The sequence below is a fragment of the Papaver somniferum genome, chromosome 2 (assembly GCF_003573695.1).
Source record: "Papaver somniferum cultivar HN1 chromosome 2, ASM357369v1, whole genome shotgun sequence".
In the NCBI taxonomy this organism is placed as follows: domain Eukaryota; kingdom Viridiplantae; phylum Streptophyta; class Magnoliopsida; order Ranunculales; family Papaveraceae; genus Papaver; species Papaver somniferum.
The window spans coordinates 21,846,954-21,919,042 of NC_039359.1; the positions used below are offsets into that span (position 1 = coordinate 21,846,954).

Below are 72,089 nucleotides of genomic sequence, written 5' to 3' on the forward strand. Positions count from 1 at the left end.
GCCACCTAGCAGTTTAACGTCTTGTTGCACGTGCTAAGTGTAGTCATTTTATTTTCTAGATTAGTTTTGCTCGAGGACTAGCAAATAATAAGTTTGAGGGTCTTTGATAGACACATTTTTATGTCTAAGTTGTCCTCAATTTTCTCTATGTTGGTACTCGATTTTGTATTTATTATGGTGTTTCGTGTGATTGTAGGTATTTTTGGGAAATAAATTTTTTTTGGAAAATTCGGATCGAAAAACTGCTAAAGGCACCCCGGAGGACATTTTCTATACGGACCCCAGATTTGGCTAAGGGGCACCCACGGCTATGCGTAGCCCAAATTCATCCTCAACGCCCATCTTCTTCTTTTGAATTTCATTTTGGCGGGAAAATGAAGAACAAAACTGTGTGATTTTCGATCGAAGTTTGAAGGAGTTCTTGGTAGACTAAAGGGCTGAAATTTGTTGGGTAGTTGTGATATGTCCCAACAAAACTATCATGAGTGATTTGATCTATTAAAATTGGTTGGATTCTCGCGTACAAGTAAACAGAGAAACATTTTCTCGGGAAGAATATTTCACGGGTTTTGGAGAGTTTGAACATGTTCCGATGACTCAATCAATATTCTGGAACGTGTATTGACCTGTTCAGAGTGTGCTGGCAGATAATCAACGCGTGAGGAGGTAAAATAGGGAAGAAAATATTCCCGAGAATATTTTTTTTCACTGGCGAGTTATGAAGAGATTTCCGGAGTTAATGCAGAGATTGGATGACCCTGTTGAGCATAAAATAGGTTCTCGGGCACCAGAGAGGGGGACGGAGATTTTGGTAGATTACAGAGCATCACAGAGTCGAGATAATCACTTGCAGGAAAATTCTTTTCTGCTGGTGCAGAGAAGAACTATAGACGCACAGAAATTATTGTTCATCAACAGTGACAACGACAAACAACCGATGGTCATAGAGCTACAGTGTTTGTGACAGTTTTATTTTATCGTTCTCTGTAACAGTTCGGTTTGTAACAAATATAATTGTTACAAACCCGGTTTTAATCATTTTCACCCATTATCATCATTTGTAAACCCTTTGAGCAATAAAATGATTTTTGAGCGTGTTTCCAACATGATGATGAGCTAATTCTCCCACAACCAAGGCAATGAGGAAGCTATTTACGCATGAATAATTGGTAATTATTTTATTTTCTCTAATTTATAATTTATAATTCACTCTATCACTGCTTTTGCAGAGTTTTTAAAATTGTTTGCATGATTTTCTTAATTAGTTGTGATTCAATCTGATAGGTTATACTTTGTTTAGTCAATTGATAATCTATGCTTAGGGAATACAATTGATATTTGAGAATTTTCCTGATTATTTGTGAGTTAAAAAAAATAAGGGACTTAAAAGATAATTAGAGTTTTGAGTTATTTACCATCATTCATTCACGTGTAATAATGGAATCAGTGCCTTGGTTATTTTTTATATCTTGAAATCAATTTTGCATTAAGTTCTTTTTTTTAAGCTTTATAAGTCTAAAATCTATTGCTTTCACAAGTCTCAACGAAATTATTTACTACAACATCATTGAAAAATCCCATCAGTTGTAGCAGCGTCAACTCTGCTATTTGCAATTCCCATTTCATCCATCTCCATAAACTGTGCCTCCCTGTAATGTCACAACTCATACAACATCAGCATCGGCACCTTCAGCAACACGGCAGTACCAACAGCTTCTTTAGTTCTGCATCATCATGAATCCAAACATCACTGCAATGGATCTGCAGTTTTCAGTACCACCAATTCCTTCTCTACATCATTTCTGCAGCTTCAATCCTGCAATACCGAGTTCATACATTCATCCATGTGTCATGTATTCATCCCACCATCTGTTGCAGCTCAAAACCAACTTGTACCCCTTCTTATCACTTTCTCCTTGCTTCCCTGTCTTCTACCAGTCGAAGCCACTGCAGCACCATCAACTCAATTCGATCAAAACCCAAGTCTCCAATCGCTTTTAAACCTCGAATTTCAGTTTCCATCTGTGTAATTTCTTCTTCCCATTTCAAACCCAATTTCTCCACCGTTAGAAATCAACAACAACAGCTAGACAAATTCACAGAAACCCTAATTTCACCAACTCAAGTTCAATTCAGTCTTCTTCTCAATCTCTGGATCGTGTCTTCTTACTTCTCAACTGTAATCTGCCCTAATTCTCGATCTCCTTTGCAGATTCAGCTTCATCCTTCATCAACCGCGACTCAATATCACCATAAGCAACCCTTCATTTCTGATGAACCCATCTCTCTGATTTTTAGACAATGAACACGGCCTCCACATTCCTCAGCTTCTATTCTCTCTAAATTTCAGATGTGTGGAGAAGAGAGAAGTTATTCTATGAACCTCCATTCCTCTATGTGCCGCCATTCTCTTGGTTTCAGGTGGAGTAAGAAAGAGAGAAAATGATTATTCTCTGAATTCAAGGGTTGTTGTAGGAAATGAATGTGGAAATAGCCACCCAATTAGAGTGGATAAAGGGTACCCAGATGACTCTAGGCACCCAAAGAATTGATATGAGCCGCCATAGAATGACGACTCCTTTTCCTCCATTGTGCTTCCGGTAGCACTTGTCTGTGCAACGAAGATTATGCCCTCCTTGCTCCAAATGAACGCTCTTTTCTTCTCTTGAATTCTCCAACCAACAACAGTCGTCTTTTAGTTCTCAAATCCACTTCTTCTGTTCAATTTCTTTTCATTACTAAAGTTGTCATGCTTTTCAGGCAATGAGTTTGCATCACTAAAGCTGGCATGCTTTTCAGACAGAGATGAAGAAATAAAAGCAAATTATGAGAAATAATTTCGTCTCCAATAGCAGTTGCACTTTTAAGCGATGTTTCTTCTTCTTTTGTTCCAAATGACTTCAAAGTACCTAACTACTCAAAAGAAAACATAATATACATAATTTACAAGAAAATTTAGCAAATAAAGCATAAACAATAGATAAATATTAAGGTGTTTTAGACACCTATCAAATCTCCCCACACTTAGACTTTGCTAATCCTCGAGCAAATCAAACAAAATAATTCTAAAGCACACATACAACTCTGTGTCGTCGAGGCTACGGTCACACTTAGCACGTATAACAATCATTTGAACCCCTAGGTGTCCCTAAGGGACGAGTTATAGTCTCGTGAAGGTTTACAAGAGATCTACCTACAAAACTTATATTTCCAACTCCAGCTACCTGTGACAAATCTATGAACAAATCCAAAATGGCTACAGGAGGAAGCACCCTGATGCAAATCCAATTCATATATAAGTAAACAAAGTTGTACTCTTAAAGTCGAACAAACCACAATACTCGGAATCTAACTAACCACAATCACACATGAATAGATTAAGAAAATGGATATAGAGATAGATGTTTGCGAATGTTGACTAAGTGAACGGTGTTTCCCATATCTGTCTGAAGGTCACCGCCAAGATGAACCTATGAATCCTATTGGATTAAGATATTGGTCTGAATTCTAGTGTCAACATTGTTGGCATATACAAGGAAACCAACGGTCGACAAATCTTAACTCTAGATCAATTCAACTGGCATATACAAGGGAACCAGTGATTGATTTTATTAATTGAACAATAATAATAATAACTTTTTATTTTCTTTTTCTTTTTTCACTTTTAGATCTTTTGGATCCAAGCGCAAGCTTCTTGTCAGCGGATTACATGGTAATTCCCGTGGATCCTGCATTCCACGCTTGTTTAGGCGACAGAGACAGGGAGAACACACACATATTGCTATCCAAGTGTCATTTTTTTGTATATACATTGGTTGGTCTAATTGGTCTGGTCTCTATTTTTTTTAGCAACTCAATCACTCTACTCATCCTAGCAGTAATAACAATTCGATGTTAGTGACCCACTAAATCACTTAGAGAAACAAAAAGTTCGCAAAAATAAAAACAGAAAGTGATATGGCGACATTCCGAGATATGGTAACAACTCTCCCATTATTTCTAACACATGTGCTCTGTCCGTCCTTTTAGTTAATAGGTTCCTCAACTCTTGCAACCAATATGGTTCCATCCACTTATATTGGTAGTGTCATCCTAAAGGCACATGTTTCTAGGTTTCGGAGTGTATAAAGCAATTTTGTTTTTTTTATTTTTATTTTTTTTAACTAAAGGCATCAAACTCTACAAACATATAAATGCTCTCCCACACTTAAACTTTACATTGTCCTCAATGTAAAATTTAGTCATTCAAAGTAAAGTTCAAGGTGGGAAATTCCGCAAATGATATGCAAAAACAAAGATAAAATGCTTAAAAATAAAAAGATAAAGATACAAAACCGGTGGTTTGCCTCCCATTAAGCGCTTGATTTAAAGTTGTCAGCCCGATTTTCAGCTCCAATCACTCCTCCAGAGGGAGTGCTTCCACAAAATTGACTCCTTCCACGACTTCCGAAGAGAAGTTCTCATAATATGGCTTCAACCCGTGCCCATTCACTTTAAACTCTTTCCCTGTATAAATGCTACGAATTTCTACTGCACCATGAGAAAACACATTAGTAACAATAAAAGGTCCAATCCAACGTGACCTTAATTTACCCGGAAATAACTGCAAGCGAGAATTAAACAAAAGCACTTTCTTCCCAACACAAAATTGTTTTCTAGAAATCATAGTATCATGAAATGCCTTTGTTTTCTCCTTGTAAATGCGTGAGATTTTAAATGCATCATTGCGAAGCTCTTCTAGATCTTGGAGTTGTAACTTCCTTTGCTTTCCAGCACCATCTATCTCCATATTGCATTGCTCAATAGGCCAAAATGCCTTATGTTCAATCTCAACGGGTAGGTGACAAGGTTTACCGTAAACAAGCCTAAAGGGAGACATCCCAATAGGTGTCTTGTATGCGGTTCTACAAGCCCACAAAGCATCATTAAGTCGCATGCTCCAATCTTTCCTTGTTGGATTCACCGTCTTCTCAAGAATGGATTTCACCTCTCGGTTAGAAACCTCGGCTTATCCATTTGTTTGGGGATGATAAGGTGTTGCAATCTTGTGTGACACATTGTACTTCTTCAACAAGCTTTGTAAGAACCTATTTTTGAAGTGTGAACCCCATCGCTAATTATGGATCTTGGAATTCCAAACCTTGCAAAAATATTAGCTTGCAAAAAATCTAAAACCACTTTAGAATCATTAGTTGGGTGGCTTTAGCTTCCACCCATTTCGAGACAAAATCAACAACAAGTAAGATATAAAAATTTCCATGAGAGTTGACAAAAGGACCCATAAAATCAATACCCCATACATCGAAAACTTCAATAAATTGAATAAAAGTGTGTGGTATTTGATTTCGAGCACCTAGATTGCCTGTTATTTGGCACCTATCACAAGTTGTACATAATGTATATGCATCCTTAAACAAGGTAGGCCAAAAGAAACCACTTTCAAGTACCTTGTGAGTGGTTCTCTTACTCCCAAAATGTCCTCCGCAAGTATATGAGTGACAAAAAGACAAGATAGAATTAAATTCAGATTCGGGAACGCACCTTCGTATTACTTGGTCACTACAATGTTTCCATAAGTATGGATCATCCCATATGTATTCGTTTCCTAACCGCTTAAGTTTGTCCCTCTCATCACGAGACAAGTTCTTTGGGATTTGTTTGGACACCAAGTAATTAACAATATCAGCGTACGATGGTTCTCCAAAGGCAATTGAGAATAGTTGCTCATCCGGGACTATTTCACACAGTGGGATAGCTTCCTTGTCCACATCAAGACGGCTCAAATGATCCGCAACAGTGTTCTCAATTCCTTTCTTGTCTTTGATCTCTATGTCAAACTCTTGCAAGATTAGAATCCAGCGTATGAGCCTTGGTTTCTCCTCTTTCTTTGTAAGCAAGTACCTAAGTGTTGCATGATCAGAAAAGACAACAACTTTTGTACCAATTAGATAAGAGCAAAATTTTTCCAATGCAAATACAATAGCTAACAACTCTTTTTCAGTGGTTGTGTAGTTTTACTGGGCCTCATTGAGCGTCCTAGAAGCATAATAAATGGCATGAGGTATCTTCCCCACACGCTGCCCAAGCACCGCACCAACCGCATAGTCACTTGCATCACACATAAGCTCAAAAGGATTGCTCCAATCCAGTGGTTTAATGATAGAGGCTGATATCAAAATTTCTTTCAAACGATTGAATGCCGCCACACACTTTTCATCAAAGTTAAAAACCACATCTTTCTGCAATAAGTTGCAAAGTGGTGATGTTATCTTGGAAAAGTCCTTGATGAATCACGATAAAAACCTGCATGACCAAGAAAAGAACGTATCTCCCTCACCATAGTGGGAACTGTTAAAGCACGAATAAGGTCTATCTTAGATTTATCAACTTCCAAGCCTTTTGAAGAAATTATATGGCCTAAAACTATGCCATGAGTTACCATAAAGTGGCACTTCTCCCAATTTAGCACAAGGTTTGTTTCAACACATCGTTCAAGGATTAGTGACAAGTTGTTCAAACAAAGGTCAAATGAATCACCAAAGACACTAAAGTCGTCCATGAATACTTGAACGATGTTTTCAACATACTCGGAAAGGATACTTACCATACACCTTTGAAAGGTAGCTGGAGCATTACACAAGCCAAAAGGCATCCTCCTATAAGCAAAAGTACCGAAAGGAAAAGTGAAAGTGGTTTTCTCTTGATCTTCCGGTACTATCACAATTTGATTGTACCCTGAATAACCATCAAGAAAACAATAGTAAGAGTGTCCAGCTAAACGTTCAAGAATTTGATCAATAAATGGTAAAGAAAAGTGATCCTTCCTAGTAGTGGCATTCAATTTCCTGTAATCAATACAAACCCTCCAACCGGTTTGCACACGAGTTGGGACAAGTTCATTCTTATCATTCTCCACCACCATCACACCTGATTTCTTTGGTACTACTTGTACCGGGCTCACCCACTTGCTATAGGATATGGGATAGATAACACCCACTTCCAAAAGCTTGAGTATCTCCTTTTTCACAACTTCCATCATTGGAGGGTTCAATCGACTTTGCGCTTCCCTTGTAGGCTTTGCATCGTCCTCCAAACGAATCTTGTGCATACAAATGGCAGGGCTTATACCCTTGATATCCGCAATTGTCCATCCTACGGCCGTCTTGTACTTCCTTAGAACTCGTAGAAGTTTTTGCTCCTGTAATTCACTAAGCTCATTAGAAACAATCACAGGTAACTCTTCCTTATCACCCAAGTACAAGTACTTTAAGTGACTTGGAAGAGGTTTCAATTCCAACTTTGGAGATTTAAATGGATGGTAAAAGTTTTTCATCACTGCATGGTAAAGAAATAAAAGAGATATTATGAGTTTCCGGGAATCCTTGTAGTGAGTTAAGATCACCAAGGGATTCCTTTACTTCCTTACCACACTCTACACCATTATCAATGGATGTAGTTAGAACGGTTTCTAAAGCATCATCACCATTCAATTCAAACATTTGTTGTGCTAATGTATCCATCACATCATTGGAGAAACAAGAGTGGACGTCACTAGGATATCTCATCGTCTCGAAAATGTTGAAACATTGTTTCTCCATCAAACTCCATAGTTAGCGTTCCTTTGTCTACATCAATGATCGTTTTCGCCGTTTTCATGAAGGGACGCCCAAGTAGCAATGGAAGAGATGAGTCCGGTGAACCTTCATTCATCTCTAACACACAAAAGTCAGCTGGAAATACCCATTGAGTATACATTAGAGTGATCGGATAATTACAACACAAGTCCATACTTTTTAAAGGACCTAACTCAAGTGAATTATACATAAATGCAGGAATAACATTTACGAATGGACCTAAATCCAACATAGCTTCGTTAAATGTAGTGTTACCAATCTTTACGGGAATGTCAAAGCTACCGGGAACCTTGCATTTCGGTGGGAGTTTGTGTTGTAAGATTGCCGAAGCATTCTCCCCCACACTTAGCACTTCATTACCTTTGAGCCTTTGTTTGTTGGTACACAAGTCCTTCAACACCTTTGCATACTTTGGAACTTGCTTTATAGCATCTATGAGCGGTATGTTCACACGGATCTTCTTGAGAATGTATAAAATTTCGTTTTCGAGTTCCGCCTTCTTGGAATTTGCAAATATGCGAAGGAAAGGTAAAGGAGGAACATAAGTAGAAATAGGAGTTTTAGAGTTAGGAATAGGTACCTCCAGACTTTGAGGAAAATCAGCACTCTTTTCCTCCAAAACCGGATCCTTTGGAGCTTCTTCTTTACCCGAATCAGTAACTTCGGGTTGCACAAGTTGTGTACCACTTCTCAACGTAATTGCATTGACACCCTCTTTTGGGTTAATAGGTTGAGAAGGGAGTTTCCCACCATTTTGTGCCTTCAATCGGTTCAACTCAATAGTCATGGAACCAACTTGAGTTTGCAACTCCTTAACCGTATTCTCCGTTCTTTGCATAAAAGATTTCAGCAACTATTCCATACTTGACCCCTGATTTTGAGGTTGTTGTTGTTGTTGTTGCTGAAATTGTTGTTGTTGAGGTTGAAACCACTCTGACGATTGAAATTAGGTTGTTAAACTGCTCCTTGCTTGTTCGCATATCGAAAATTGGGGTGATCTCTCCATCCCGGATTGTAAGTGTCGGAGTAGGGATCATACCGCCTTTGTTGATTTGGAAAGACCGCATTAGCTTGTTCATTGACGTCTTCATAAACATGAGGAGAAGTTGGTACTACCACGGCTGTAATTTGTTGCATCATTGCTTCCATGTTACCCATATATTGATGAAGTTCCTCGACCTCGCTCACTTTATTTACTCTCCTAAGAAGCACATCTGAACCACGACTCAAGAATTGTTGGGAGTTTGCTGCCATGTTTTCAATCAACTCTATAGCTTGTGCCACCGTCTTGTTCACTAGTGCACCACCACCCGAAGCATCAAGAAGATTCCTATCACTTGCTTGGAGTCCTTCATAGAAGTATTGGATAATCATAGCGTCACTGAATTGGTGGTGAGGACAGCTTGCCACCAATCTCTTGTATCATTCCCAACATTCATATAAAGATTCTCCCACATTTTGCTTCATCCCACAAATCTCCTTGCGAATTTGAGTAGCCTTTGATGCAAGAAAATATCTCTGTAAAAAGAGTTTCTTCAACCCATTCCATGTTGTGACACTTCCGGAAGGCAAATAATACAACCAATCCTTAGCATTATCCGCCAAAGAGAATTGAAAAACTTTCAACATTGCACCATCCGCATCAGTATCCGCTGGAATCATGGCCATGACAATGGTGTGGAAGTCCATAAGATGCTTGTTTGTGTCTTCATTCACCATGCCATGAAACTTTGGAAATTCTCTAAGCAACCCGGCTTGATCTCGAAAGTAGAGTTTGTTTGAATACACCACTGTTGTGTATCCAGCTTATGAGAAGCCAAGTCCTTGAGTGTACGATTTGCATCACCAATTGATTCTTCTTCTTCTTCAAAAGGTGGTTTTTGTTCAATCGGAACCTCTTGTTCTACAACTTTTTCCTCTACTTCCAACTCTAGTTCTTCCGTCTCGTCAGCTCTTGCTTGGAGTATTGTTCCTTCACGAGTGGTTATCCCGCACCTTTGATAATTCCAATTCTTGGGAGCCAAGGATTAGTACCTGAAAAACAATTCTCACAAACTAAGTCAGAAAAAACGAAACAAGAAATAAGAAGCAAAGATAAAAGTAGAAATAATAAAAAGAAACTAAAAACTATATAACAAGCCGTATGCCTCCCCGGCAGCGGCGCCAAAATTTGATCACTGTCGTATGCGTCAAAAATAATTTCACTTTCTTACTCACAAATAATATGGATTAAGTATAAGGTAAGAAAGAGTTCGTTTACACAGAGAGACAATTGTTGTTATTCAATTTTCAGATTCTTAAGTAACCAAGGTTTTTTTTTTATAAAAGCAATAATAATTAAATAGAAAACAAGGTAAATATTAGAGAATAATCAATAAGGAGAAGATATTTTTCACGGGATAGTATCATTCACAAACATGTATTTTCATCAATGACTAGAATTAGTATTTTAATCTCGCAATTATCAATAGTCCTAGGATATCTTGATCGCAAGAATATCCCGTTTATTTCCTGATTTTATCACAAACAACATTAAAAGTTGTTATTGTGAAATCTACCTATAAAGCAACCTAAAGTGTAAAAGCACAATTAAGTTTAACTCCCTAAGAGCAATAAGTTCTATGAAATAAGACTAATCAATGCAAACAAACGTTTAAAAGCACTAATTTGTTTTAACAAAGGTTATGATTCATATACGATTAAAAAGATGTATCACTACAAGAACTAACCACAATATGCTACTAGAAATCAGAGATTAACAACTTTTACGTATTGAAAACTCTAATATAGCTATAGAGATGAAAACAAATCCAATTGATTCCGGACTCAACCAAACTAGCATTCAGTTCCTCAAATGTCCAATTGCAAAACAGTCTCCCTAAACCATTTCGTCGAAGAAGAACTCTTGGATTTTCTTAAATTAAGAAGGGAGATTATGTTGTTTGTGATGTGAGAAAGGCACCAGAAGAAGGAAACAAAAATGGAGGTAAGGAAGACAACCTAAAAATGATAATTGAAGGATATAAAGAAATCATCAACAGGATGTCAATTCCCTCTGGGAAAAATTCTTCAGGTAAGAATAAATATTGTGCGTCATATTTTGATGATAATAAGTTTTATGATAACTTTCCACATCATAATGGTTTTCCTCCAAAGATCAGGAGAAAGAGTTTTAACCAGAAATAATGTTCATTTGATGAGCTCAAGGCTCATACTTGTGCTAATTAATCACAAGGTTGAAACCTCACTCTCAAGAAAAATCCTGGTAGAGTGAGAAGTATTCTGGTATACTTGATGGCAAGATGTTTTTCTGATTCCCTATGCTATTTTCTTATCGTTCTTAGCTAGATGATCATTCACAAACATGTTTGCATGAGTATTCGCATTTCTTTTTTTTTTTTTTTGACATTTTTCGTGTTTTCTTAATTTCTTCTTGAATTTTTCTTGTGTCAAAATTGCCACTCTTATGCTCTAAATTTATCTCCTATGAGAATACAAAGTTTATTGAGCTAAGATTTGTGAAATCTCTCACGTAGCCAAATATTATCGTCAAACTGCCTTCTTAATTGAGTCATTTGAATAATGGGCCAAGTTTGTGGTCGTACGGGTATCCTATTACATGTTACGGATCGACTTTGGAAACCCTATTTTTTGAGTTTTTGTGAGACCATTTAAATACCAAACCCTATTTTTGAAAAGTACGCATATTCCAGGCTGCTTTTTCGTCAAGAATGGCTTCTTCATCGGGAACTTGTAATTTTTCAAGAGGTTTTCTTGATAAGGGTTTTGGCCTCAAACTCAAAGAGGAGTAGAAAGGAACTATAGTGGAAGTTGATGACACATCCCCTCAATCTCCTGGTAACTTTTCAGATATTGGGGATGATGAAGAGATTTCTAATGAAGTTGTTCAAAACTTTATCGGTCAGTTTAACGATGCAAAGTTGTTGCTTGTTAACACTCTAAAAGAGCTAGATGGGTTAAGAACTGAGTTGATAAAGGTCAACACCAAACTTTCTCTAACTAAGACACGACTTAAAGATTGTCTCAATGTCGTGTCTGAAGATGTTGTCAATTCTATCTGTCACAATCTTGAAGGTCTTGGAACCAGTGAAGCTTCCGTACATGAACTTTGATTAGCGATTGTGATCATAATTGGTTTTTAGAGTTTGCTTTTGTGTTATTTTGACTAGGAAACTTCTTATGAGAATTTATTTCTTGTGTTTTTAGAAGGATTACTGGGATTTGGAATAGCCATTATTGTGAGTACACATAGATATTTCCAACGTTTTCAGCTTCAATGTTTTTAGATTTATTTATTTAAATTCTAAGCTTTTGGAAGATGATTTTTGCAATTTTAATCTTTATGATTTTTATATATTGCAATTTATTATGGGATATGTTGGTTACGTCCGTGAACCTTGACTGTCTCATACGTGTTCAAAAGTTATCTCTATTATATGTCGATATAAAAGTATTGATAAAACATAAAATGAACTTTTGACAAAACAAAAGTTAAGACTTTATGTCATTATGCAAATATTGATGGAAGAAAGGATGCACTTTTTTTACAAGGATTAAGTATATTATATGTCATTGTTCAAATAGTGATGAAAATAGAATGAATCCTTGTTTATTCCGCAGTATTGGTCTATCTTTGATCCACATCTTTGTGTATATACTATGTTGCTCCGTAAGTTTTCTTATCTCGAGCATGGCCAATTGAATTGATCATTTTTTATGGTTGATTCAATTGAGATTTTTAGATACAAATTCATGTTTTCATGTGATTTGGTTATATCCAAAGAAATCCTTCTTTTCTAGTAAAAGCAAGGTCGCCTTTGTTGTTCTTTCGAGAATGACATTTTATGGGGGAGAGTTCTTTTTGAACTTGTGTTTTATTACCAAACCTTCGTGGGGAGTGCGGCTGTGGAATATTATAGGCGTTATCTTGTATCTTTATAAATTCCTTGATGAATGCATTTAGCTTAGGATTTATGATTGCATATAAGTAAGTTGGTATGTCATTCTCTTTGGTCATGAAGTATCTCTATGAACATTTCATGAGGATCCCACGAGTTTTCGTACCTTTGCAAATTTATATTGACAAAAAGGGGGAGAATTAATGTGTAGTTTCATACTACAAATACATATGGTTTACGGATCATTATGTAAGGGGGAGTGGTTTTCATTTCGAGATGAAGTATTGACTAAGGGGGGTGATACATATCACCATAGTATTATTGTCAAAGTTGTGATGTAATTGAACTTTGATGTTGTGCAGTAATACTATGACACTGTATAATAATAATTGAGAGCACTTGTTTTCTCGTTGTTATCGCTACGGATCTTCAACAACTATGATGCTGAGTTGAACACGTTTAGAATCATGGAGTACTTGGAAGTGACGAAGATTTCGAATCTTGTTGAAGATGCCAAGGAGATCAAGCATTTGGATGAGAAGGTACAAAGTTTTTATTTATTTTGTAATCCATATGTATTGATAGTTTTGTCACTAAAATTGACAGAGGGGGAGATTGTTAGAGCACTGCTCTGTCGAACTCGCATGCGTTGCTATCTCAAACATGTTTGTCAATGTAAGTGATCAAAACTATATGTCTTGATTTCTAGCCTATTTATAGATGTCTTGGACTAGGACATAGATTGTGCAGTTGAGCATTAACTTCAAGGCGTTCATCATTTGAAGACGAAGAACTACTAAGGGGACCTTGTGGAACTTCATCAACAAAAGGCATGTGGAGACTGAAACTCATATATCACTTGGAAAGTATATTTCTACTCTATCTCCTATATTGAGACATAAGTCGTATTAAGATATAGTTTTCAATTATACAGATTTGAGATTTCGAGCTGAGTTTAACTCGCTTACATATTTCTCGAAATATGTGTTGGCAAGCTTTCGCTTCGACCATGTTCATCTTATATTCTTGACGAAAGTCAGAATATGATCATGTGAAAATAGCCGACATCTTCTATGGTTTGTGTGATGCAATCATTTGGTGTAAGCTTGGAATGTTTCGTAATGATTATTTTAATATCTTGAAAATTGCTTTGATACTAATAGTGTGTGAAAACGACTGTTGTCATCCTCTAAGAAAGTTTCAATGATTGAAATAAAGAGCTTAGAATCAAGTAACCATGTTTGGATATAAACATAATGTGTTTTCACATTTGTGTGTAAGTCCAAAACCGGGAACCTGAAGTGTGCGTACCCAAACGCGTATTGGTGGTTGTTGGATGTCTGGGCAAGTATGTAGGCCTGTACGCATACTGGCGTAAGTCTCACGTCCGTGAATTTCTACTGGAGTTTGGAAATGTGAATTAGTATGCGCACCCGTACGCGTACTGGCGTAACCAAACTCGGTCCGGCTACTTAAGTATGCATACTCGTTTGCTTACTTGAGTGGGTTACTTTCTAAAATCGGTTGTGTGCATGAACTTAAACATTTATAAAATAAAGAATGCAATCTTTGCAAACCGTGGTTATAATGTTCGTGAATTGATTCGAGTGAATCAAACCGATTTTGCTTCAACTGTGTTCTTGTATACTTCTATGAGAATATAGCAATTGAACGTCTCTTTAACTAGTTTCATTTGAGTCATTTGAACTAGTTATGGTTTAGATGAATAAGGTTGATATGAGAGTGATCATATGGCTAACTTCGGTTAACTATTATTGAGTCAACATGGTGTACACGTTTGGGTACGATTACATAAACCTGAATGAGGGTACATTTCATTTATGTGTAACAAGCTAAGTTCAATCTAACGGTTGAAAGATATTAGCTTGGTTGAATCAGGTTTTTCATCTAACGGTGATTATTGAATGCTTTGTTACCAAAGTAACTTTGATTGCAAACCCTGATTTTAAAACTATATAGGGGAGAACTCTAGCAACTGGGAAACCTAATCCCCACACCTCATGTGTGTTACTAGTTGCATTAACTAGAGTCGATTCTCCTTTAAACTTACGTTTCTATCGAAACCATGTAGGTTAACGAATTGAAACACTTCATTGGGATTGTGAATCCAGACCCAACTATTTTCTTTGTAGTTGCGTGTTCAGATTTTGCGCGATTCTATCGTTTGAGTACTATCTTCTCTAAGATTTTCTCGAGATTTATTTCTCCGATAGGCAAGATAAAAAGTAATCACAAACACCTTCGTCCCATCGTTTGTGATTCCACAATATCTAGTTTCTCCATCATACGATTTAGATTATTGTGAGGTGATTGATAATACTAGGTTGTTCTTCAGGAATATAAGTCTGGTTTATGAATTGGTTCCTGTTCACCTTGATTTATCAAAAGACGAGACAAAAAACTCATAAGTATTTCTGTGAGAGACAAATTTATCTATTCCAATAGACTTTTCAATGTGAGACAGATTTGTTTATCAAGTCTTCGAATTTGGGTCGTAGCAACTCTTAGTTGTGGGTGAGATCAGCTAAGGAATCAAGTGCGTAGTATCCTGCTGGGATCAGAGACGTAAGGAACGCAACTGTACCTTGAATCAGTGTGATATTGATTAGGGTTCAACTACAGTCCAGTCCAAAGTTCATTGGTACTAGGCTAGTGTCTGTAGCGGCTTAATACAGTGTGGTTTTCAAACTGGACCAGGTCCCGGGATTTTTCTGCATTTGCGGTTTTCCTCGTTAACAAAATTATGGTGTCTGTGTTATTTCTTTTCCGCATTATATTTTGTTATATAATTGAAATATCACAGGATGTGCGTTGAATCGATCAATTGGGAAATCGAACCTTTGGTTGTTGATTGAAATTGATTGATCCTTGAACATTGGTCTTTGGTATCGTTCAAGTTATTCCTCTTATATTCAATCAGGCTCGCAGATTTCTATTTGCTGATTGCGGATTGAATTAAGAGATAGAGATATTAAACTCGTTGATATACTTTTCTCTAGATTGAGTTTGGATGTCTAGTTGATTCTCTAGAAAGTATATTGGAGTAAGTCCTCTCAGATTGCCAAACGAATTGTTGGGTGTGGTTGTTAGACCCCCCCCCCCCCCCATTTTCAGAACCCACCAAGCGTCGGTATGTCAAGTTTGTGACACAATGTGACTGCTAAACTCAAACAGTGGAGTCTGCTACTAATAATTCTTAGGTGTTCCTTTATTACTTGATTAGTTAGCAATCGAACAACCAAATTGTGACACGTGCGTCCAATCCACTGGGTCTTGGCTGAGTTAGATCATTGGTATTTATTGTGTAAGAGAAGAGTATTATCTTCTCAGATAGAAAAGTCAATAAGAAAAACCCTGTGGATGTGTTCTTTCAGAACCAGATTTGGCTCAATCCCTTGTGGATTTGAGATTTATCTTACCATTTCCATCATTTCTAATTCATCCTGATTGTTACTTGTTGTTACACCACAACAGTTGGCATCAGAGTCGTTTCGATTCAGCTCAAATCACTCCAATTTTTTTTTCATCATGACATTAAAAGAATTTGAATCAGAGGTGGAGAAACTCAAGGGTTCTCAAGATCTAATTAAATCTGAGCTGACAGATCTTCACAATAAATTTGATACTATGAGCTCGAAATTTGATACACTGTTCGAGTTGTTGAGAAAAATCAAACTCAACCAAACCCTGAGCGAGCCAGTGATTCTCATAATGATACCCATATTGATCATAATTTATTTCATACCCAATACCAATTTTTCTGCCTCCACATCACAGAGTCCCTAAATTGGATTTTCCATGATTCGATGGTGATAACCCAAGGGGATGGATTCAGAAGAGCGAAAGATACTTTCACTTCAACAATATTGAGGAACATCTGAAAGTGAATATTGCTTCAATCTACTTGGAAGGTAAAGCTGAGAAATGGTTTTTGAAATTTCAAGTTAATAGACCTCGTATTACATGGTCAGATCTAGTTCTTCATTTGTGTGCTCGATTTGAAAATCCTATTGAAGAAAATTTTGTGGGTAGTTTTAATAAGCTTATTCAAAGCTCTACTATGGATGATTATTACGAGGACTTTGAATCATTTAAAGCCTTAATGCTTAATATGAACCCTTCTCTGACTGAGACTTATTTTTTCATGAGTTTCCTTAGTGGTATCAAAGAAGAAATTGGTAAATCTGTTTCAATGTTTCAACCAACTACACTTTAAGAGGCCTTTTCTCTAGCTAGACTACAAGAACAGAAAGTTAATATTGCCGCCTCAGCTACCAAGCCATTTACTAGATCATTTACCAATTCATTTCACTCAAATAGGCAGCCCTCATCCCTAACTTTTCCTCCAAAGCCTATTCTAACTTCAACTAAATCTGTTCCTACCACCCCAAAGTCACTTTTCTCTCCCCCATCCAAAACCACTAGTACTTCTCCTACTATTAAACGCCTGACTCATGAGGAAATGAATAGAAGAAGAGCACAGGGGTTGTGTTATAATTGTGATGAGGTGTACAAGCAGGGTTACTTCTGTAAAGGGAAACAGAAGATCTTTATGTTTCAAGTTGAAATGTACTGATTCCACAGAAACTGGAGAGGAGGAGGAAGTTTTTGAGAAAAAAACTGAGTCACCAGTCCAATCTGATATAGAGGTATCTTTACATGCTCTTACATGCAGTGCTACTGGTGACACCATCAGGATTCCAGGTCTACTCCATAAGAGAAAGGTATCCATTCTCATTGATTCAGGTAGCACAACAAGTTTTATTGATAGCACTTTAGCTACTTCTCTTAAATGTCCCATTGAGAAAAATCCTTCCATGCTAGTCACAGTTGCCAATGGAGACCAAACTGTAAGCACTGGGATCTGTTCTAACCTCCAATGGAGTATGCAGGGACACCTTTGTTGAAAATTTAAGACTGTTACCATTGGATGGATGTGATATTGTAATAGGTGCTGATTGGCTGAGGACTTTGGGTGATGTCCTTTTTAATTTCTCTAAGTTAACCATTTCTTTCAAGTACCATAACAAGAAAATTACATTACAAGGTACTTCTCCATCTTCTTCTTTACTTATGGTTAGTGGAGAGTCAGTTAAGAAACTATTTTCAACAACTTCTCATGGCATTGTGGGTCATTTGTTCTCTATATCCTTAGCCCCTGACCCACCAACTATTCCTGCCACTCTCCAACCTTTGTTACATGACTTTCATGACATATTTCAAGAACCAACCAAACTCCCAACTCAGAGAAGTTTGGATCACGAAATTCCTTTACAACCCCTTTCTATACCTATCAATCAAAGAGCTTATAAATGCCCAAATGTCCAGAAAGCCGTAGTTGAACAATTGGTCAAGGAAATGCTACATACTGGCATCATTCAACCTAGCCACAGCCCATTTGCTTCACCAATACTTCTAGTTAGAAAGAAAGATGGTTCTTGGAGATTTTGTGTGGACTATAGAAAGTTAAACAGTATCACTATTAAAGATAAATTTCCAATTCCTATTGTTGATGAATTACCGGATGAGTTGAAGGGGTCTACAGGCTTCTCAAAGATTGATTTAAGAGAAGGATATCATCAAATCAGAGTCAATGCCAAAGACATCTTTAAGACAGCATTCCAAACTCGTCATGGATACTATGAGTTCAAAGTAATACCATTTGGCCTTACAAATGCTCCTACCATATTCCAGGCCTTAATGAATGATATTTTTAACCATTTTGAGAAAAATTGTTCTGGTCTTTTTTGATGATATATTGATTTACAGCCAAAACATGGATGAGCATTTGGAGCATCTTAAAATTGTTTTTGGCTTGTTGAGGAAACACCAACTCTTTTCCAACATGTCCAAATGCTGCTTTGGACAACCTTCTTTGGAATATCTGGATCACATTATTACAACTGAAGGGGTTTGTGCAGATCCAAATAAAGTTGCTTGTATGCAAAGTTGGTCACTGCCTAAGAGCATTAAAGACCTGAGAGGTTTTCTTTGCCTCACTGGTTACTATAAAAAGTTTGTGCAAGGCTACATCCTCATCAGTAAACCTCTGACAAATCTTCTCAAGAAAGACTCATTCCTTTAGACACCAGCTGCAACACATGCCTTTGAGCAACTCAAGAGAGCAATGAGCAACACCCCTGTTCCAGCACTTCCAGACTTCACCAAACCATTTGTGTTGAAAGTGATGCTGGTGATCTCTGTGTTGGTGATGTTTTACTTCAAGAAGGTAAACTCATAGCATTTTTCAGCAAACCCTTGGGCCCCAGAGCCAAAGGCCTCTCTACTTATGAAAAGGAGTTGTTACCCATTGTCCTGGTTGTGCAGAGATGAAGACAATATTTACAGGGCACAAAATTTATTATTAAAACTGATCATCAAAGTTTCAAGTATATCCTTGAGCAGAAGCTCACGACTATATTCCAACAAAAGTGGTTGATTAAATCATTGGGGTTTGATTATGACATACAATATAAGAAAGGAGCTGACAATGTGGTTGCAGATGTTCTTTCTAGAAGACCTAATGAAGATGCCTTTTGTAATTCCATGGTTGTTTCTACACCAACTTGGGTCCATGAAGTTCTCACAAGCTATGTGGAAGATACCAAAGCTTCTCAGCTCATCTCTCAACTTCTTCTCTGTCCTACCAGTGTACCTAATTATACATATACAGAAGGCATTCTAAGGTACAAGTCTAAACTCTATATTGGCACAGGAGGTAATGTCAGGTAAACTCTTTTAGATTCTCTCCATGCCTCTGCAATTGGTGGGCATTCAGGTATTCAAGCTACTTATGTCAGAGCTACAAGCCATTTTTATTAGAAAGGCTTGTATAGAGACATAGTTCAGCTGGTATCTCAGTGTGATATTTGCCAGAGGAATAAAAGTGACACCACCAACACTACTGGCTTTCTCTAACCCTTCATATACCTTAACATGCTTGGAAACACATTTCTAAGGATTTCATTGAGGGTTTGCCAGTTAGCAATAGAAAAAATGTCATCTTGGTAGTTGTGGACAGACTCACCAAGTATGCTCACTTCATAACTCTCTCCCATCCTTACACAGATGCCTCTGTAGCTCATGCTTTTCTTTCTCAGGTGTTTAAACTGCACGGTTTGCCTTCTTCCATTGTCTCATACAGAGGCAAGGTTTTTACTAGCAACTTCCGGCAGGACTTGTTCAAGGCCTTGGGTACTGCTCTGCATTTGAGTACTGCTTATCATCCTCAGACAGATGGGCAGACTGAAAGAGTCAATGCTTGTATGGAGAATTATTTGAGATGCCTCACTGGCCACAAGCCAAGTGAATGGAGTGATTGGTTGGCCTTATCTGAATGGTGGTACAATATTAGTTATCACACTAGTTTAAAAGTCTCTCCATTCCAAGCACTATATGGGTATGTTCCCCCTCACCTTGCATTTCCTTCTTATGTCACTACTTCAGTGGATGCAGTAGATTCTTACCTTAAGGATAGAGATTCATTACTGGATATCCTCAAGGAATCTCTCCATCAGGCTCAGGAAAGAATGAAGTTATATGCAGACAAATCTAAACAAGATAGATCTTTTGATGTGGGTGATTTAGTATATTTGAAACTGCAACCCTACAGGCAAGCTTCTCTGTCTCTCGGGAAGAATTTAAGTTGTCCTTTAAATTTTATGGCCCTTTTCCAGTATTGCAGAGAGTAGGTCAGGTACCTTACAAATTACAGTTGCCATATCATGCTCGCATCCATTCGGTGTTCCATGTGTCTTAGCTCAAAAAGCACATTGGCCTCAAGCATACTCCCTCTCCCACTCTACCTATTGTGGATCATGCAGATGAAATCATCATGCTTCCTGAGAAGACTTTGCGCACCAGAACCATTTTGCAGGATAACAGATTGGTCCAACAATTGCTGATTCAATGGACTAATTCATCTCATGAGAATGCTACGTGGGAAGATCTCTCTACTATCAAGGCTCATTATCCAAAGTTCGTCCTTGAGGACAAGGATGTTTTTCAGGAGGAGATAATGTCACAATGTGACTGCTAAACTCAAACTGTGGAGTCTGCTACTAGTAATTCTTAGGGGTGCCTTTATTAAATTCCTTTATTACTTGATTAGTTAGTAATCGACCAGCCAGATTGTGACATGTGCGTCCAATCCACTGGGTCTTGGCTGAGTTCGATCATTGGTATTTATTGTGTAAGAAAAGAGTATTATCTTCTCATATAGAAAAGTCAATAAGAAAAACCATGTGGTTGTGTTCTTTTAGAACCAGATTTGACTCAATCCCTTGTGGATTTGAGATTTATCTTACCATTTCCATCATTTCTAATTCATCCTGATTGTTACTTGTTGTTACACCACAACAATTGGCATCAGAACCGTTTTGATTCAGCTCAAATCACTCCAATTTTTTTTTTCATCATGACATTAAAAGAAGTTGAATCAGGGGTGGAGAAACTCAAGGGTTCTCAAGATCTAATTAAATCTGAGGTGACGGATCTTCACAGTAAGTTTGGTATTATGAGATCAAAATTTGATACACTGTTCAGGATGTTTGAGCAAAATCAAGCTCAACCAAACCCTGAGAGAGCCAGTGTTTCTCATAATGATACCCATACTGATCATAATTTGTTTCATACCCAACACCAATTTTTTCCGCCTCCACATCACAGAATCCTTAAATTGTATTTTCCACGATTCGATAGTGATAACCAAAGGGGATGAATTCATAAGAGCGAAAGATACTTTCACCTCAACAATATTGAGGAACATCTGAAAGTGAATATTGCTGCAATCTACTTGGAAGGTAAAGCTGAGAAATGGTTTTCACTCCCCCATCCAAAACCACTAGTACTTCTCCTACTATTAAACGCCTGACTCGTGAGGAAATGAATAGAAGAAGAGCACATGGGTTGTTTTATAATTGTGATGAGGTGTACAAGCAGGGCCACTTATGTAAAGGGAAACAGAAGATCTTTATGCTTCAAGTTGAAAGTACCGATTCCACAGAAAATGAAGAGGAGGAGGAGGGTTTTGAGAAAAAAACTGAGTCACCAGTCCAATCTGATATAGAGGTATCTTTACATGCTCTTACATGCATTGCTACTGGTGACACCATCAGGATTCCAGGTCTACTCCATAAGAGAAAGGTATCCATTCTCATTGATTCAGGTAGCACAACAAGTTTTATTGATAGCACTTTAGTCACTTCTCTTAAATGTCCCATTGAGCAAACTTCTTCCATGCTAGTCACAGTTGCCAATGGAGACCAAATTGTAAGCACTGGGATCTGTTCTAACCTCCAATGCAGTATGCAGGGACACACCTTTGTTGAAAATTTAAGACTGTTACCATTGGGTGGATGTGATATTGTACTAGGTGCTGATTGGCTGAGGACTTTGGGTGATTTCCTTTTTAATTTCTCTAAGTTAACCATTTCTTTCAAGTACCATAACAAGAAAATTACATTACAAGGTACTTCTCCATCTTCTTCTTTACTTATGGTTAGTGGAGAGTCAAGTAAGAAACTCTATTCAACAACTTCTCATGGAATTGTGGGCCATTTGTTCTCCATCTCCTTAACCCCTGACCCACCAACTACTCCTGCCACTCTCCAAACTTCTTTACATGACTTTCATGACATATTTCAAGAACCAACCAAACTCCCACCTCAGAGAAGTTTGGATCACAAAATTCCTTTACAACCTATTTCTACACATGTCAATCAAAGAGCTTATAAATGCCCATATGTCCAGAAAGGTGTAGTTGAACAATTGGTCATGGAAATGCTACAAACTGGCATCATTCAACCTAGCCACAGCCAATTTGCTTCACCAATACTTCTAGTTAGAAAGAAAGATGGTTCTTGGAGATTTTGTGTCGACTATAGGAAGTTAAACAATATTACTATTAAAGATAAATTTCAAATTCCTATTGTTGATGAATTACTGGATGAGTTGAAGGGGTCTACAGTCTTCTCAAAGATTGATTTAAGAGCAGGATATCATCAAATCAGAGTCAGTGCCAAAGACATCTTTAAGACAACATTCAGAACTCATCATGGACACTATGAGTTCAAAGTAATTCCATTTGGCCTTACAAATGCTCCTACTACATTCCAGGCCTTAATGAATGTTAATTTTCAACCATTTTTGAGAAGATTTGTTCTAGTCTTTTTTGATGATATATTGATTTACAGCCAAAACATGGATGAGCATTAGGAGCATCTTAAAATTGTTTTTGGCTTGTTGAGGCAACACCAGCTCTTTGCAAAAGACATATTTAAGATAGCATTCAGAACTCATCATGGACAGTATGAGTTCAAAGTAATGCCATTTGGCCTTACAAACGCTCCCGCTACATTCCAGGTCTTAATGAATGATATTTTGATTCATCTAAGAGTCTCTTGATTATGTACTATAGACAACTACATATAGGTAAGACTTGAAAGTCTAGGAATAATAAGTCATACAAGTATTACTCTAAGACCTGAAGAACGTGAAGAAGTAACGAGCTACAACGACGACATCATCCTTCCTCTTGAGATTAGTAATACTAACTTGAACTGTTTCATTCCTAACGTATCTTTCAAGTCGTGCTATATTGAAAACATAACTGCGAAGTTGTGCATGAATATTTTATTTTAGTAGTGAGACATGATCACATGATTATAGTATTAATGAATTAGACTACGGAGTATGACGCTTATCTTTTGAACTTCGTAGATATGACATCGACATAATCTTATGAATGATGTTATGATTATGTGTATGGGTAAAGGTGAAGATTCCATACCAGGACACAATGTTTTACATTTATTTAAAGGAAGTACATTCATGAACTTGTTTTATGAATCGAAAGGGAAATCTCTAGGCTTATTGGTATTGTTATTCATTGCAAATCTTTGGATTACTAATATGTGTGAAATGGTAGGAAGATCGTAAATATGTTATGTTGGTATAACTAATCACAATGCTTGAATTATGATTTTGTATGACTAGTTTTGATTATTTAGTGTAACTGATCCTAAGTAATCACCTGAGATGGTATGATCGATATTTGTAATTGGTGTGACCGATCCTAGTAATTGGTGTGACCGATCACAAAATAGTTGTGTAATCGATCCTTGTAATTGGTGTAACCGGTCCTAGTAATTGGTGTAACCGATTTTAGTAATTAGTGTAACCGATCCTAGTGACTGGTGTGACCGATCACAAGCAATACCATGTGTATATGGTAACCGGTCCTGGTAATTGATGTAACCGATCCTGGTAACTGATGTAACCGGTCATGGTAACTTGTGTGATCAATCACAAGTGTTCCGTATTAAGGTATAACCTATCCCAGTGATTGGTAAAACCGATTTAACCCATGAATGTGATTTGATATTTGATCAATCACATAGTTGTCTTGGAATACAGATGAACCAATTTTAAACTTGTTTGGATGTATGGTATAATCAATTCCAAAATTGTAAATATGAAAGATGATTTATAAAGAAAAGATGTTAACATAATTTGAACACGAACATTAACTCTATACTCCCTCCGTTTCTGGAAAAGTGTTACTTTCATTTTTTCAATTTGGCCTATTTTTATTGTTTTGTTTCTATCTTGTTTCTTTCAAGTCGTTTAGATTGAAAACATAACATGCAAAGTTATATACGATACTCTAGTATTAGAATTGGTCATATTATTATGATCTAAATGTCAAGGAAGTATATACCATTTTTTGAATGTTTTGATATGGTATATTGAATTACCAAATATAACGTTTATCTTTTGAACTTTGTATAACAGACATCGACATAATCTATGTAAATTGTTACTTGAATGTGTATTGGATATAGGTATGATTTCATCCTAGGAAACTACGTTTTATTACATTGGTTTAAGGAAGTAGATATACGAACTTGTTTCGTAATCGAAAGGAATTCAATAGGTGTTGGTCCAGTTTTCATTGAAGATCTATTGGATGACCAATTCGTACCTAAGGAGGGAATTAAGGTAGTTACGATCCTAACTTATGTTAGGAGTCAAGGTGTAACCGATTCATTTCCACCTATTGTTATAAGATAGAACCGGTACCTACCCATCTATCTGTATAAGGTAGAATCAACCCCTACCTATATATTGTTATAAGGTAGAACATAGCCCAACCTATTTCGGGAAATAAGGTAGGACTAATACTACCTATCTATCTTTATAAGGTAAAACTGATTCCCTTAAGAAAAAAAATGATTTCTAATATCACGTACACTTTAGGGTTTGCGTGATTTTAGAAATTGGGTTTGCATAAATGAAAAGTTCAAAATGTCGACATAATGAGTAATTTGAACATGTGCATAAATATTATTTATTAATTGTTCAAAGATATTCCTTGATACTTAAGGTATATTAATTGGATATTAGTTGTAATTTTGATACAACCAAAAAAATGTATTTATTGCAATCTTTGAGAATTTTCGGAATTTGATAATTACTTGGTATCCAAACTACATTGGTCTATAAATAGAGAAGTTTGTTCAACTTACAAACTTTATCCTTAGCCGGGAAAACTTCATCTTTGTTGTTTCCGGTGAAGCCAGTCGACTACTAGTATTACTTGTATTATTATACCAGAGAGGAAAGTACCTTAATTAGGCAAAATTTCTTATATCCGCTCATTTAAAGTCTTCTGTAGGATCGAGAAGCTCTATACTACCGCTGGTGGGAAGCTAGAATTGGCATCGTCATTTTAGTTTTCGATTATTGATTTGATTGACTAACGGTTGTTGAATCTTTGATTACACCTAGTTTGATTATTCCAAGATCATTCTCTTCTGATATAAGGTCACTCAAACTAGATCAAAGATTTAACGTTTCTACAGATCTAAGTAATTCTAGATCTGTAGGATAGATCCATTGATTTTCCATTTTTAAAAAACTCCGTTATGTGCGACAAATCAATAGAGGAATTAAGTTTCTTTTTGAAGGTTGTTACTTTGAAGATAAAATCGAATATTGAAGACTTTGAAGATTTGAAGACTTTGTTCTTGTGTTTTGATCTTGGTGTGACTTTCTGTAACTTGATTTTCCAGGACTAAAAGGTTGTTTATTTCGATAAACACCTTTTGAGATCTGCAAGTTGTTTGTGATTTTATCATAAACCTTGTAATCAAGATTAATTATTTCGGTGTCATTGTATTGTTAGATCTCGTAATCGAGGAGCTTCGGATCTGGTAACAGATATTTTAGAGCATTGCTCGATTGAACCCACCAAGCGTTAGTATGTCAAGTTTGGTTGTCATATTTTAGTATCAAAACTCAATTAGAGTCGCTTGATTAAATTACTAGAGTTAACTTTGTTTAGGTTAGACTAGAAGGTCTAGGAATATTAAGACATACAAGTATTACTCTGAAGACCTGAAAAACGTGAAGACGTATCTACTACAACGAAGACATCAACCTTCTACTTGAGGTTAGTGATACTGACTTGACTTGTTTCAATCATATCATTTCTTTCAAGTCGTTTAAGATTGGAAACATAACATGCGAGGTTATATATGTGATACTCTAGAATTAGACTTGGTCATATTAGTATGATCAAAGTGTCAAAGAAGTATATTGAATTACGAAGTATAAAGTTTATCTTTTGAACTTCGTAAATGGTATATCGGTATAATATTTGTAGCTTGTTATTTAATTGGGTATTGGATATATGTGTGGTTCATCCTAGGAAACCATATTTCATTACATTGGTTTAAAGGAAGTACATATACGAACTTAGTTCGTGGTCGAAAGAAATCAATAGGTGTTTTGGTCCGGTTTTCTATGAAGATCTTTTGGTTGACCAATTCAAACCTAAGATGGGAATTCGGGTAGAACCAATCTTAACTTATGTTGAGAGTCAAGGTAGATCCGGTCCCTAACTATCTTGGGATACTTGGTAGAAACGATCATAACTTTTATTGGGAATCATTGAAGAATCGGTCCCTGCTATTGGGAATCTTGGTAGAACCGACCCTAGCTTTTGTCGGGGGTCATGGTAGAACCGATCCGTACCTATATTTGGAGACTTGGTAGAATCGATCCTAACCTATGTTGGGAGTCATGGTAAAACCGGTCCCAAGAGCAAAACAGATTTTCAACATTCACATATTACTTTACGGTTTTGTGTCAGTTTGGAATCAGAATTTGCTATATAGGAAAGTTCTAGATGTCGACATAATTTGAATATGTACATAATTCTCATCATTGATTGTTCAAAGATATTCCTTGATTCTCAAGGTGACCCCAAACGGAAAAATTGAGAATATTCTAATTAAGATTTTCGAATTATATGTTTTCGATTTTACAGATCTCTATAAAATCTATATTAGTTAAGTGCTAAACTAATAGTAAAAAATTTCTAAAGAGAGATTTCGGAATTACAGGTTGGATATTAGTTGGAAATATGAAAACCAAAATTTGGTACTTTATTGCATATCTTGAGAATCTTTAGGTTTTGGAATTTTCTTATGTCCAAACAACCTTGGTCTATAAATAGATAAGCTTATCATTGTTATATAATATCCTTATCCATTGTTTCTGGCGGTGCCGACTACTAGTATTACTTGTAATACTATATACCGAAGAGGAAAGTAACCTAATTAGGCAAAATCTCTTACGTTCGTTTATCTAAAGACTTCTTTGGGATCAATAAGCTCTAGCAAGTACCGTTGGTGGGAAACTAGAAAAGAGCATTGTTATTTAGTTTTCAATTTTTGATTGACTAACAATTGTTGAAACTTTAATTATTCTTGAGATCCTTCTCTTCTTAAATAAGGTTACTCAAACTAGATCAAAGTATCAACGAGATCTTCAGAACTGTTTTTTTTTTTATCTGAAGAAAATTTGTGATCATCTATTGATGTGCGTGATCGATCATAAGTGGAATCAAGTTTTTTATGTGCAGGTACAATTAAAGATTTAAAGACAAAAAGATTTTTTTTGATTGGTTTCGCATCTTGTAATATTACCTTAGGAACAAATCTTGATTGGATGGGATCCTACTAAAATCTAATTTATCTTTGATAGATTTGTTCAAGTAGTCATATAGATCGACAACTATCATTTGGTAGTATTCTTCAATATTCGAATATGATAGTTGTGACTCTAGATCTAATTATCTTGGATATTGATTGATCTTGCCCAACAAAGGAGTTTACTTGTTCAAACGGATGAGCCTTTGTCAAAAACTCAACATATCTTTATTCTTAAAGATTGAGAGAGGAGTTACCAAACAACTTTGTTCCTTTACTGTTTGGAATACGATTAAAAGGAGTTGAGTGCTTAAGAATTTACATCAGTAAAGCAACTCAAGGTAGTGATTTCTATCTTGGTATTCACCTGCGTCAGCCAGATGGTTGTAGGCGCAGGGATATTGAAAGAACTAAGTAACTATGGGTAGATTACTTGGTCTCGACTATATGAAGTTAGCTTTGTTCTTTGTATAATGGCTTAATTATGAGAGTATTCAAAATTGGGCTAGGTCATAGGGTTTTTCTGCATTTTCGGTTTCCTCGTTAACAAAATCTTCTTATGTCATTTACTTTACTTCTGCATTATAATATTGTTTAAGTTATAATAAATCAAATAACACTTGTACATCAATCCAAGACACTTGATTGTGATCCTATAGTATATGGTTTCATACCATAACTATTATCAAGTGGATACCTTGTTGTTGTATTGTCTTGAGTTTGTCAATAGACAATCACACTTGGTATCGGACTTATAGGTTGAAACGAAAATATTATGGTGTTGATAAGTGCATATTTATATATTTTTAGTGTCTATTCCATGCTAGTATTTGCTATATATTCTTGCAAATTATTGTATATGACTCTTGTTTTCTCTTATTTATATTTTATTATGTGAATCATCCAAAAGAAGCGAATTGGCACTTAGTTGTGCAATTATGTTTTATTAGGTGAATTATCCAAAAGAAGCAATTTGGCACTTAATTGTGCAATAAAAGAAGTTAGCCGCAAACGGAGAAGGGACACGGACTAAGTGGAACTTGTTCGAATTTAAGAGTCCTTTGTATCATCTTGAAGAGGGCAAAAAGACGAAGCTAACAACAAAGGAATGAGGTCAATCCAATGTCGTATGAAGATTTTATGGGTGTTTGAAGCAAGTCAAAGTTGCGGGATTTCTGAGGACATAGAATTGCTAAAGGCACCCAGCAGAGACTAACGAATTTCACAAGGAAGCCACTGTCGATAAGAGCACCTGCTGTTTTTACTCAGGGTACCTCTTCTCTTCCCTAATTCAAATACGAAGAACACGCGCCTGTGTTGCTGCTGATCATGATGGTTATTCTGAAATGAGTTTGTTTCGAGTTTTGAAGGACATCAATGAGTAGATAGAGCAGAGAGAATAATTGGGTCGTTAGCAATGTGTTCATTTGAAAAAATGAACTCTGTTTTCATATAGGTTTTATTAGATGTTCATTTGAAAGAATGAACTCTTATTTTTATTTTATTCATAATAGTGGAGTTTTGTTATGTGTTCATTTGAAAGAATGAACTCTGATTTTTTGTTCTGAATAACATAGATTTTTATAGAATATAATGAAGTTCATAGAATATAATGAATTGTAGAGTTTTCATGAAACAGAATGAACTCAAATGTACAAAAAGACTGATAGTTCATTAAACAAAATGAACTGCTACAAGTAAATAACTAGGAATTAACACGGAAGGGTATTTTTATCTCTTTTATATTTTCAAATAATTATGGACCAAACAGGAAACACGTTTTCCCAAAGGACCAATCAGACTTGGGACCACCTAAAAAAGGACCAAACACTTATTTCCCCACTATTACTATTATTATTTTTATTTTTATTTTATAAAAAAAGCGCCACAAAGGGATTTTTATTATTATTTAAAATAAATAAATTATTATTATTATATTTTTATTATTGGATAAAGAGTTTTACATTAACTAGTTGGAAGCCTAACAAGCTAAGCTCCAACAACATACTACTAGATTAATTGAACAGGTTGTTGTGCTAGCCTACCAGCGAGCCTCACCGGTAACCTAGCCAAAGGAGACGAAGCGGAGGGGGGGGGGATGAGATTGTGTCACAAGGGCATCAAGCTAACTCTATCTTTCATGTTAATTCCTGTAATATTACGCCATCGGGGGCTCGAACCTGAGACCTCCTGGAGCGCATGAAACTTTTGGGAAACAGGGATGACCAATTGAGCTAGGTGCCCGTTTTTATTATTTTATTATTCTATTATTAGTATTATTTATTTATTTAAAAAAACGCACCCCGAGGATATATTATTAAAGAACAAGGTCGAGATTACAGAGAATGGTGGGCAACCTAGCAACAAGCTGAGCGCCAACACCTTTTTGAATAACAATGCCTAGTCTATAAAAAAGAGATTTGGCTAACTTGAAGTTGGCATCATGCCTAGCCATACAATTCCTCAATCTTTTCAGAAAAGATATAGTATCTACTCCGAGCTCACCCAAAGTAGAAAAGGACAAAACACCGAACCCATAACCATCCAAAGTGCACTTTTCCAAATATTTTTTATTCTTGCGTGTGATAGCTGCAGCGATGGCATTCCCTGGAGAAATGTTACGTTTCCTAGAACTTGTGAAAGGTGAAACACTTGTCACATCCATGCAAACATCCTTACCATCTTCCCAATTATAAACCATGATGTCGGCGGGTCTGAGTTCATTCTACGTATTTGAAAGGAAAATCAAAGAGACTTCTTTCCCAGCAGCAACCCCGGCTTTGTAGCATATACCTTCCAATACATCTTTGACCAAATCATGTCAAAATTTGAGCCCAACCTCACTGGTACAGTGAATAGCATGGTCACCAAAAATGTCCATAGGCCTGTTACAACAAGAAAACAAACTGTGTTCCTCAAATAAGGGTATACCCAACCGATATTGTAAGACGACGCTGAACTGTCTAGGTCCAACAGCCTGATTAAGCCCGGGGATGGGAATATCCTTAAGAAAATCCATAGCTTGTTCAGCTCTATTACATTTCCACAGGGTTGCTTCATGCGATGAAAGAGAGTAACTAGTGGGTATCTTCTCCCTAAAAATACCAAAATGAATAAATACCAAAGACTTCATGAAATGGGGGGCAGTATCACTGATATTGAAACTAAAGGAGAGACCACAAGTTTGAGCAAAAACCTGTAAAGCTTGCTGATAGCTGAGGCAAGGATCTGAAGTATCCGACAAATTCAGGATCTTGTTCTGTAGATATTGAGTTTGAGCATGAGACACTAGGTAACAAAACATACCTGTATCAGCCATTATAAGCACTCCAAGATCGTCGTCTTTAATAGAGAGAGTAGCAAGCCTTTGCTAAACCAAGCCAAAACCCGCACCATCACCAACTATTAAACGACGTAAATATTGCATAAGATGCTTTGTCAAAACGATCAGTAGCAAGCTGAATAAATTTGGTACATGTTGTGCGGAGGGTGAAATACAACTTAGAAACCCATGTGCAATTACGTAAAAGCAATAATTCACATTGAGGGTCTTGTAGTTCCTGTATTTTGCTCATAAGCTGAATAGAAGTATCCACCCTTTTCAGTACCATGTTACTGCAAAACTTCGAATCTAGACTGACCGACCCATCAAGGAGTTTAACACCATTCACATGCTTACCAATATTGGGAGGGAAAGCAGACTAAATATCTCTTATTGGATCATATGTGTCCAGAAAACTTCCGTCTTCGAGATATTCAAATGCAAACCATAGCTAGGACCTTCCTCTTATGTAATTTTCAGAGCCTTAGACACTTCCATTTTATCACCTGCAATAGTGCCATCATCTAGGTACCAAGCATGGAGGTATAAGGTGCATTGGGAAGCAATATTCTCAACAAGGGGATGAAGATCTAGTGCAAATAGGAAGGGACAAGGGGGGTCACCATGTTGAACACCTTGGGACGAAGAAACAACTGAGTTCTGATAATAGAGCCTAACTGGTTTTGCATAACAAAACTCAACCCAATTAGCGATATCCGGACAATGAGATCTTACCTCCCTTATGGTGGTGGACCTGTCAACTAGATTGAACGCGTTCGAATAGCCTATAAAAAGCATAACCCGTGAAGCGTCAGCACCCTTCAACTCAAGAAATCTATTGGAAGAGTGCAAGATGCCTTCGCCACCACATGAAATGCCAACGCCAAATTGGTACTTGCCTAGATATGATGTCATTTCCTTGCGCACTGACGTAGCAGCCAATTTTGAGCATAGTCTCCTCCATATAGTTCCCACAGTGATTGGTCTTAACCCACCACCCGGTTTAAGCAGTGGAGTTAAAGGGGCATTGGCCAAAAAATCACCAAGAATGGGAGGGCACTTCCCTGCCAGCCACAGATTGACAACGCCCGTTATGGAGAGAAGTAATTCATCAGCAACAATAGCTCCAGCCCCACTCATAGCATCCAATAAGTGTTGAGCTCTAAGACCGTCCCTCCCGCATGAAGTGCCTTTGGGAAAACTCTTAAGAGCCAACAGAACATCCTTTGTACTGACATAAAGTGCAGTTGCAGAGACACCCTCGGCTGGTATGTGAGGCAGGTGTGCAGGGGGATGTTTTTGCTGAAGTTCGAAGAGTGTATCAGGGGTAGAAGGAGATACACCATTGGAGGAAAGTTCGGCTACACCATTTCCTTGGGCACTGAAGTTCGGCTGGTATTATTATTTATTTATTTATACCTCTCTTTCTTTCCTTATTTGTGAGTATTCTGTATCATCCTTCATCCATGTTTTTAAATGCTCACCAGAGCATTATTATTAAATACACTCGTACTTTCTATTGGGGGCTTACTCGGTGGTGGCCCTTATGCCCGAAAGTTGAATTATTATTACTAATCCATGGAATTCATCTAGAAAAATTCATGGAATGAGGTAAATAAATATTAGGGGTAAAATAACATGTTTTCTAGGAATTCATCTGATGAATATGCAGCACTAGTTTAATTAATCGCTCTATACTAGCAGACAATATGTCTATGAGCATTTAATTGGTTCGAAAATCGAGATATGGGATGACAACATTGTATTCACTCTGAACATTATTCTGGGAAAATTTGCAGCACCAGCAGTTTCTTTCGAATGAATTTCGAATATAGAAAGAGATGCTAAGCCGCTCAGCATTAATTGCAAAATACATGGAATATTGAAAGCTCTGCCTCATAGGCATTAATATTGCCGTCACATATATTTACTTTGATAGGACTGCAATTCACTTCTCTTGTGGAACGTGAAGACATCAATTTTTTATGCTTCTGATACCGGTCAGAAATACATATTTTCTATGCGATTTTACGAATTTAGCCTTCGTCAAAAATCCACCGTCAACTCTCTTAGAAACTCAGATCTCTAGTTTTCTCAAAAAAACTTCGCAAAACTTATTCTTGCGGAACACGAAGACATCAATTTTCTATGCTCCTGATACTGGTCAGAAATACATATTTTATATGCAATTTTATGAATTTAGCATCCGTCAAAAATCCACCATCAACATTCTTAGAAACTCATATCTCTAGTGTTCTCAGAGAAACCTTACAAAACTTACTAACTCTTATATTACTATCTTCTTGTCAAAATTCAAAATTTTACCCGAAATGAAGCACATGGGTAGGATAAACCCTTTTGAAAAAATTTCCTTGTTTATAGCGCCAAACCTAGTTAGCAGTTCGTCATGCGGAAAAATTCCGCGTATAAACCGGCGAAGCAAAATGCAAATCCGGTCAAACATGAGGAATCCGGCAAAAATGTGGGAATTCGTTAATTCGTGTATAATGCGTTTCACATATTTTAATGCGGCACTAAATATTCCGCATATGTTGTTGTTATAATTAGCATTATTTATGTTTTAATTGGTGAATATATAGTCAATATATGCATTTTCATCATCAAAAACGGAATGGCACAGTGATGAAGTGCCTAGAGTGTGATATTGTGGTCATGGGATCAAACCCACTTGCTTGATTATTTTCGCGAATTATTCGGCAATAATTCACCGAATTGCTAATTAGGGCGCCAAAGTGTAGCTGTGAAAAATCCCACAATACACCCAAAAAAGATATCAGTGAAGTATTAAAGATTATGAGGTTAGATTTGCAAGTACGTAAGTTAAATGATACATGAACGATTTTACGTGGTTCGGTGTCAAAACCTATATCCACAAGGGTGATTTAACTGTGAGTAAAAGATGATTACAAGTATTTTGTCTCTTTTACATGAACGCTATCTATCTCAAAACTTAAACTCTCTTATGAACCCTAAAAGCTCAACCCTCATTATACTGTCACTCTTTCCTTTTATATGCGAATTTTGGTAGTGGTTAACAACTGGCTTCGCTTGCTGGATCTCCGAGTATAATTCTTTAGGGCTTACTCCAGTGGTACTACTTGTGACATGCTTCATCTTCGCAGAAAAGCTAGCCGAGACGCAGATGACCACCTTCGTTGTTCGCTGAAGCTGCCACCATCCTTTTGTTCCCCAACGAATCCTCTATTTCCACCGATCTGGTCAAACTAAAGTTGTAGGTGTAAATAATCCACGGATCCAGGTGGAGCAATCCTAGGCGATGTTGTACCAATAGTAAGGAAGATGCAAGGCACCGAATCATCCTTTCCAGGCTCGGCGCAAGGAAAGAGACATCATAAGAACCCGTGAAGCCAGCACATGTAAAGGTGAAGCTCGGATGTGATAGAAGAGACGTCTGTCGGACGCTAGGTTAATAAATGCTCTGACAAAGTAGTTGGAAGGATAAGAAGAATCTGGTCAAAGTAGGACTCGGGGATAACAACATCGGGTCGTAATAAAGGACGACATCGGGTCATACTAGGCAATCAACATCGGACAGAAGAATGTCAGGAGAGGATCTCACCCAGCCTAGGCCGATATGTCGGGAGAAGCATCACATGGTACCCAAGAAGAACAACAAGAAAGATGTAACACCACTCACACTGTAATATGGATGTATCATCTTGAGAGCTTATAAATAGAGAGATTTGTAAAGAGTAGAGGGACCAAGTAATTCAGTAAGGGAGAGAGAACACCAAGAGTTTTGTAGAGTGACTAGAGAGCTTGTTAGTAAGAAACATCATCTTGTAACCTTGAATAAAGTAATAAGATCATCCTTTCACCCCCATGGACGTAGGTAATCATGCCGAACCACGTATATCTTGTGTTCATGTTCATCTCTTGCTTATTTACTTAAGTTATATGTTCTTGATATTCATTGGATGTAGTAGTAGGATTTTCCACATCTACATTCTGGCGCCGACTAAGGGTACAATATAACATCTTCGGATACCTTGAAATCAGTCGCCAAAAAGGAGAAATCCAAAGCTCCTAAATTACCTTGAGTGTTAGTTGAAGCTAAAGGAAAACTCTTTTGGTTAGACACGTCAGTCGATGAGATTTATAGATTGTTGTGTTTTCTTTATATAAACTATAGATTTTTCTTTATTCTTTGCGTCAAAACTTCTTGAAATGATGATAAACAAAATCCCTCTTTTAATTGTGGCGTCGATTTTTGGTCGGTAGCGATTGTTCCCTTCCATTGTCATTCTTTCGCTACGGCGAATTGTTAGAAAGATTCAAAAGCTCCCAAAATAACATCTTTGATTTTTGGTTGTAGCTAAAATGAAACTTCATCTCGCTGGTTGTTTTCCGTTTTAGAGCAATAAGGACAGCTAAGCTATCAAAATCATTGAGTTAGGGTTACCAAAATTGTGGCTAGAATGGATATGATGAGCACTTCGGTGCCGATCTCACTTTGATCCCAGCATAAGAGCCTTACAACGTAGCTAGAAAACCTAGGAGAATCCCAAGGTATATCAATCCTTGAGGAACTCTGAGGATAATTCGTAAGGAAGAGTCGAGAAAACTTTACTCCGGCAACTTGTGTGAGTGGTGATACCGGCAAAACAATGAAGGGATATCACCACATCAGAATTTGGACAAGAAAGAAACTTTCCGATCGATTGTACGGGCAGTTAATGATTTCTGGCACAAGGAATGTTAGGACAAATAATGATTAATGCGTGGTGAGGGTACCGAAAGCGACATAGCAAGGCACCTTTACAAAATTTGTCCGCCTAATTTGCTGAGTTCATCATGTCAAACTAGAAAGAAATTGTACTTGGTATGGTGTTTTCTGAATATCAGAACTGTTGCTTATTGTACTTCATTCGTAAAACCTTTTCGAAAGCAGTTCAAAGTGAGGTGTTGCATGTTTTGCTGACGTAGGTAGGGACGAATCTCGGCGAAGAAAGTGTACCCGAGCCTATGGCCAGCACTTCGGGGACATGCAGGATCCTGAGGAATCGGACGGTAGCAGGAGCAAGCGCGCAGGAAGGAGTAACGGATTCACGATAGAACAACCGACAATAGCAGCCGGAAGAATCCCGGGCACCGGGTGGAAGAATGGAAGCTGTTAACGAGGAGGTTGATCTGTGCAGAGACGATGATCTTCCCCCGAGAATATTGTGCATCAACCCGAGCCAAGTGAGACCAGAGAATATGGTGGATGGAATGACTGCATCAGACATAGAGGACGATGAAGAAGCGATAATGATGCGAGAAGATCGAAGGAGGGCCCTGCAACAAGCATAGTACCAGTATGCTTTGGATCAATAAGAAGAAAGGCTTAGGCAAGTGCGTTTGGGACGAGATAACACAACCCGAGACATCCCCCCTGTCGCACCTCCAACAACGCCACCAGCAACACCACCAGTTGCGCCACCTACCACACCAGGAAACCATGTGAAGGGTCACTCCAGCCATGAATGCACCAACCCAGCATTGATGGCGATTCTAGCAAACCAGAGAAGGCAGGGCGACCTGATGAGGGAATTACAAAGAAGAAATCTAGCACTAGAGCACGAGAATTATCAACTTCGGAACCAGAGGTCTAGGTCGCGAGGATCATCGAGCCAAGGGTCATCCAGCAACCACACCAATCAAGGCTTACCAGAACTCCACCACTCGGCCAAGGGAGGGCACCCGACCCCAACCGCGCGAGGAGTGGATTACGGTACTCCCGAGAATTCCTCGACCGATGAAAAAGTGCAAAGTGGTAGCCCCTATGTTTCGACTAAAGGTAAGCTCGAGCAGCTTGAACAAATGGTTAAGAAGTTGGATGGAGATGGGGAGGACAACAAGTTAGCAGAGGTAATTAGTGAAGCAAAGAAGACTCCGTTCACCCGAGAGCTAGAGCGAACTTCGTTTCCCCCGAAGTGCACACTTCCACGTTCCCATCCAGATTCGACGGCACAGGCGACGTAAGAGAGCACATCAAGATGTATAGCATGTCGTTATTACAATGGAAGAATTCTGATGTGCTAATGTGTAAATTTTTTCCGGCGAGCTTGGAAGGGGAAGCGAGGAATTGGTTTTATACCTTACCCGACGAGTCGATAGGCAGTTACGGAGTTTTGGTGGAAACATTTCTTGAGACTTATATGGATAACAGTATCTCTCGGCCAAGGATAAATAAGCTATTCATTTTGGCACGAAGGTTCCGAGAACCCTTAAGATCTTTGACGGACAGATGGAGGAAGCTGTGCACCGATATCGGGAAAGCGCCTGTCGACCAACAGACCTTCGGGTTCGAGAATTCTTTAGGGAAGTCCGATCCCATCTGGATAGTTATTTACAACAAGAAGCCGCAAACATTGAAGGAGATGATAAAGATGCAGTAACACTACATCGCGTTGGAGGAAATACAGGAAGGAGCACAAGACAGAGGAGTACAAGAAGCCAATGCAGCGGTGGGGAAACTCCTCAGAGGGACTCAAAGCGATCAGAAAAGGGGCTGGTGGAACCACAACAAGGTTCGGGTAAGAAGGAACGGATAGATAAAGGAAAGAGGACTCGTCATGAGCCGAGAACTTACACATCTCTAAACGCACCACTAGAAAAAATCTTCAAGGAAGTAGAGAAAAGGAACGACATCAGGTACCCGAAAACTAGAGGGATACAGTTTGACGAGACAAGGAACCACCCCGAGTTTTGCCATTACCATCAATACCGAGGCCACTCGACGAACAATTATCGGGAAGTAAAGGACATCGTCCAACATCTGATTCGGGATGTATATTTGCGGCACTTTGTTAAACAAACAACACCAACACCCAACATACCCGACGCCCCTGTGCATCAGGTAAGGATCTATCGAGGCACCCAGTTCGTCTGTAATACCATCTCGCATTCGGACACTCAGGGATTCGATTTGGGGACTGCCATTACATCACAAACTCACAAGAGAGATCAGGCTGGAAAAGAATTTTTCAGTGTAGCAAAAACTTTACCGATGGAAGACTGGATGATGCAGCCGATCACCTTCTCAGCTAAAGATGTCCCGATGAATGGCCAAGAACATGGAGACCCCCTAGTCATCACCTTACTAATTGAAGAGTAGGGAGTTAAAATGATACTAGTGGACAGTGGGAGTTCATTCGAAGTCCTCTTCTATGACACGTTCAAGAGGATGGAGCTATCTGATGACATCCTAATTCCTTTAACCTATCGGGTCTATGGATTTAATGGGATAGTAACCGTACCAAAGGGAGAAGTCACGCTCAGAGTCTCAGATGGAGAGGGATACTTGGATACACTTATCACCTTCTATGTTGTAGATGTAGTATCACCATATGAGGCGATTATCGGCAGACCTTGGATCGCAGGCATTAAAGAGGTAGCTTCTGCCTACCATCAAAGGTTAAGGTTCCCTTCGTATCGGGAAGTCGTTGAAGTGATAGGCGATCCCCAGGCCGCAAGACAATGTATGCAGCTGGATATTCAACAAAATGAAGAAAGACGATCAAGACAGCTACGCGAAAAGAATAAAGCAAAGGAAATCAAGGCGGGGGAAGAACTAGAGAAAGTAATTTTGCAAGCAGTCATGGCCTATGAAGCAGGCGAGAAAGAGATCTTATAGCAATCAAAGGAGGCGATACCGATCAAGGAGCCAAAACCCAAATTCTCGGCCCTAGAGTCTACTTGGGAGATCAATTTAGGAACCGAGGAAGAACCAAAATTAGTTAAAATCGGGACCTTGCTATTGGACGAACAAACAGAGCAGCTGATAACTCTATTACGGGAACACATGGACGTATTCGCCTGAAAATGCACGATATGGAAGGGATCGACCTGGAGGTTTGCTCACATCACCTAAGGATAGATCCAAAGTTCAAGCCGATCCAACAGAAGATGCATAGAATGGCACTTGAGCTACAAGCAGCGGGAGAGTCCGAGTTGAAGAAGTTACAAGTGACTGGAATCATTCGAAAGGCTCAATACCCGCAATGGATATCTAACATGGTGATAGTCCCTAAAAGGAATGGAGGGGTCAGGATCTGCATCGACTTTAGCGATTTGAATAAAGCTTGCCCAAAGGACAGCTTTCCTCTCCCCAGCATCGATCGACTAGTGGAATCCATAGTTGGATACAAGGCGATAACACTAATGGATAGGTACTCAGGATACAACCAGATCCCTTTGGCTCCCGAGGATCGGGAACATACATTTTTCTTTATACCTAGAGGGCTATATTGTTATACTAAAATGCCATTCGGGTTGAGAAATGCAGATGCCACTTATCATAGGTTAGTGGAGGACATGTTTGAGGATAAAATACACAACACCGTCGAAGTCTACGTGGACGACATGTTAGTGAAGAGAAAGGTGGCATCCAGCCATATCGATGACCTTCGGGAGATCTTTCAAACTATGAGAAAATATAAGATGCGAGTGAATCCGGCCAAGTGCACCTTTTGTGTAACTTCGAGTAAATTCCTGGGGTACATAATCACTGACAAAGGTATAGAAGCCGATCCCGACAAGATTAGGGACGTCTTGGAAATTCCATCTCCAATGACGATAAAAGACGTGCAACGGTTGAACGGAAACTTGGCAGCGTTAGGACGATTCATTTCACGATCGTTGGAAAAATGTAAAGACTTCTTTGGGACTCTAAGAAAAGGAGAAAAATTCAAATGTATCGAGGAGTGTGGGGAAGCATTCCAAAAGATTAAGCAACATCTTGCGAGTCTACCTGTATTGCAAAGACCCGAGCCTGATAAAGTGCTTACCCTATATCTCGAGGAAACTAGCTATGTTATAAGTGCAGTTTTAGTAAAAAATGTCAGAGCAGACGAAAAACCCGTGTAATTCATAAGCAAGACCATGAACCCGGTGGAGAAGAACTACACCAGAATCGAACAATTGATACTCGCCCTAGTGTTTGCAACATATAAACTGTGGACGTACTTCCAAACTCACAAGATTCAAGTGCTTACGAAGTCCTCTATAGAATCAGTACTTGATAATGCAGCAAGGTCGGGACGGATCTCTAAATGGAGTGCTCAAATTAAGCAGTTCTACATCTTCTACGAGATGAGAAAGACAGTAAAAGCACATGCGGTGGCTGACTTTCTGGCATATTTTCCGTTAGACGATGATGATGAAATCCAGGATATTCTGGGCATGCAAGAAGACCGAGAAGATCCATCCGACCTCCTTGAAACATGTAGTCCTACACGATGGTAAGTATTCGTAGACGGACCGGGATTAGGGTTAGTCTTCACTACACCAAAAGGGAAAAAGATGGTCCATTCGTTTAGGCCGGAGTTCAAGGCAACAAACAATGTCACTGAGTACGAGGCCGTATTACATGCCTTATGGTCAACCGTAGAAATGGATATTCATGATGTGAGATTAACTAGTGACTCCCAGTTAGTGATTTGTCAGATTAGTGGACAATACGCTTTCCACGATCCGGTATTGCAGAAATATTGGGAACTCGCCCAATTTACATCAATCAGATTCCTAATATTAAGTTCCGACACATCTGTAGATAAGATAATCGTCACTTGGATGCACTAGCCTATATCGCCCCAATGTTAACAGACTCGACTACTGAAGGCATCCGAATCACGAGGATCCTGATGCCATCCATACCTGAAACAATAGACACTAAAGCATACGTAGATGTAACCCCGGCCGATAAGTATGAAGCTGGCGATTGGCGCAAACCCATTCATCAATATTTGGAGACGGAAGAATTACCAAAGGGACGACCCGAGATCAACAAAATCAAAAGCAAAGCAGCATCATACGAATTACGAGACAGTATCTTATATAGAAAATCCTACCTAGGACCGCTCCTGAGGTGTTTAAGCAAAGAGGAAGGGCACTCAATATTGAATGAGCTACATTATGGTGCCGCGGGCAATCATAGCTCGGGCCGAAGTCTGACAACCCGAGCCAAGACTATGGGATACTTCTGGCCTTACATGAGCGAAGATGCAAAACATATGGCGTTAATTTGCGACGAGTGCCAAAGTTGGCAAGAAGATACACGCACCTGCAGTGACCTTAAACTCAGTGATTAGCCCTTGGACCTTCGCCAAGTGGGGGATTGACATCGTGGGACCATTGCATGTCAGGTCGGGACAAAGAAAGTATTTTATTGTGGCTACTGATTATTTCACCAAATGGGTGGAAGCTGCACCACTGAGGCACATCCGGGACAAGGACGTATTTCGTTTCATTTGGGAACACATCATCTGTCATTTCAGTGTACCAACAACAATCGTCTCGGACAACGGAAAACAGCTACAAGGCAATAATATCGAACTGCTATTTAACACCTACAACATTCGAAAGAGCAAGGCGACGCCCCTTTACCCACAAAGTAATGGGCAGGCCGAGATCACAAACAAAACAATAACAGACAATCTGAAAAGGAAGTTGGATGGGGAATACGGCGAATGGTGTGAGGAGCTCTATAATGTTCTATGGGATTACAGAACTACCCGAAGGGACATGACCGGCTTGTCACCCTTTATGTTAACATATGGAACCGAGGCCATCCTTCCAACTGAGGAAATGATACCCACCACAAGGACTGAGGCATGGAGACGGAACATCTCAGCATATCTAATTCTGGCCAAGCTCGACGACTTGGAAGAAACTAGAGAAATGGCTCTACGAAAAATGGAAAACTACCAAAGGCGACTACAACGTGAATACAACAAACGAGTCTGACCAAGGGAGTTCCAACCAGGACAGTTGGTACTGAAGGAACTACCCAGTTATGAACGTGATAAGAAAGGCGAAAATTGGCGGCAAGATGGGGCGGACCATATACTATTGTGGAAAAAGTGGGAGAAGGAGCGTATAATATGTTGACAATTGCGAGGTGTATGAGCAGGTATGATATCATGTCATTTATTTCCTTAAAAATCCACGTGGGTTAGGGAATGTGACAATTGCGTCTAATGGTCATTCGTACTCGGGGCGACGTCAGTGTGCAAGTGCCGAGGTGACTTACACTCGAATGGATATTCGTACTCGGGGCGATGGCAGTGTGCAAGTGCCGAGGTGTCTTACACTCGAATGAACATTCGTACTCGGGGCAATGGCAGTGTGCAAGTACCGAGGTGTCTTACACTCGACGGGCTATTCGAACTCGGGGCAGTGGAAGTGCGCAAGTGCCGAGGTAGTCTAAGGGTCCTAGTGGTTGGAAACCAGTGACCGATTGTCGGGGCATGAGTACCCGACATTCGAGCATACAACATTGCTCCCATCGCAAGTGGCCGAAATCACTTGCCCAGGCTAGTTAATTGATAACTCCCTGGGGATATCAATCCCTAAAACCTAGGAATGACTAAATACCTTCCCACTGGATCAAAATGACAGTGATGAGATACCTCAATAGGGACATGGCATTGGGCCCGATGACCCTCCATGTTGAGTGTGTTCGACAGAAATGAAACTTTATACTGACATATGGATAATTGGCACAACATGCAGGAACTAAAAGGTTGACGATTACAAACGATAAAGTCAAAGAAACAAAGAAACGATGTCAGGAACGAAAACAATTCCTAACAAAAGAGTAATTGGTCGGTGACGCAACACCCCGTAAAACAACATGTTCAAAAGCGTTTAAGGCGTTCAAACGAAAATAGAAAATACATCCCGAGGCAAAAAGGCAAAATAGTGACACAACACTACAAAAGGCATCCATCCATTACTCCTTCGATGGAGCCGAACCCGCCTTCTTAGCAGCAAGATCAGCTCGCTTCTTCTCACGAAACTCCTTTATACCCGCCTTGACCTTCTCAACCAACTCGGTAGCAAACCTCCCTTTATCCTCTGCAACTTGGAGAGTCAATTGTACTGAAGCATTCTCAGCAGCGGTAACCTTCCCGATCAGCTGAGCCTCGCTTACCTTTAATCGATTCACCTCCTCCTCCAAGGATCGAACTTTCCCTTGCTCGATTGCAAACATAACAAACTGGTCATCACTATAACAAACAATAATATAACAAAGATACCGGGGCAAACGACATAACAAAAAGACATCGGGGCAATTTAACCCGTATAGGAACACCTTCAAGCAAGGGTAAAGTTATTTTAACGGTTTCCTCGGATTTAAACAAGCTACTCTCCGGGGCAAATATCTTCGCAGCCAACTCATTATAATGCTGCTCATTAAACTCGTTAGTGGGGCAATATTTCTTGTGATCGCTCCAACTAGCCTTATGCCGATCGTGTGCCAACTGAAGACCAGACAACTGAGCCTGAACCCATCTCAATTCTTGGGATATCTGATTAAAGTTACGAAGTCTCCCTTCCATCTCTTGTGTGGATCTCTCGGCAATATCTTTTACCTGCAACAACCGCTTACGATCTGAATGCAGGTCTCTAATATGAAGTCTCAACGATCCACACTGACTCTCCAAAGCCTCGGCCAACAAACCTTTATCGGCAGCGGCCTTTTGAGCCTGGAGTAAATGGATCCGAAGATTATCCATCTTGTCGGGCGCATACTCAAAACTTTGATCTCGAAGTAACTCGGACTGAAGCTCCTCAATCTTGGCAGCCTGACGATCGATCTTATCATCTTTATTGTGAATCTGTTGAAGTATGGCTACCTGACCTGATCCGATGTCTAATTTCTTCTTCATTCGGCGATATTCGGGGGCGGCGTCTCTATCTAGGCTAGAAATCTCAGCTAATAAGACAATACTACATTCAGGATATTGGCACTACATGATCAATCGTCGATAACAAAGTTTTGGACAAATACCTTTTGCTTCGGCTAGTTGAATTTCTAGCCCTCGGGCTCGTCCCTGTTCCTGTTGTAGCTGGGAACGAAGTCTCTCCATCTCGGTAGCTCCTTTCGGCGGATAGCAGCCTCCAGCAACCTTCGATTAGCAGCCTACAAAACAACACGTTTCGCATCACTAAATCACTCCCTCCCATAATTGGTGAATGGTTAAGGAAATGTGACTCACCATAACGTCAAAACTATCAGTCAAACCAGCATAGAGGGGCACAATATTGAACATATCATCGGTAATATACGAGATAAAGTCAGGGGAAGCGAGTGCACCCAGGGAGTCACAGATTGGACATGAGAAGGTAAAGAAAGTGCTACCACCCGAGCTCGGACCGGAAACATATTTTGGCTGGTTCTCTAACACTTGACGGTCGCCACCAGAATTCTTCCCAGCAAACGAGTTTTCCGTGTCCTTCGCCTCCTCTTCCTGGCCCGATCCATCTGAATCCCCATCCGAGCCAAATATTTCTTCATCGTCTTCATTATCGGATATCACCATAACTACCTTAACATCAGAAATAACAACCCCTTTACCAGTAGGCAGTTCAATAGATTGCAGGGGGAAAACCCTTAGGAGCAGTATCCTTCCATTTACCTCCATCTTTACCACCTACAATGGTATATGAAACGTCAGAAGACTCTTGGGGAAAGTTCTTCAAGAAGTGAGATAAGGGCAGTCGATCATCGGGATCCTCACCATCTTTCGCCGCAGCAGTGCCGACCTCTCCTTTATCAGCTTTATATTTCTGCCCATGATTCATCGTAAGATCCATTCAAGGCAACAAATAGGGGAAAGTACATATACTGTAAACAGAGTAGTATATTTGTTACCTTCCCTGTCTTCTCCTCGACTCCTGCGCTAGGACCTTTATCCCTCTTCCGAAGGGTTGAAACCCTAGGCTGAAAAAATACGAACAAATTTAAACACTATCTTATTGGTTACCCGAGCCGACCAATTGAGTAGATAAAAAAACTTACCCGATCATAATTAAATACCCAGAATGGATAAGGCTCGGCAGGAGGCGGAAATTTGCCACTTAAAAGAGGACCATAAATAACAAGAGGGACCCGATCTCAGGAAGTATCACTAGTATGACGGGCATGCTTATTAGTATTGGTACCACCCTCAGGATCTTCGTCCAACATCAACTTGGAAAAACCACCAGTAGGGACTTTGTTACGATGAGGGCTAGCGTCAAAACCAGCAAGATCGCCATTAGTAGCAGTCCCGCTTCGATAGTTGCCGACAAAGCTGGCAGAAGTGTAGTCGCCCGCTTGAGAAGGATCATAAGTCGACCCAGGAGTAGAAGAGCACTCGCCCCGTCCTCTCCTCTCCCACTCATCCATGAGGCGAAAGGTGTTACCATTCCATTGAGCTAGGGCACGCGATGGACGAATCTGAGATAAGAATTCATACATGAAAGGACGGCTAAGATCATACAGAGGAAAGCGTAACCCGAGCTCTAACTGGCGTTTGGTGATAATGGTCTCCTCGGCCGAGTGAGGAAACTTTTCAACTTCCTCCTTCTTCAGAGTACCCTTTTGGCCAGACAAGAGTCTGAAGTCATAACCATGGAGGTTATAATCATCCTTCAGTTGTTTGATGAACTGTTCATCCGTCAAATCTTTGGCGACTTTCTTGTCATTCCTACATGAAAACGGAGGAGAATCATCAGAAAAGATAGAGTTAAGAGCGCGATGATCATGTTGCCAAGGGCTGTCAACAATAAACAAAGAATCAAGAGGAACACCATCATCATCAGAAAAAGTATAACTCACACACCTCTTCTCAGTCATGAAGGGAGTTGAAGAAGCCATTGGAAATTTGAAGGAGAGACGTGAACTGGGAAATGTAGAAGAAAATGACGAACGACCGGAATCACAGCAGCAGCAAGAGAGAAACAATGGTAGGATGAAAGGAAGAATAGGGGTTTTAAAGAAAAACAAGAAGGAAAGCGGAAGACAGAGGTTACTCAAACAATAGTTGAAGGAAAAAATGGCAAAAAAGCAAAGAACGCGGTTCTGTGAAAGGAGAAAGTGAGAGACCAAGGGTTTAATTGTCGAATTTATAGTCCCAATAGTTGCGACCGGGAAAAGAGGTAACAAGTCATAAAGACGTAGATAATTGGGAACAACATGGCGGAAAACACGACATGCCCAGAGACGTGGGAGACGAAGCGATTTCTTCCCCTCGTGTCGAACACACTAGTGAAAGAAGGGGCATAAATGTAGGTGTAAATAATCCACAGATCAGGTGGAGCAATCCTAGGTGATGTTGTACCAATAGTAAGGAAGATGCGAGGCACCGAATCATCCTTTCCAGGCTCGGTGCAAGGAAAGAGGCATCAGAAGAACCCGTGAAGCCAGCACGTGTAAAGGTGAAGCTCGGATGTGATGGAAGAGACGTCTATCGGACGCTAGGTTAATAAATGCTCTGAATAAGTAGTTGGAAGGATAAGAAGTATCTGGTTAAAGTAGGACTCGGGGATAACAACATTGGGTCGTAATAAAGGACGACATCCGGCCATACTAGGCAATCAACATCGGACAGAAGAATGTCGGGAGCTGATCTCACCCAGCCTAGGCCGACATGTTGGGAGAAGCATCACATGGTACCCGAGAAGAGCAGCAAGAAAGATGTACCACGATTCACAGTGTAATATGGATGTATCATCTTGAGAGCTTATAAATAGAGAGCTTTGTAAAGAGTAGAGGGACCAAGTAATTCAGTAAGGGAAAGAGAACACCAAGAGTTTTGTAGAGTGACTAGAGAGCTTGTTAGTAAGAAACATCATCTTGTAACCTTGAATCAAGTAATAAGATCATCCTTTCACCCTGTGGACATAGGCAATCATATCGAACCACGTATATCTTGTGTTCATGTTCATCTCTTACTTATTTACTTAAATTATGTTTTCTTGAGATTCATTGGATGTATTAGTAGGATTTTCCACATCTACAAAAGTCTTATCGATTTGATCATTCTGACCCAATATTAAGTGCATATCTACCAAAAACTCGACCATTGATCTCGTTCGAGCTTTTCATGTGTCCTTACCTTACGAAGTTAGTAGCTATTTCAAGTTAGAGTAAAGTGCCCTCCGATAACTTATCGGCTGATTATTTCTTGCGCCTGAGTACATCGTGATTACACATGGCGAAGATATTTTCTGTTAGGGACTCGAGCACTTTTTCTTAATTTTTGTCATTTGCACACAAACGGCAGCACAATTTTTTTTTCATTTGCACACTTTGTCTTAATTTTTTTTTTGGAAATTGTTTTAGTTTCCAATTTCCATAATGGTACCACGCTACAAAAATTTGTGAAAACGTTAAAAACGATAAAATGGGAAATAAACAAAAAAGAATAAGAAAAATACTCAAAAACAACGCTTAAAAAAGTAACATTAAAAAAACAATGAGCAGTATAAATATAATAATGACACAAGCAAAATCCAACATACCCCTTCTCTCCCTCTAAAACAAAACAAAGAAAAAACTCTTGAGAAAACCCCAAATACTTTCCCCAAACAAAGATTTTCCACGTCACGATTCAATATCAGATTCTCGTTGGAGAAAGAGAGTGATCGTTTAATGTTAGCAAATCTTGTTTTCCAATGGTAAAGTAACCTCAGACTGATTATTGCGATTTCGATTTATTTATTTTCATTTTTTAAAATTTATTTCAAGGAATTTAGATCTATTTTCTAGGTTTCGAATGGTAAGGATTTGTTAAATTTATCTTGATTTAAGATTTTATGGTGAAGTTTGATATAATATTTTGAGGAAACTAGGGTTTTATTCCTGTTGTTTGTGTTGAGTTGTATGAGATGAAAGAGGGGTTGGGATCTGGTAATGGGAAACTGGGGAAAGATGCAGTCCCTCTGAACTATTACAATGGTGATAAGATGAGAAGAAATTTTGGTTCTCCGTCGAAACAAAGGGATTTTGGTAACAAGGATAGGAAAAGACCTCGTTTGGTAAAGAGCGAGTCTGAGTCTGATTCGGATACTAGTTTATTCTTTTCACCCCAAAGAAAATTTGTTTATGGAAATAATGAGATTAGTAATGGATCTGTTGGTAGAGATAGTAGGATAGATTCTTATAGTGGTATGGCACGGACTAAAGCGGATAGGAAGAGTATTAAATCTGAACCTGTTAGATATAGAGAAGATAGCACATTGTTTTGGAAACCGGATAATGGAGTTGGAGGTGGCAAAAGAAGTGGGGGGTTGGATGTTTTTGGATACTATGATGAAGATGCTAAATTAGTTGATAGGAAAAAGAAAGTATTAGAGTACTCAGATGATGATGATGATGATGATAGTGATGAAGAGATGGGTGGCAATAAGGTTTTGGGTTCTAAGTATTTCGAAACACGCGGTAAGTGGAAGGAATTTGATAGCGAGTCCAGTAGAGACATTATGGTTAATAATGGGGATTCTAAGTTTTACGGGAATATGCATTTTTCTTCTGTTGAAAATAATAGAAGAGCTGACATTTTTGACAAGCAGAAATATAAGACGAAGGCTGATAGTTTTGGGCTGGTTAGCCCGTTGAGGAGGAAGTTTGAAGCTCCTCGTGATATGCCTATCAGGATCCAGGGTAAAAATGGTGTTCTGAAATTGATGATCAGAGACAATAAGAAAGTGGATGGATTTGACACAAGTTATGGTCATGTTGGAACCAAAGAAAATAGAAAGGCATATAGGTCTGCTGGCACTTCTAACCTGAAACCTCAACTTCATCTGCCAGCGTATGAAGAGAAGTTTCTTCATAATTCCATGAAGAATCAAACAAACTCAAGTAAACCTTCTTCGGGTAGATGCATAAGTCACAATTACAGTTCGGAAGACAGTGATACGTCCTTGCCACCAGGGTCTTCAAGTTTGAAAACTTATAGTATTAAGAAAGATGGAAGGAATAAAGTAGACTCAAATTTGGCATCTGAACCTTGCCTGTTACCCAGGCGCAAGGTAGGAGAAGTAAGACGTGGTACTGGCACCCAGAAGCAATTATTGCGGGATCAAATTAGAAAAATGCTGGAAGAAGCGGGATGGAAAATTGAATTTAGGCCTAGGAAGAACAGAAACTATCAGGACGCTGTATATACCAATCCCTCAGGAACAGAGTATTGGTCGATCCTTAATGCCTATTATGCACATCAGAAGCAGTGGGAAGAACAGAGCAGTGATCTTAAGAAGAGCGGGGCAGGTATTTCTTTTACACCAATAGCAGAGGAGGTTCTCAGTCAATTAACAAGACAAACATGCAAGAAGCTTGAGAGAGAAAATATGAAATTGCAAAGAGCTAGTGGAGGAAGTACCAATGGAGTTGAAACCAGCAAAAGGAAATACACTAGACATAAGCATGTTAAAAATATCATGAGCACAAATGAAGAGACCCCTTATGTGAGGGAAAATGGCGAATTAGTGAAGGTTAAAAGAGAGGAAAATGGTTCTCCCATTGAAAGCTCGAAAGCCTACACTAAGAAGCAGAAGTCATCGTTTGCATCTAGTGCTCATTTACTCCAAAGAAGAAAAACTAAAAAGCAAAATAGATGTGCGTTGTTGGTGCGGTCCTCTAAGAAAGGGGCAAATGAAGACGAAAATGGTGTTATTCAGTGTAAAGGACGATTAACAATTCTTTCGTGGCTAATAGATTCTGGTATTGTGTCATCAAGTGAAAAAGTGAAGTATATGAACAAGAAACGTACACAAACACTGCTGGAAGGTTGGATTACAAGGGATGGAATTCATTGTGCTTGCTGCAGTAAGATTCTCACGGTTTTGAAGTTCGAGATTCATTCAGGGAGCAAATTGCGTCAACCGTACCAGAATATTTGTGTGGAATCTGGGGACTCTCTTTTGCAGTGCCAGTTAGATGCTTGGGGTAGGCAAGAGGAATTTGAACGCAGGGGTTTCTGGTCTGTAGATGTCAATGGTGATGGTCCAAATGATGATACCTGTGGGATCTGTGCAGATGGGGGGGATTTGATCTGTTGTGATGGCTGCCCTTCAACTTTCCATCAAAGCTGCTTAGATATACAGGTATGGGTAACATTATTGCATGTCATTTTTAACAAAGATATGTGCATGTTTTTGTCGTCTCAGCTCCTTTTTTCACTTATTGCTGGTAAATGAGGGTTTTCAGGGAAACCAGACATAAATTTGACATGTAGCAGTGAAAATGGTTTCTTGAGTGTGATGATTGATAGATATCATAGTTCCGTTTTGATCCTAGCTAGTTAGATTCCCTGTCTTGAGGGGTGGTGCATTAACATCACGAAAATATTCAATAGAAAGGCGTTTCTTTTATTTGGTCAAGTTTCTGTTCTTAATGTGGAGTGTTTTCAGGTGTCATATCCTGTGAACTGTGACCCTTGGTGCCCCACGTTTATGAAAAATACCAGCACATTGAATGGTTTCGCTGCTTTCTCTCCTCCCCTTTGATAATACACTTCTTACTCGCAGGCAAAAGCTGATCTACTAGGCACTGTGCATTCGGCAGAACCCTTACTGTAGACCCTATATCCTCCACTAAAACCTTGATGACTGTTGTATTATACTTTAGTAACTAATCAACTTTCTAGGATACTAGCCTGGAGGGAATGCTGCATTCGGCAGAACCCTTACGGTATTACCCTATATCCTCCACCAGAACCTTGATGACTGTTGTACTATACTTTAGTAACTAATCAACTTTCTAGGATACAAGTCTGGAGGGAATGCTTCAAACTTCTGTTTTATTTTTCTTGACAATATACATCGGTAAGTAGAATGCCCAAGTCTGCCTGAGTTTTGCTGAAGTACAGGCTTGCAGTTAGTTCAGAAACCGTTGAACCAATACGTTAGCACAAGAGATGAATAATAACTAAACAGACCAATATTATTTTGTTCAGTTTTGCACCAAAATCAATCTAAAATAAACATCGCTGATTACAAAACTAAAGTCCTGTACCTCTATCCTACAGGGTACAACTCCTAGCTGTAATAGAATTTTGATATACTCAATTTGGAAAATTTGTTTTTCTTTGTTGCAGGTGCTTCCTCAAGGTGACTGGCACTGTTCAAGTTGCTCTTGCAAATTCTGTGGTTCAAGTGGTGGTAATTGTCAAAGGGATCATAATGGGGACATCGAAATGCTTACTTGCAGTTTATGCGAGGAAAAATGTATTTTTTTTATACTTTTAATCTCTCGGTCTTAACAGCCTTTACAAACTTCCAAATTTTTGTTAGGATTGATTTCTGTTTGTAAGGCATTCTTTTATCAAAAACTGAACTCCATGAGCTCTCTTGACTTTTGCAGATCATACACTCTGTACGCAGCAAACAGACACTGTAGTTGTTGATCTCAATGCTTCATGCAATTATTTTTGTGGTCTGAAGTGCAGAGAGGTATTACCTGTATATCTACATTCTAATGTATGAATGTTTAGTCTTTTGTACAGTAATGAAGTGTGAAATCATTTACTGTTACCATTATTCTGAAAGCACTTCTAGTTGATTAAAATTGAAATATGGGCTGAGGTTGTGGTGCCATGACTAGTTAGACACTTGGCCTACTATTTGTTTGCAATGCAAGTCTCCTTGAGCATGAGGGTCTCATGCTCTGTGGTATCTGTTTGGTGTTAGATAATGAATTACTTGTCTAATCTATGTCTTGTTGCTTTCGGAGGGGTTAATATCTGTTTTTATCTAGCCTACTGAGGTCCTTGCTGTTTTTTAATTGTTTTTATTTTTTGCAGCTCTTTGAACAGTTGCAGAAGCTTCTCTGGGTTAAACATGAACTGGAAGCAGGATTTTCATGGACATTAATTCGGCGCTGTGATTTAGACTCTAATACATCTTCTCTTGGACTATCCCGAATGGCTGAGTGCAATTCCAAGCTAGCTGTCGCCTTGACTGTAATGAATGAGTGTTTTTTTCCTATCATCGACCGTAGAAGTGGCATCAATTTGATCCATAACGTTATATATAATTGCGGGTAAGCAGTTAGTTACTGACATACTATCTTATTTCGAGTTACCTAGTGGCTAATGTATGCGGCATTTATTTTCAAAACCATATGACCTTGGTGAAATCAGAACCTGAGAGTGGATATAGACTGAAGTATGAATTGTGGGACTGTAGTTAATGGATCAGCTATTTGGTTCTTTCAGAACCTGATACCATGGTTCTTTCTTGCTCCTCATATAGAAAATATTTGGTTTGCGGATTTTCTTGGCAAATTTGTTCTACATTATGTGGTTATCATTAAAGTCACTCGTAATATCTTTCTACGCACCAAACTGCCCAACGTCTTATGTTTAGAATGTTATGTATTCAAAATAATGTAAAGTTTATGGCCCATCAAACACGTGCGCCAGCTGTATGGTTAGAGCTAGAGGTAACTTAGCTAATCTCTTTTGTGTATCTTGGAATTGACTGACCACTTGTGATCGTAACTACGCTGATCACTTGAATGCCACCAACTATACTTTCTGCAGATTATGTCGCATATAAGAAATTAATTTAATTTGGCATTCACGTGCTTATCTGTATCTTTAAAGACCTCCTTTTCCGCATATAACTTTTCCTTGCTTCCTCCTTTTATTTTTTATTTTTCCAGATCAAACTTTAATAGGTTGAACTATAGTGGCTTTTACACTGCTGTTTTAGAGAGAGGTGATGAAATTATCTCCGCTGCTTCCATCAGGTATACTTTGCGTAACATATACTGAAAAAAATGAATTCTGTATTTTCTTAAACCTTTATAAAAGTGGGATCTAAGGGGTATTGAAGGTAAGAAATATTGTAAGTAAGGAACACGCTAGAGAAACTGTTAAATTACTATCGATGTAAGGGACAGTTGTTGGGGACTCTATTGCAACTAATATAAGCACAACGAGCAGAAGCACTTATGACTTACGGTTCACTTAGAATTTTGTGCAGTTTTGTACAAGTGTAAGAGAGTAGTAGAATTTTGTTGCACTCGGTTTTCATATGCAGTGGACTCTTGAGCACTGGAAGATGTTTTTCTTCATGAGGAAAGAAAACCTTAATAAAGCAAAGACTGTCATACTATACCAGTTTGGATAGTTTTCAATTTATGTGACTTGTTTGTGTGAAAGCACACTCCACCTCTTTCTCATCTCCTTATTATAATAAATTAACAATTGTGTTTCACAGCATGTTTCTGTTGCTAACAGACATCTTTCCATAGACTGTTTCTTAACAAAGTTCGTAAGAATGATGAGATCTATTGGTGTTTCTGTTATAGTAAAGCTTGCATAACCTTGGTTGTGCTTAATTTTTTATGCTGTCTCTAAGCAGCGTCTTTACAAACTTAAAATTGAGTTTTATGTTGCATTATGTGGTCTTCCTATCACTTGATAAATCGTACATTGGTATTTTGGGTTACATATTTGCTTGTTTTCCTCAATTATTGTCATTCCTTCGAGTGGTCTAATAAATTTGTACACTTTGAACTGTTTTGCCAGGATTCATGGAACCAGGTTAGCGGAGATGCCATATATTGGAACTCGCCATATATATAGGCGCCAAGGAATGTGTCGTCGACTCTTAAATGCAATTGAATCAGTACGTAGCTGGGATTATTTAGTTACATTCATGAACGCCTGCTATTTAGTTTAAGCTTTAATATCTCTTTCTTTTTATCCTTTTCTAAATTAGGCATTCACTCGCCATTGCTTCTATATCTCACCCTTTATTGTGGGTCTTTTTTTTTTCCTTGAAGGAGGATGCAGAGTTAGGTAAAATAGGATAGGGGAATCAGTAATTGTGATTCCTATTGTTAATTTAAAAAACATAATACTACTAGCTTGCACTTTACTTATATTTCCTGGATCTTTGAGAAAACCATGACAATTAGATGTATGACCACGATCCTAGCTCCTTCTGCCTTTTAGTTTTGTACTACTACTCATGTACCTTTGTTTCCTTGAATGATGCTGATTGTTCGTTTTAACTCTGTTAGTGAAAATAAAAACTTATTTCGGTCAAGTTTTTGATGCATGAGATCTATCTGCGAAATAGTATTTACATTCCTAGTTGGTATTATTTGATGTGGGATCCACAGTTTAATAAATATGTGAGTGAAAAGAAGTTTGCCGGCGTTAGAGATTGCATATTATGAAGTTTAAATTGAATGCTTCTTGTTACAGTTGTTCACTCGCTATTATGTACCCGTTCATACCTCTGCTATTCTTGAACAATCATCATTAACAATGAAACATATCCTCTTCATTGCATCTGTAAATTTCAAATACCAGCTGGTGGCGATTATCTTTTGGGATAGATGTTTTCTACTTTTTGTCCACCACAGAGAACAGTTCTCGAAACTATGACTTCTTTCTTATTTAGCATGTTACCATTGATATGTATGTAGTCAAAATGATAAGTCATTCTTATGTAAACTTATTTTCAGGCTCTGTGCTCTCTTAAGGTTGAAAAACTCATCATTCCTGCAATTTCTGAACTTATGAATGCATGGACTACGGTTTTTGGTTTCAAGGCTCTTGAGGAATCAGACAAGCGAGAAATCAGATCTTTGAATATGCTAGTGTTTCCTGGGACAGATCTCTTGCAAAAGTTGCTACTAACTAATAATCTTTCTGAAAGACAAACAACAGATCACACAGGTAATCTCGTAAATGTGTACAATTTTTGAGTTTTCATTCTTGTTCACGTGGTTAACTTCATGTGTTACCTTCGCAGATATGGATGTCGTTGAACCCACAAGAAATGATCACCTGCCATCTGAGAGAATAGGAAAGCCAGAACCACATTCTTCTACCACGCCTGTCAATGTTGCTTTTGATGAGAGTGTTCAGGATGGCCATGATATGAAAACTGAAGCTGTATCTGTGCAAACTTGTTTCCAAGCTCCCGAGGTACCCGAATGCTACTATGAACCAGATGACATGCTCCCCACATCTGCTCCTGAAACCATAGGCCTTCAGTCTTCTCTGATTCTTCATGATAAGCTAGAAGTTAAAAATGAACTTATCTTGGAGACAGCTGAACACGATATTAAATGTAGTGTGGTTGCGTTGGGTGATGTTGATGAGGTAAAAGCTGTCACGATTCCTGATGTTCAAACTAGAATCCATTCTTTGGATAATAGACAGAATACGGAAAGTGTGCCACAGGAGGAGTCTCATGTACCAGATGATGAAGCAACCTGATTTAGGATCATTTTTTGGCAGTTGATGCAGTTTCTGGAGAATCCAGGAATTCCTTAGGTTTTGTTTGATATCAGAGAATTAGTTTCATGGAATAAGAGTTGTTTCTATTGAAAGACATTCCCTGGGGTAAGCAAGGAAAGAATTTCCATAGATTTCCACGGAATTAAACTAGTAACATATTTTTGGCAACACTTCTTTTTTGTGGATCCTCAATCCTATGGAATTAGATGGATACTCAACCAATGAAATATAAGCTTTTCCCATGGAAACACAGCCATCAGTATTTAAAAGAGCAACCTTATGACATGTCCCGGGACTTGGCTTTAACATATTGGTATATGCAGCATAGAAAGTTCCCTTGGCTGGTTACTCGTGGAAGGTGGAATCCCTGTCGAATTCCTCGCTTCGGGGTTATGTTTGGTGGAGGCTGGTATAACAAGGTTAGTTTGGTTAACCTGGAATTTATGTCTTAATATGTTAACCGATTTCTCTTATGTGCTCTACCATCAAATAGAAATGAAACTAGACGGATAACTACAAATCTATGGTGTCTTTTTTTGCATTTGTTAGTTGGTTATTGTTGATGCTTTTTTTTGTTTCAGATTTCCTTTTCCAACTCAATTGATCTTGCAGGTATATATTATTTATAGTTTCATCATTGACAAAAATTTGGGTGTTATTTCGCAGGCTGGTGTCAAATGCTTGTTGGTGCATCCATGGTGAATTTGAATGATGCCTGGGTACTTATACATCGCATATCAGATAGCTTTTGACATTGATTTTATTCGATCACCTAGATAGGTCAAGAGTATCATACATCTTTTAACCTAGGGTTGTCAGACGATTCAAGTACAGAACGAGGCAAACTTGAAATAAGGCAAGTATTTAGCAAGTACCATTTCTACTTTTATCTAACAGCATTACTCTTTACGATACTGTTCTATCCTTCACGCCTGAAATTGCTACTATTATTTCTGTTTCTTGTATAAGAGGCGTCATTTGTTTCTTCTCACAGGAGATAATCGAGAATTGCATGATGAGTATTTTAAAGGCGCTCCTTAGAGTTCCACATATAGCAGTTCAAGGACTTATGTCTGTTGTATACGAGGATTTCCCGATAACAGATGGGGTTTTCGCAAGTCCGCAAATGCTATGTAGTGGCTATAATCATATTTGCCATTTTTGGTAATTAGTAGTCTCGTCAAACTTTGTAATATGTACAGAAATGGGAAATATATTCCTACATATTTGTTTAATAGGGTTCCCGCTAATTGTTTCTTTAACATTATAAATCTAGTAGGAGATGATGTACCTCAACCACCCATCATTTTTGTGTTTAGGCATTAGATTATTTGTACAGTTCATCAAAGATTGAAATATGAAATACGAATGTATTTGTATACATTTCAATTTTGTTCGACTTCATCCAACCCTACTTGTTTACATTTGAATTTTGTTGAACATCATCCAACCCTCTCAAAACAATACTCTTCTTCGTTAATACGTAGTTGTAGCACAACAGTTTGTCGGTCTCCTTGTGCTTGCTTGATATATTGGCACATGATTCATTTGCACCAGAAACTTGGATTTTTGAATTTGTCTTATCAAACGATGTTACGGATAAGAACTAAACAGGCTTTCTAGTATCACGGGGAAAGCTCTATGTCATTCCGTCCTCGTAGATCTGCATCACATTCTCCTTTGAAAGTGTGTTGGATACATGTTAGAAGTTAGGGTATCACTTTCGGACAGGCAGTCAAAGATTCACGCTCAATAAAAAAATTAGACAACCCTCAGCAAGACCGCAAACATTTGAACAGTTGTAGATTGTAATCGCTACTCACTTGGATTGAACCAAATAAACAACACCAATAAACTGGAAAACTACTTGCCCAACAGTTGTATTTCTAGCCTATTTATGATTGTAGGATTAATTCATTTTTTATTTTGTTTCTCGCTTTGGGGGAGAAGAGCAAAAATAAGTATAAGGTTACGTGTGATCCACAAACAAGACGTCAAGACGTGCGTGCATGCATGTTTAAAACCCCATTAGAAAGTTTCTTCCCATCAGTTCTTATCTTCTTTCTCTTTATGAGTCAATTACAAGGTTTCTTCTTTTTCCACCCATTTATAAGCGGGGAACATCGCGTTTTTCGTAGCAATTAAGAGTACTTGAGCATCAGATCATATACATTCGACGAAGTAATTGTTTCGGGGAAAAATGGAGACAGGTGAAGCAAGAAGAGATGGGTGTACAGGTATAATCCCTTTTATCTATGGCATGTTTCGAAATGTACGTCGCCGTCGGTGGGGATTCGAAAGACTTGGAATGCAAGAACAACGACCATTTGGCAGATTTGCTTTTCTTAATCGAAGATTTCGTGTAGCTGGTCTTGCTGTTATGTTCTCAGGAAAAAGGAAAAATACAGCATGACGTTCGGATTGATAAATTTGAATTACGGTTGTATTGTTCGGGGTGACCGCATCTGCATTCATGGATTATAATTACCAGGTTTTTATCTAGTATACGTTACTTAACTATTGATTCATTCAATTTGTAAAACATTTAAATTATTTTTTCATTTTGTTTAGTGTAATGAGGTTGTTTTATACTCAAACAAAAATGAAATAAAAACTGGTTGGCTGATGTGATCGTTGGCTTTAATAAAAAAACTGTAATTGCTGTTTTTCAATGATGCACTTTGGTAAACTGGTTGCTGATTGTTGGTTGAACCCAGAGAAAGGAACAGAATCCAGTAAATCAATTGCAAATATGTTAAATCCACACTAAATATGTAGACAAACGAGAGTCAGTTTTGAGTCTTGCCCTTAGTCTTTCATTACGGTATCATTTGCATAATTTGGTTTAATAGTCAAGGAGAGTGATGTGTCTCAAATCTAATAAATGAATTTGAAGTGGATTTTGATGGCTTAGAAGATACGAGACTTCATTGTACTCCTTTTTACAAACTTCATAAAGATTCCACAGACAACAATGAATACAATTTAGATTTAGAATTGCAAGACACGAAATTGTGAAAGTTCTTATTTTACTCTTCAAGTCGCATTAATCCCAAAACATGATACAAATTCAAACTCCATATGAAAAACTTAAACACAAAAGTCATTTGCTATTGCCAATTGAAATGAACATAGTTCTTACCTCAGGGATTTCAACCCTTTCATTACAATTCAAGACTCTTATTGACAATAAGTAATTGCGGGTAGTTATCAGAAAACAGAATCTATTAGTGTCCAGAGACACAAACCACTTAATCATTAGCTGTTGCTAACTGCATTGCAAGAAGTTCTTCCTCAGGAATTGTTCGAATATGACAATCGGAACGAGGATAAGCTGCACATAATAACGCAAAACCACGATCGACAACATCATCACTTAGCATACCATCACTCTGATCAACAGAACCACTTATGAGTTTAGCAGGACAAGTCATACAAACACCAAGTTTACAGTCATGAGGAACTTCCATGCCACTATCCAAAGCTTTGCTAAGAATAGTCTCGTCCGGGTCTACGTCCAGTGTTGTTGTGCTTCCTTCATGCTCAATAACGACTTTGTATGAGCAAATTTTGAACGATAATTGGCTTCGCCGTGATATGAATTGTGATGAGTTGTATCTAAATGCAGATATCTTTGAGAATTGATTTTGTTTAGGGAGGGTTAAGGAAGGTGAAGTACGGAAATGAAGGGTCGTCGCCATTGTTTTGTTTCTGAAGAGATGGGAAGGATGAAAGGCTTGCTGCGGAGAAACTAGAGGTGATTTTTGGTGTTCCAGCGGATAAGCTTTTTGTCTGCGTGAGGGGTATATCCGGGAACTTAATTTTGTTTTATAGATCGGACTTATCCCATATCCATCTGGTGTTTTTGACCAGCGTTGAACGTAATGTCAAGAAGTCGTACCCTTTGGTAAACTTTCTTCTTATTGACCAACTCAAACCATGGAAGAGCCCATATAAAGAACTCGGTGGTATTGGGACATGTAAGAATACTACTACCTGAGATGTCAACTTTTTCTTTTGTATTTATGATTACTTCCGGTTGACTGTTACAGCCTGTTGTAACGGCCATATTAGTTTTGTGTCTGGTTCTAAATGTAGTCATTTGTTGTAACAAATTATCTTCATTGTTTAATATCAAAACTGTTTTTAGGTTTCTCTCATTAAAGTTTCTTTCATGGTATTTTTTCATTTTTCAAATTTCAAATTTTTTCGATCACTCCGTCTCCGCTCACTGTTATCTTTGAGAGATCTAAAACAAAAACAGTGGTAATCGATAAATTTTTTGAGTCTCCTACGATTAAAATAAATCATTCACATCAATCTCAAAATACGAATCAATTAAATTCAAATTCCAAATCTCAAATCAATTTATAACTACCTAATTTCACTAATTTCATCTCTGTTAAACTAGAAGCTGATAGATCTAACTAACTCATTTGACGAAATCAATTTGAATCTATATTGGTCACCACTGATCTTTATGATTATATTGATGGATCTACTAAGGAACCAGTTCAATTTATCAATATTGATGGAGAAAAGGCTTTAAATCCCGAGTTATGTACTTGGCACAAATACAACCGATTTGTTATGTTTTGTATCAATGCTACTCTTTCAGATCGTGGTTCTCGAAGTGTAGTTGGTTGTTCAATTTCACGGGAGATATGTTTATATCTTGAGAGGTTGACTCTTCGTCAAGTCTCTGCTCGTAAATCTCTTCTCCGCAATCAGTTTCATTATATTCGACGAGATAATCGTTCAAGTTTTGATTTATTAGCTACAATTGATCAACTAGTGGACGAGCCAGATCTTGTTATGTACACACTTCAAGGATTTGGTCGTGAATATAGTCAGTTTGTTGCTACTACAAGCTACAGAGAGACTGAATTTAGCGATTTGCATTCTGAACTTCATCATCATGGGAAATACTTGAAATTTGAAGAGCTTGAATCTAAATCTACTTTAGATTCTCAGAATTCTGCGATCTACAGAAACAAATCTTCTTAATCTAAGCAGAGATGTCATGGATCTGATAAGAAACCTACTTCTAAACAAGATTTTAGATCAAGTGTCTGTCAAATCTGTAAGATTCTTGGTCATACTGCTTATCATTATAGATGGTGTTATACTCCTACTTCTAAGAATACTTCAACATTCTTCCAATTCGGATTCTACTACAGATGTGTCGTCTACTTGTGCTTCTACTTTAAATACTTTACGATAAGATTTTCATAGTATTAAGCTCAACTTAGACATTATTTCTCATGATCCTAATGCGGCCTCATGTTGGATTACTGACTCTGGTGCGGCAAATCACATGACAAACAATCCTTATTGTCTCTACAATGCCAAGTCCTACACATGTAATGATCAGGTCATTGTAGGTGATGGTAAATTTCTTTCCATCGTGCATACTGGTGATGCAACTCTGCTCAGTTCCACCTTCATGATGTGCTCTATGTTCCAAACATTAAATAAAATCTTATTTTAATTGCCAAGTTTACTAAAGAAAACTCCGTCTTGAAATTTTTCCTTGGGGATATCGAATCAAGGACTTGGAGACTAAAACAGTCATCGCTGAAGGTTTTGTGAAGGACAACCTGTATCCTTTGACAACTTTATAGGCTTCTAAGGTTGTTGCTCATTCTACTTCTAGAAATACTTATGATCTGTGGTAGGAATACTAGGACATACTTCTATAACTATACTTCATAAGGTGCCTTCTTCAGCTGGTTTTACTATCATCTTATTCTCCTCAGTTGTGTACTTCTTGTCAGTTAGATAAGCATCATAGGATTTCCATTTATCATTCAGAGAGAGTTACAATTGATCCTTTGTACTTCATACATTATGACTTATGGGGACATGCTCCTATTGCTTCCTCATTAGGTTTCAGATATTATATTTGTTAATATACATTTTTTCTAGGTTTTCTTTGGATTTATTCTTTGAAAACAAGAGATAAAAGTGTTGATTGTTCTAAACATTCTAAATACATGACTGAAAATCTTTTGGATAAATCAATAAATATTTTTCAATGTGATGGTGCATTTGAGTTGGTCAAAGGTAAATTTCAAGAATTCCTAGCTCAATGAGTGTGGTATTACTTGAAGAATTTCTTGTCCTCATCTTCACCAACAAAATAGTTTGGCAGAAAGGAAACACAGACATATCACTGAAAGGGGTAACACCTTGAATTTTCACGCTTCTTTGCGAAAACACTTTTGGTATGATTCTTTTATTACAACTAATTATATTATAAATAGATTACCCACCAATGTTTTGTCATTTAAATACCCTTCAGATGTTATTCAAAACTCCTCTTGATTATAACTTTCTCAAAACCTTTGGTTGTTGTTGTTATCCCAACCTTGAGATATATAAACCTGACAGATTGAGTCCCAAATCTACAAATGTGTGTTTCTTGGCTATAGTCATGTTCATAAGGGCTATAAATGTTACGGTCTTGTCACTCACAAGATATATATTTCAGTTCATCTAGGTTTTAGTGAACATATCTTTCCTCTTGTTTCCACATTTTCTACTGTCACCTCAAATCTTTCTGAACCATCATCTACTAAACTTTCTTTGTCTACTTCTTTGTTGTCCAATACCATATCTTCTTCATCTGAGTCGCAATCTTCTATTCCTCCATATGTATCTGAAACTTCCTTGCATCAGAGGATTCTATTGCGCCTCCTGTTGACTCACATGCTCCTGCATTGGACACCATAATTTCAATCCAGTTCCTGTTACCACTTCTACTATTATGACAAGGTCTAAAGCTGGAATTATCAAACCCAAATCACTACCTTCTGATTTTGTTTCTCATTTTACTACCACGTACCCTCTTATCTATCTATTTGCTTCTTTTATTGAACCCAAGACTTACAAGACAACTTGTAAGGGTCCTAAGTGGATTCAAGTAATGCTAGAAGAATTTACAGTTTTAGTTGCTAATGGTACTTGGGAGTTAGTTCCTTATGATCCTTATCTTAATACGTTGGGATGTAAGCGAGTTTATAGGACAAAATTGCTTTCTAATGGCGCAGTGGATAGGTTCAAGGCTATACTTTGATCCTTATTGTTAAATCAGATGTGTTCTGTCTATTGCTCTAACTAGAAAATGACATGTTAAACAACTTAATGTTTCAAATGCCTTTCTTTATTGCAATTTGAAGGAAGCCGTTTACATGGACCAACTTATTGGCTTTGTGGATCCATAAAAGCTAACACACATTTGCAGATTGAAGAGATCTCTTTATGACCTCAAATAAGCTCTAAGGTCTTGGTTTGAGAGGTTTTGTACTTATCTTGAGGAATTTGGATTTACTAGGTCTTCTTGTGATCACTCTTTGTTCCTTTATACTCATAATCAGGATATGATGATTCTACTTTTATATGTAGATGATATTATGCTTACAAGTTCTTCTACATATTTACTGGAGTCTTTGTTCACTTTTCTTCAGACTTCTTATCCTCTGAAAGACTTGGGTATTTTGCATTATTCTTTGCTATAGAAGCTTGTTTTCATCCTACCGAGTCTAAACGCTCGCTCACTCATAAGAAGTATACTTTAGAGTTTTAAAGTAAGTTTGATTTGTTGCAGTGAAAACCATGTAAACCTCCAGTTGCCAAGGGTCCTAAAATTTCTGCACATCAAGGTATTCTTCTTTACGGTGTTATTGAGTAATTGAAGCTTAGTTGGAGGTTTTACTATGACAAGATATGATATTTGTTTTTCTGTCAACTATGTTGTACAGTTGAACACGGTGAAAACCATTTTCTTCTTACTAAACGAATTCTCAGATACCTGAAAGATACTCTAGGATCTGATATTACAATTGCTTCTGGGAATTTCAAATCAATTTTACCTTATTGTGACTCAGACATGGATGGTTGTCCTGATACCATAAGATCTACTTCTGGCTTTTGTGTTTGTTTTGGTCATTCTATTGTCTTACGGTCTTCAAAGAAGCAACCTACCATCTCAAGATCTCTAGCTGAAGCTGAATATAAGTTTTTGGAAGTTGCTTCAACAGAAATGCTTTGGAGATCTTTTCTTCTCATTGAATTGGGTATATATCTTATTACTCCATTTACTCTTTATTGTAACATGTTTGCACATAGTTTGGAAAGCAATCCAATTATTCATTCTATAACCGAACATATTGAGATAGATTATCACTTTATAAGGGATTTGGTCACTGCTCTTTCCTCAAAATGGTGTTTTTTCCGTCAAACCTGCAAGTTTTTGACCTCTTCACCAAAGGATTGGTGCACTCTCTCTTTCCTACTTTGTCTAGAAATTTGATGTACTTATGTCGTGCACATCTTGAGGGAGAGTGTAAGAATACTATGATGTATCTGAGGTGTCAACTTTTCCCTTCGTATTTTTGATTACTTTCTGTTAACTGTTACATCATGTTGTAACAGTTATATTGTTTTTGTATCTGGCCATAAATAGCCAACTGTTGTAACATATTATCTTTATTGTTTAATATCAAAACTCTTTTAAGTTTCTCTCTCATTACAGTTTCTCTCATAGAACATGTATAATTTGGTTTCTCTTCCAACAGTTTGAGTATTTTGAAGAAAAAAAAAAGGAATTGATACAAACAAGGGTTGCCTCCATTTAAGTGGATGCTAGTGACGGTTCATGAACCGTAGAGTTTGTCTTCGGAACAGAACCGTTTCCACTTTAGTTCATGGCACATGGATCAGACATGTCAGCCAAGAGTGTAAATACACAAGATTTTTGTTGAATAATTGAATTCTTTTTCTGGCACATAAGCAAAGTAGTTAATATCGTTAATCGATATCGTATCGGTCGGGTATGATACACCTACACAAAAGATAATATCGGTTTTTATCCGTGATACATCATTAAGAATAAAATACTAAATATATATAAATATTTCAATCTAAAAAGAAATTATGCATTAATTCTCAAGATCAAAAGCTTCGCAGTACAAAGTTAAAGGGTACAGAAGAAGAAGATGATTAGGAGGAAGGGTTCTATTTACAAATATTCAGATCTAAATAATTTATTCTACCAAATTACCCTTATCGATATTATCAGTGTATCAGTGGACCCGATAAACCGGTTTGTATCGGTCGATACGAGTGCTTTTGTCGTCCAATCCTTGTATCACTGATAATTTAGATATCGTAAAGGTTTTTCCCGATACACGATAAACACCTATAATATCGTCCGTGAAAAAGCGGGGTATAACAACCTCACCCAATATTTCATTTAGGCAATATGTATGGACAAACTCCAATATAATTCCAAGAAAATCAACTAGACATTCAGACTCAATCAATGGAAATATATCCAAGAGTCGTATCTCTGTTTCACAATATAATCATCAAATCAAACAGATAGAAATCCGCGAGCCTGATTATTATGTGAAACAACTTGAACGGTACCAAAGACCAATGTTCAAGTGTCAATCAATTTATATCAACAACCAAAGGTTGGATTATCTAATTGATTGAACTACGCACAACCTGTAATATTTCGATTACATAGAAAATATAATGTGGAAAAGAAATAACATAGACACCAACAAAAAAAATTAACGAGGAAACCGCAAATGCAGAAAAACCTCGGGACCTACTCCAAATTTGAACACCACACTGTATTAAGCCGCTACAAAATCTAGCCTACTACAAGCTTAACTTCAGACTGGAATGTAGTTGAGCCCTAACCAATCTCACACTGATCAAGGTGCAGTTGCGTCCTTACGTCTCTGACTCCCAGCAAGACTCTATGCACTTGATTCCCTTAGCTGATCTCATCCAAAACTAAGAGTTTCTGCGACCCAAAGTCGAAGACTTGATAAACCAATCTGTCTCACACAGAAAAGTCTATTGAATAGATAAATCTGTCTCCCATAGAAATACCTATGAGTTTTGTTCCGTATTTTGATAAATCAAGGTGAACAGGAACCAATTGATACGCCAGACTTATATTCCCGACGAACAACCTAGTAATATCAATCACCTCACAATAATCTTAATCGTATGGTAGCAAAACAAGATATTATGGAATCACAAACGATGAGACGAAGATGTTTGTGAATAGTTTTTATCTTGCCTATCGAAGAATAAATCTCGAGCAAATCTTAGATAAGATAGTACTCAATACGATAGAAAACAACAAGATCAGAACACGCAACTATAAAAAGAATAATTGGGTATGGCTTCACAATCCCAATGAAGTCTTCAAGTCTTTAACCTATAATGGTTTTAGAAAAACCTAGGTTAAATGAGAATCAACTCTAGTCGCAACTAGTATCACGCATGAGGTGTGGGGATTAGGTTTCCCAGTTTCTAGAGTTCTCCCTTATATATTCTTCAAATCAGGGTTTGCAATCAATGTTACCTTGGTAACAAAGCATTCAATATTCACCGTTATATGAAAATCTGATTAGACTCAAGCTAATATCTTTCAATCGTTAGATCGAACTTAGCTTGTTACACACAAATGAAAAGTGACTTCATTTAGATATGAGTAAACGTACCTAAATGTGTACACCTTGTTGGCTCAACAATAGTTAACCGAAGTTAGCCATATGAACACTTTCATATCAACCTTATTTATCTTAAAACAACTAGTTCAAATGACTCAAATGAAACTAGTTATAAAGTTGTTCAATTGTTTATATTCTCATAGAAGTATACAAGACACAGTTGAAGCAAAATCGATTTTGATCCACTCGAATTAATTCATTAACATTATAGCCACTGTTTGCAAAAGATTGAATTCCTTATTATATAAATATATTAGTTCATGAACAAACCGATTTTAGAACATAACCTACTCAAGTATGCGACGGGTACACATACCTTCCAAACTCAATTAAATCTCAGAACTTTGAGCTTACGCCTTTACGCGTACGAGTATGCATACTAAGTTCCCAGACTTCCATTAAACCAACCAGGACGCATACAGGTATGCATATTATGGTTCCCGGACTTGGAATAACTTGCAACAATTAGCATACAAGTACGCATACTGTGATATATCCAATCATGGTTATTTGTTATAAACTCCCAGTTCAATCATTGAAAAATTATTAGAAGACGAGAATAGCTGTTTCACACAAAATATTAGCTTCAAAGCAATTTTAAAGTTATCGAATGATCAATACGAAACATTCCGAGTCTACATCAAATGACTGTCTCACACAAATCATGTAAGATGTTACCAGACGATTTTCACATGATCATCTTTTGACTTTCGTCAAGAATATAAGATGAACTTAGTTAAAGCAAAAGCTTACCAAAACAGATTTTGATAAATATGTAAGTGAGTTAAACTCAGCTCGAAATATCAAATTTGTATAATCGAAGTCTATATAGCTATACGACTTTTGTCTCAAATAGGAGATAGAGTAGATAGACTTTTGAGTGATAGATGAGTTCAAGTCTCCACATACCTTTTGTTGATGAAGTTCCACAAGCTCCCCTTAGTAGTTCTTCGTCTTCAATCGACGAACGCCGTGAAGTCTAAATCTCAACTACACTTAGCTATAAGTAGACTAGAAATCAAGACTTATAGTTTTGGAAACTAAACTTGACAAACAAGCTTGAGATATCAACGCTTGCGAGTTCGACCGAACAGTGCTCTAACAGGCCGATACAACCGATATTGACTACCTTGCACATAAGTTTATTTATCAATGTATGATAAGATAAATTTTAGAGCATAACCATTTTGACTTGCGAAAAATTTCCATGGATCTTGTTCTCGTCTTTTATTTAAGTCATATAAGGAGGAAAACATTTTGTTTGTAGTTCAAAAGGTGTTGATATCCACTACGAGTCTTTACATTTTGAAGTCGTTGATTTATGGAGCCACCAAGGTACTCGGATTGGTGGAGCAAAGAAGACATCATTGACATGTTACATAACTTGTAGGAAGATGGACTTATCTCCTTGGAGCAGAGCTCAACAACTGGGGATTAAGATTCTCTCCTTAGAAAATAAATATTCAAAAATCATATAATCTGATGGCAAAATACCTCAGAGAGAGGATTTGATCAGAAAGTTTTGGTTGGATTCAGAATGGCTCCATGAAAAACTTATTTCCAATTACTTTCTAGTTCAAGAGGATCCATAAAAGTACAGTTTCTTGTGACAAAGAGAAACTGTTATGGTGAAATCAATATGTTTCAGCTAACACAAAAACTGAGATTAACATGATGAGATGTACAACCTTGATGCCTTGTTTTGTAATTTTTCAACAACAATGCTTGGAGAGAGCGCTTGGAATTACGCAAGAAGACTCTTTCGCTAAAGGAGAATTCTTGACTTTCTGGTCATGGAAAGAGGTTCTAACAATATATTGAAAATTCTATTGTACAACATTCTTGTGACCATACAAGATATGGGATGGTTGATAAATACATCATGAGATTAAATGAGATTACTGCATTCCCAAGGATAACGATCGAGATCTTCTTTAGAGGTGACAACAGGTTTATTACAACTTTTACATCATAAAGAGAACGAGTATAATACTCACTTAACAGATCAATATCAACCTCAATATGAAATTTATTCATCATGACTTGGTTTAATCTGTCAAGAGAATCATCTTCTTTCTGAAGATATATGTCAACATCAAGTGTGAGATTCTCCAGTTGCTTTTCAAAGATCGCAAACACTTCAAGGGATTTTAAACCTGTAGGAGGTAAAATCATAAGTTCTTAAACAAACTTGATAAGACCGGCCATGGAAGAAGATACTGAGTCCCATGATATGGTGTAACGTTTTTAGAGATTGAACTCTTGTCCATAGGTTCATATAGCCATAAACATAGACTTATTAGGTCTAACAGTGTTTGCCTACTATGATACCAATTGAAAAACAGGGTACCAAGTACACCACCAATTTTTTTGTTTGAAACATGTATGGTCTGTTAGAGCATTACTCGGTTAAACCCACCAAGCGTTGGTATGTCGAGGTTGGTTGCCATATTTTAGCATCAAAACTCATAAGTTTCTTGACTAGATAACTAGAGTAAACTTCGTCAGGTTAGATTAGGAAGTTTAGAAATATTGAGACATACAAGTATTACTCTGAAGACCTGAAGATTCCGAAGACATATCGACATCGACGATAACATCATCCTTCCACTTGAGGTTAGTAATACATTACTTGACTTGTTTCCATTTCTATATCGTAAGCTTTCAAGTCATTTCTGATTGAAAACATAAATGCAACGTTATATATATATATATAACTTTAGTATAATAGACTCGATCACCATATTGTGATCAAAGTGTCAAGGAACAATATATCAATAGTGATAAGAGCTTGAATTATGAAATATAATGCTTATCTTTTGGACTTCGTAATTGCAACATCAACATTACATTTGTAACTCGTTACTAGATTGTGTAGTAAACATATGTTTGATTTCATACCTTGAAAATTATGTTTAATTACACGATTTTAAGGAAGTAGACTACAAACTTGTTTTGTAGTCGAAAGGAAATAAAAAGGATTGAAGGTCCAGTTTTTATTGAAGATCTTAAGGTTTGACCGATCCTAACTTATATAGGGAATTGTTAGAGCATAGATCGGTTAACCCAACAAGCATTGGTATGTCAAGTTTGGTTGTCATATTTATTGTGTCAAAACTCATCTAAGAGTCGCTTGATTATGTACTAGAGACAACTTCGTTTAGGTTAGACTAGAAAGTCTAGGAATGTTGAGACATACAAGTATTACTCGAATACCTGAATAACGTGAAGAAGTAAAGAACTACAACGACGATATCATACTTTCTCTTGAGGTTAGTAATATTGACTTAATATATTTCATTCCTAACGTATCCGTTAGAGCACTGCTCGGTCGAACTCGCAAGCGTTGCTATCTCAAGCTTGTTTGTCGAGTTTAGTTGCCAAAACTATAAGTCTTAATTTCTAGTCTACTTATAGTTAAGTCTCGGACTAGGATAGTAAGTGTAGTTGATCTCTAGACTCCACGACGTTCATCATGCAAAGACGAAAAACTACTCAAAGAACTGGTGGAACTTCATCAACAAAAAGGTATATGGAGACTTGAACTTATCTATCACTCAAAAGTCTATCTACTCTATCTCCTATCTTGAGACAAAAGTCATATTGGTATATAGAATTCGATTATACACATGTGCTATTTCGAGCCGAGTTTATCTCGCTTATCTATTTCTCGAAATATGTGTTGGTAAGCTTTTGCTTTGGCCAAGTTCATCTTTTCTCGTGACGAAAGTCATGTTGATTATTTCAATATCTTGAAAATCCCTTTGATGAAAAATAGTTTGTGAATAAAAACTATATAACATCCTCTAAGAATGTTTCAATGATTGAAGTGAGAGTTTAGAATATGTAATCATATTTGGATATAAGCATAGTGTGTTTTCATATTTGTGTATAAGTCCAAAACCGGGAACCCAAAGTATGTGTACCCGTATGCGTACTGGAGGTTGTTGGAAATTCGGGACAGTATGCGTACCCGTACGCATACTGGCGGTAAGTTCAGGTCAGTGAATTTATGCTGGAGTTTGGAAGTCAGAAACAAACTCAATCCCGTTACTTAAGTACGCGTACCTGTTCACATACTTTGGTAGGTTACTTTCTAAAATCGGTTTGTTCATGAACTAAAATATTTATATACATTAAGGAATGCAATCTTTGCAAACCGTGGCTATAATGTTCATTAATCGATTCGAGTGAATCAAAACCGGTTTTCGAGTGTTTAATCTCAGAACCCAAGTTATGATGGAGTCTGCTAATGTTATCATTGATGATATTAGTAATTTTCATCACGAAAATCCCCATGACGAATTTCCTCCAACTGAGACAATTGAGAAAGTCAAAGAAATCCCAGAATCAGTTGAAGTCATTCCAACTGCTACTGATCCTGATATTTCTAGTGACAAGGATAAGAGCACTGATTAGGCTGCTCCTGTTGAACACGAACGTGTTACTTCTAGATACATCTGGGTTCAAAAGAATCATGATCCTAACAGTATTATTAGAGGTAGAGATTCCACTGCTAAGACAAGAGGACAACTTCAAAATATTTACAATTTTGGTTGTTATCTTTCACAAATCGAACCAAGGAATATCGACAAAGCTCTTAGCGATCCCTTTTGGGTGAATGCAATGCATGAAGAGTTAAATCAATTTCAGAGACAAGACGTATGGGAACTTGTACCTTGTTCCTCCAATATCAATATTGTTGGTACCAAATGGATATTCAAGAATAAGTCTGATGAATTTCAGAAATAAATCCAAACTTGTTTCCCAAGGATATTCACAGATTGAGGGTATCGATTTTGACGACACCTTTGCTCCCGTGGAACGCCTTGAGTCTATTTGGTTGTTATTAGCTCATGCTTGTTTTCTTAAGGTTAAGTTGTTTAAAATGGACATAAAATCCGCGTTCCTAAACGAAAATTTAAATGAGGAGGTCTATGTCGCTCAACCTAAGGGCTTTTAAAACCCTGATTTTCCAGATCATTTCCTTAAGCTTAAAAAGGCATTATATGGGTTAAAACAAGCACCTCGTGCCTGGTTCGAAAAACTAACCACTTCTCTTCTTAGGAAAGGTTTTTCGAGAGGCGAAGCTGATAAAACCTTGTTTACCAAATGGAGTGGGAAATATGTTGTCATTGCTCAAGTCTATGTAGATGATATCATCACTTCTGAAAAAGTTGCAAAAGATTGTCAAGTCTCTCTTGGAAAATAATTTGAAATGAGCAATGTTGGTGAATTAAAGTTCTTTTTAGGATTACAAATTCAGCAACATAAGGATGGAATTTACTTATCTCAAGAAAAACATGCTAAGGATCTTGTCTCAAGGTTCGGTATGGATAAGACAACTCCAAAACTGATACCTATGCCCACCACTGGTAAACTACATAGAGAAGAGAAAGGAGTAAGTGTGGATCAAAAACTGTATCGATCTATCATTGGTAGCCTTTTATGTCTTACAACTACTAGACCTGATATTGCGTTTAATGTAGGTTGTTGTGCTAGATTTCAGGATAATCCAAAGGAATCTCATCTTGTAGCTACTAAAAGGATCATACGATATGTTAATCACACGGTCGGGAATGGTCTATCTTACACTTTTGATACTAACAGTGATCTTTCTGCCTATTCAGATGTTGATTGGGCAAGATGTGTAGAAGACAGAAAAAGTACATCAGGGGGGTTCTACTATGTAGGACTGAATCTTGTGGCCTGGCATGGCAAGAAATAAAATTCACAATCCCTGTCCACAGGTGAGGCAGAATATATTGTTGCTGGCTCATGTTGTACTCAACTTCTCTGGATGAAAAAAATGCTTGCTGATTATGATATTGATACTGGAATAATGAATATCTTTTGTGACAACTCTAGAGCGATTCGAATCACGGAGAATCCCGTTGAGCACTCAAGAACTAAGCACATTGATATAAGGTACCATTTTATTCGAGATCTATATGAAAATGGTATCATAAATATGGAATGTGTGCCTTCCGAACAACAATTGGCTGATATTCTTACCAACCATTATGTACTGCTATGTTTCAACACTTACGACAGTCTATTGGTGTTGTTTTGGTTCATTGTTCATTTCTAAAACTCTTGCCCCTGTTATTATCTTGGTCTGTTGGCCAATTGAGTTTGAAATTCCAGTAAGTGTTGCTTCAAATTCTACATTTGTTTCAGTAGTTGATTTTCTTTCAGGTTTCTTAGTGTAATATACAAAAGTAATCCTTCTTTTCTTGTGAAAGTAAGGTTGCTCTTGTTGTTCTTTCGGGAATGACATTTTATGGGGGAGAGTTCTTAATTGAACTTGTGCTTAATTGCAAAATCTTTGTGGGGAGTGCAGCTGTGGAATATTATAGTGGTTATCTTGTATCTTTATAAACTCCTTGATGAACACATTTGGTTTCGGCTATATGATTGCATCTAAAAAAGTTGATACGTGCTTTCTTTTGGTCATGAAGTGTCTCTATGGAAATTTCATTAGGATCCCACTAGTTTTTGTACCTTTGCCAATTTTATTGACAAAAAAAGGGAGAATTAATGTGTAGTTCACACTACAAATACATATGGTTTTCGGATCATTATGTAAGGGGGAGT

General features: G+C 37.8%; 3 protein-coding genes across 3 annotated transcripts; 2 read left to right on the plus strand and 1 right to left on the minus strand.

The window, feature by feature from the left end:
* Positions 1-38,042: 38,042 nt before the first annotated feature.
* Positions 38,043-38,552, plus strand: LOC113350729. The gene has a single exon (XM_026594853.1). It carries the CDS (start codon positions 38,043-38,045, stop codon positions 38,550-38,552), a length of 510 nt encoding a protein of 169 aa, XP_026450638.1.
* Positions 38,553-47,219: 8,667 nt separating this feature from the next.
* LOC113347123 lies at positions 47,220-55,809 on the plus strand. Its single transcript, XM_026590707.1, has 9 exons — positions 47,220-49,795; positions 50,788-50,917; positions 51,054-51,142; positions 51,493-51,731; positions 52,356-52,442; positions 53,227-53,326; positions 54,174-54,387; positions 54,464-55,373; positions 55,621-55,809. The coding sequence occupies exons 1-8, from the start codon at positions 47,576-47,578 to the stop codon at positions 54,931-54,933; spliced, it is 3,549 nt and encodes a 1,182-aa protein (XP_026446492.1). The 5' UTR covers positions 47,220-47,575; the 3' UTR covers positions 54,934-55,373; positions 55,621-55,809.
* Positions 55,810-57,966: 2,157 nt separating this feature from the next.
* Positions 57,967-58,738, minus strand: LOC113347125 (ferredoxin C 1, chloroplastic-like). The gene has a single exon (XM_026590708.1). It carries the CDS (start codon positions 58,653-58,655, stop codon positions 58,206-58,208), a length of 450 nt encoding a protein of 149 aa, XP_026446493.1. The 5' UTR covers positions 58,656-58,738; the 3' UTR covers positions 57,967-58,205.
* Between the last annotated feature and the right edge of the window lie 13,351 nt (positions 58,739-72,089).

Bases quoted from the DNA above. Each gene is read 5' to 3' on its own strand.
- LOC113350729 (XM_026594853.1), top strand. From the start codon at position 38,043: ATGATACTAGTGGACAGTGGGAGTTCATTCGAAGTCCTCTTCTATGAC.
- LOC113347123 (XM_026590707.1), top strand. From the start codon at position 47,576: ATGAAAGAGGGGTTGGGATCTGGTAATGGGAAACTGGGGAAAGATGCA. The intron at 52,443-53,226 runs GTATACTTTGCG...CTGTTTTGCCAG, and splicing joins ATCTCCGCTGCTTCCATCAG to GATTCATGGAACCAGGTTAG. The intron at 53,327-54,173 runs GTACGTAGCTGG...ACTTATTTTCAG, and splicing joins TCTTAAATGCAATTGAATCA to GCTCTGTGCTCTCTTAAGGT.
- LOC113347125 (XM_026590708.1), bottom strand. From the start codon at position 58,655: ATGGCGACGACCCTTCATTTCCGTACTTCACCTTCCTTAACCCTCCCT.